This window comes from Trichomycterus rosablanca, chromosome 4 (assembly GCF_030014385.1).
Source record: "Trichomycterus rosablanca isolate fTriRos1 chromosome 4, fTriRos1.hap1, whole genome shotgun sequence".
In the NCBI taxonomy this organism is placed as follows: domain Eukaryota; kingdom Metazoa; phylum Chordata; class Actinopteri; order Siluriformes; family Trichomycteridae; genus Trichomycterus; species Trichomycterus rosablanca.
Window position 1 is genome coordinate 13,267,718 of NC_085991.1, and position 63,767 is coordinate 13,331,484.

Here is a 63,767-nt window from a genome sequence, read left to right on the forward strand (position 1 = left end):
ATGTTGACGTGTATTGACGTATTTAGCAAATACGCATGGACCCGTTTGTTAAATAAGTCAGGTTTGGAAGTCTCAAAGGCATTTGCATCCGTGCTAGAAGAAGAAGGTAGAGTTCCTCAAAAGTTACAGACTGACAGGGGTAAAGAGTTTTTCAACAAACATTTTGAAAAATTAGTAGCAAAAAACAATTTTGCCACAGGTAGCGAGCTAAAAGCCAGCGTCATAGAATGTTTTAACAGAACATTAAAAAGTCGTATGTGGCGATATCTAACGGCTATAAATTCCAAAAGGTACATTGATGTTTTACAAGATATAATGCGTGGTTACAACGATAGTTACCACCGTAGTATCAAAATGAAGCCTGTCGAAGTGACAAAAGAAAATGAATCTATTGTGTTTGAAACATTGTATGGTGAACAAAACAAACTAGACAAGAAAACCGCCTTGAGGTACAAGGTTGGTGATGTCGTGCGTATTTCTAAAGTCAGGGGTCCATTTACAAAGGGCTATGAAGAGAACTATACACAGGAGTATTTCACCATATCAGAATGTATTCAACGACATCCGCCCGTATATAGATTGGAAGATTATGACGGTGATATTATACAAGGTAGTTTCTATGAAGAAGAGTTGCAAAAAATCCACATGTCTAGGGATAAAGCGTTTAAAGTTGAGAAAATTTTAGATATAAAGAAACGGGGTAAAAAAACATTGGTATTAGTGAAATGGTTAGGATGGCCATCAAAATTTAACAGTTGGGTTTCTGAAAATGATGTAGTGGACATAGAAAGGCCTTAAAAGATGTGTAACTACGCAAAATAATTCATTTACATGCTTGGACAACATGGATGACAACAGTTTTTGTGTCACTTTGCCGTGCAACTCGTCTAGGTCTGTGTACCCTGACAACCAAATTTCTAATTATAGAACAAAACTAACTAAACCCCTCGATTTAAAAGGTGACTGGGAAGTAGGTGTGTTAGAGTTTCAGTACCCACGAACATGGAAGACATTTTGCGAGACAGATGCCACATTTAGAGTAAATGACAAAAAATTGGGTAAAACAACAAAAATAATGATACCCACGGGGTATTATAACAATATACAAACACTGGTTGACGAGATTAACATTCATATAGCAGAACATTCGATAGTTCTTGGTTATGACCAAATAAGACACAAGGTTTTTATTAAGACGCGGTATGATATAGGGCTGAAATTTTATGGTAAACTAGCCATCATTTTAGGTTTTACATCTGGGGTCTTACTAGAGTGTGGTGTTAAAACGAAAGATTCAGATGTCGAACAGAAACAGTACGCGCCACACCCGGCCAACATCTATGGTGGTTTCTATGCGTTGTTTGTTTACACAGACATCATTGATTACCAGATGGTTGGTGACAGTTTTGTACCCTTGTTAAGATGTGTACATATAACGGGGGACAACCATGATACTGTCACTATTAGATACAACAATCCACACTACGTATCGATAGCAAAGACACAGATAAACGATATCGCCATAGAAGTGAAAACTGACCAGAACCAACACGTACATTTTTGCTCCGGGAAAGTGGTTGTAAAGCTACATTTTAGACCTGTAAAACAAACAATTAGGTTTTGAAAATGGATACTTTCAACAGACAAGCTATGGACCCCGAACGTTACATTTCTTACTATCAAAATCAGGCCGGAGGCCTCATGCCGGGCTATACAGGTAGTCCGGCAATGTATGGCGCCGGCTTTGGTGGGATTTTTAGAAATTTATTTAGAATGGCTATACCGCTGTTCAAGAGAGGATTTAGTATAGCCAAACCACATCTAAAAACAGCAGCTAAAAACATTGTAAGCGACGTTGTCAGCAATGGTCTGTCGCGTATGACAGAACACAAACACAATCAAGATGGTTCGGGCATGTTGGTGATGGCACGAAAATCTGTAAAACGACCACCTGGTAAGAGGCGTGGCTGTCCTGCTAAGAAAACCAAGCGTGCTACAAAAAAACACAGTGTCAAAAAGGAAGAGAAAGGGTAAACAGACGCGGGCCCCATTCAGCAGAAAGACTTTGAATACCATATTCTAATCATGGCTCTACTTCATCGTATGTCTGAAGAGTGTATTAAATCAGAACTGGACTTGTTTACAGTACCTTTAACACAAACCGCTATAGAGAAAAGTACCTATGTCGAAATCCCGCCGTTGTCAGCAATATCCGACACAGCTCCATTGGAGTTTTTCATAGCCGGACATGGCGAAGATTATACGGATCTAAATAACACACTCTTGTACCTTCGTCTTAAAATCACAAGACCTGATGGAACCGACATCGATGATGGTGCAGCTGTGGGGTTGATAAACTATCCAGGTGCTACGATATTTTCACAGGTCGATGTGTCACTAGGCGACAGGCTGATATCGCAGAGTTCAAATACATACCCATACCGTAGCATAATAGAATGTCTCGCCAACTATGGGAAAGATACCCTAGAAACTGTTTTTTCTGCGGGGCTATTTTATCAGGACACGGCGGGGCATATGGACGAAACAAACCCTGCAGGGAACAACCTAGGCTTGACAACGAGGGCAGCATTTACAGATGGTAGCAATGTAGTGGAACTGTTGACCCCAATTCATAGCGACATATTTTTTCAGGAGAAATTGATGCTTAATGGTGTTGATATAAAAATTCGAATGACACGCTGTAAGGATGAATTTTGCCTAATGCGGAATGATGCGTTAGCATACAGTGTATCACAAAAGTGAGTACACCCCTCACATTTCTGCAAATATTTCATTATATCTTTTCATGGGACAACACTATAGACATGAAACTTGGATATAACTTAGAGTAGTCAGTGTACAGCTTGTATAGCAGTGTAGATTTACTGTCTTCTGAAAATAACTCAACACACAGCCATTAATGTCTAAATAGCTGGCAACATAAGTGAGTACACCCCACAGTGAACATGTCCAAATTGTGCCCAAATGTGTCGTTGTCCCTCCCTGGTGTCATGTGTCAAGGTCCCAGGTGTAAATGGGGAGCAGGGCTGGTAAATTTGGTGTTTTGGGTACAATTCTCTCATACTGGCCACTGGATATTCAACATGGCACCTCATGGCAAAGAACTCTCTGAGGATGTAAGAAATAGAATTGTTGCTCTCCACAAAGATGGCCTGGGCTATAAGAAGATTGCTAACACCCTGAAACTGAGCTACAGCATGGTGGCCAAGGTCATACAGCGGTTTTCCAGGACAGGTTCCACTCGGAACAGGCTTCGCCAGGGTCGACCAAAGAAGTTGAGTCCACGTGTTCGGCGTCATCTCCAGAGGTTGGCTTTAAAAAATAGACACATGAGTGCTGCCAGCATTGCTGCAGAGGTTGAAGATGTGGGAGGTCAGCCTGTCAGTGCTCAGACCATACGCCGCACACTGCTTCAACTCGGTCTGCATGGTCGTCATCCCAGAAGGAAGCTGACGCACAAGAAAGCCCGCAAACAGTTTGCTGAAGACAAGCAGTCCAAGAACATGGATTACTGGAATGCCCTGTGGTCTGACGAGACCAAGATAAACTTGTTTGGCTCAGATGGTGTCCAGCATGTGTGGCGGCGCCCTGGTGAGAAGTACCAAGACAACTGTATCTTGCCTACAGTTAAGCATGGTGGTGGTAGCATCATGGTCTTGGGCTGCATGAGTGTTGCTGGCACTGGGTAGCTGCAGTTCATTGAGGGAAACATGAATTCCAACATGTACTGTGACATTCTGAAACAGAGCATGATCCCCTCCCTTCGAAAACTGGGCCTCATGGCAGTTTTCCAACAGGATAACGACCCCAAACACAACCTCCAAGATGACAACTGCCTTGCTGAGGAAGCTGAAGGTAAAGGTGATGGACTAAACCCAATTGAGCACCTGTGGCGCATCCTCAAGTGGAAGGTGGAGGAGTTCAAGGTGTCTAACATCCACCAGCTCCGTGATGTCATCATGGAGGAGTGGAAGAGGATTCCAGTAGCAACCTGTGCAGCTCTGGTGAATTCCATGCCCAGGAGGGTTAAGGCAGTGCTGGATAATAATGGTGGTCACACAAAATATTGACACTTTGGGCACAATTTGGACATGTTCACTTTGGAGTGTACTCACTTATGTTGCCAGCCATTTAGACATTAATGGCTGTGTGTTGAGTTATTTTCAGAAGACAGTAAATCTACACTGCTATACAAGTTGTACACTGACTACTCTAAGTTATATCCAAGTTTCATGTCTATAGTGTTGTCCCATGAAATGATATAATGAAATATTTGCAGAAATGTGAGGGGTGTACTCACTTTTGTGATACACTGTACAAAGTCAATATTCTCTCAGCATCATTATTTGTTAAAAAAGTGTCTGTGTCACCGGGTGTAAGGCTGGGTCATGCACAGGCCTTGTTGTCGACAACCGCTAAATACCCTATTGATAGAGTGTGTGTAAAAAAAATTTTAATACCTGCTGGGACACGCGTCTCTAATCATGAAAATTTATTTTTAGGAACGTTACCAAAGTCGATCATTTTGTGTATGGTGGAAAACCAGGCTTTTACGGGTGTTTATAATAGGAACCCATTTGCATTTAAACATTATGATTTGGAGTTTCTAGCCGTCTATTTAGACGGACAACAATTTCCATCTAAACCACATCAACCCGATTTCCAAACCGGCTCGGCAGTGCGAGAGTTCTTCCAGTTAGCCCTTGCGTCAGGAAGACATTTGAAAAACCAAGCTCTGTCTATTAATAGACAGGAACTCTTACAGGGCTACACACTGTACGCGTTTAATCTCACACCTGATGAAGAATGCGGTCAACATGTGTCCTTGGTCAAATCGGGTAATATTAGATTGGAGGCCCGTTTCAGACAACCACTACCACATATCGTAAATTTGATTGTGTATGCCGTTTTAATATTTACATAAACATGTAAACAATATACACAGCAAATAATATACAACATTTAAAAAGAAAATTAAAAGTTTAACCAATTACTGCCATCTAGAGCGGGTGAGACAAATAATCTGGGGGTTTCGACAGTCTTAACAGGTGATACGTCGCTCAACGGCGTCGCATAATCAGCAGGCGTTTTATTTTTTAACAAATTAATTTTTTGTCTGACATGTTTGTTTGGTATTGTAGAAAGAGGTATGTTTAAAACAGCAAAAGCCTCTAGAAACTCACCCCAACCCTGTGGTCTACGATCATCACTAACCCTGTGTGGGGCAGTGATGCTTTTTACCAGGTCCAGTATATGTGACCCAGGGATCGTACGTCCATTTAAGACAAACTCTCCCGAATCATTCCAGGAAGACACGTCTTTTGACTTAGACATTTTATCTAAAACATACTGAACATTCCACCTGCTTCGTGCTGGTACATTTCTAAGAACATCGCTGATTACAGAATTTTCATCACCGGTCTGGTCAATAACATTTGTTTCCTTATTAACATTATCCACGAGCGGTAACGCCAGTGTTAAAGTCTTGGTCTCCATATCACGGTGTTTAGCAACAGCTAAATATCACTGCAAGACAGCCGTATAAAACTTGGCCTTCTCATGGGGGTCGAGATCACTCCTAGCCAAAATATTTCTAATCGACGCGTCCAAGTCATTTTCCACAAATTTACTGATAACACCTCGGTTGTCATCGTTCTTTAACTTATCCAGCTGGTGTTGCGGTACCAGAAACAATTTTTCAGCAAACTCCATCTTTACAGTTTGGATGTTATCAAACTTGTTATAAATGGTAAAGCAACGCTTAACAATGGTAGAAGAAAACCTCCTTTCTGATTAATTACTTTCTTTTTCCGTGAAACGCAAACTTTTTTATCAGCAAAAAATTTAATTTCAGTCTTTTTCGTTTTTAACGTACGATATTGTTTGGGTGTGAGAGGTATGGTACCGTTAAGAACGTTAAGAGCTACTTCACACAGAGTTAAGATGAGCTCATTAGATGCTGTTTGTAAAATAACACGTCTCTGCGCCGGTTTAGCTTTAAATAAAAGTTTAAGAAGCGGTAGGTTTTTATATAGTCTGTCCGACATGTTGGTCTAGCGACTTTTTTTCTGGATGTAAACAACAGGTGTGTTTGAAAGCAGATCTGTTCTGAGACTAAAGTTTTCAGGAGTCTTTGCTTTATAATCAATCAAAAGGTGGCCGAACGGTTTACTTACAGCATTTTGAAAACACTCCATGAAAAATTTGGTATTGTCCTGCTAGATTTTCCTTGAAAAAACAAATTTTGCATTAGGTAAACGGCGCTTAAATTTCTATGGTGTACATACTGTGTAAAAACCTTTTCCACCTCTGTATTATTGCTAGCATCTTTCATAACATCGTCAATTATTAACAAATTATTCCTGTTAAGCGGTAGAAGTGTGTCATCATTTAGTGATGTCGGTATTCCTTGAACAAAATTAATATTTCTTATTTTTAACATTTCATCATAAAGAGGCTGCCAACAGTCATAAATATATACAATGTTCTCTATTTTCTTTGAAATCAACTCATCAGTACGCTCAATCAACTGTTTAACAAAAAAAAAATTTCAGGAATTTGATGGCCCGCTTATTACACATGAAAACGGATGCTGTAAACTGAAATCAAAACCATCAACCTCTAGAACACCGCGATAGCATGAACGTCTTTAGTATCCATGCTTACCGTTTTCAAATCGTGTCGAAAAAGTCGAAAAAGATGTACGAATCGCTGGGTTCTTTTAATTTGAGTGGCTGTATGTAACACTCATGCTTGGTGTCTGAAATTAAATCTTCACCACAATGAATACAGCGGTCAGACAAACACCTATGGCGTTTGGGCTTTGTCAAACTAACATGGTAACGACGACCACATTTTTTACAATACTTTGTGAGATCACATGAAGAAGCCATTACACCTACGTGGGGCTGCGTTTTTTTTTTTTTAATGCTGTTCATAACAGTATAGAGATTTACAGTAGCGAGAGCAACTGTCACAGTATTTGACAACTTTGCGGTGTGTGTGACACAATGCGTCTTGACACACATCGCAGCGAAATTTACAGCTATGATCTCGGGCGTTTGTGTAACCCCTATAACAAAACGTACAAACATACGGCACACCCATGAACGCTTTCAAATTTTTTATCATGTAGTAATGACCATCATGGAGGTACAAAAACACTGTCTTGTTTTGTGGTCTGTCGCTAGTTTGATACTTCTCTAAATCACCCGAAACACCCTTGTGAAAAACAACTATCTTAACACCATACATACATTCAAAACGACCAACGTCATTAAACCCGACTCTATGATCTTGAGAAAAACCAGCATTTGTCTGCAGTTGTTTGGCTATAGTTTCTAACGTGTTATATGTGGCGTTTGGGTTTAGAAATGATGCAATACAAATAGCAAAACACAAGTTATTTGAGACATTTGTTGGACAGAAAAGATTCAACCTGTTTTTTTCAATCACCTGGTTATGTGCTAGGTCACGAACCTTACGACGAACACCACCATTTTTACACATGGCTATCGAGACAATCAAAACCAAACTATCGTCTGTTCTAATACAACGATTGCTCTGCATAACTCTTTCAATAGCATCTGAAAACCTATCTACACTGTAACCGTCTCTTGAAGACAACACCGTGTTAACATCAGATGTTAAACTACCACCTCTTAGAGTAATGTCAATAACACCACCATCACCAGCTAGCAACCTGGATAACGATACAATTTCTGATAGTGTATTGTGTATATATGAAGTGTATGACGCCATATCAGTGGTTGGCGCATCACGTAAACTCAATGATCTGTGTAGTACAACACTGTTAAACAGACCCTGGGGCACTACGGTATAATCACCCACTACGCCGCCATTTGTCACCAACGTAGCTATATCGCTTTCTGACAGACCGTAGTTAGGAACTGTTGTATCGAGGGGCGTGTGTCCATATGACTGAGCCCCGCCTCCTGTCTGTTCTATGTTTATGTGTTGTGTATTATTTTGCAGATTACTTTCTAGTTCGGCTATAGACAAATTATACTCATTGTTTAGACACGCAGCTTGCTCGTCATGAGACATATGTTGGAAGGTCTCAAAAAATGTATCATTACATGTTAAATCTATCGTTTGCTCGCAACTACTAGCCAATCTATAGCGTTTTGTGGATGTTTCTTGTGAAGTTTGACCACTACTGTTTGTTAACCACGTATCCAATGTATTTTGCAAAAAAACACGGGTGTTACTATCGGCATTATTAACACTGTGTTGTGCAATATTTTGTATAACATTTATAGCATTTGTATACTGATGGTTTAGACAAGCTGCTTGCTCGTCGTGAGACATTTGCTGGAAATTTTTAAAAGCGGGGTCATCGCATGTGTCGTTGTCTGACCCCAAAAACCTTTTAGACGCCATTTTATTTATAACAAAATAATGTTGATACGTAATTGTTTAAGCTTGTACTGACGAGCTGATTTATTTAAAACCTTTAAACAACAACAGTTAACACTACAACAACAACAACAATAACTAACGACAACAATTATTTAGAACCAGATGGACCTGCTATGGGCATTAACGATGATACTTTTAGTTGTAAAAAACGGTTTAAATTGTACAATGTATTGTACACGTTGCTATTGTGTGATGCCTGTTCCTTCCGTAATTTTTGATTTTCTACAAATACATTTGAAATAGTTTGTTGCATATCTCCAATTACGTGACCTAAATTAGAAATCGTAGATTTTAAGTCGGCAATTTCTTTTCGAAAAGTATTGTCTGTTTTACGTTTTAGCGCGGCTTGTCTACGTTGCTCGATGGCTATTTTAGAAACATTCTGTACCAGACTCAACTCCTTAAACTTTGTAGAATTAACGGCGCTAACCTGGTGTAGCCTCTCGTGGTTTTGGTTAGGCTTTAAATCATCCTCGGCGGGGTCTCTTACTCTGTGCTGCACATCTGGATGCAAACTCCGTACGACCGTAGAATCAAAGTCCGTAAAACTATTATCGTTCCACGTTTTCAACAGTCCATCAGTCCATTCAAAGTTGTTCTGGTCTGTGTCAACTGGTCTGTGATTCACCGCCGAGCCGTTGCGGGTTTTGGAACCTCTGTGACCCCTCAGGGCTGCTAGTCGAACAGGGGTTAAAATTGTCTGACGTGTGTCCGTGGTTACCGCATGCAGTGTCCCGCGATACTGCCAACGGGGGCGTGTCAATTACGGCAGCAAAACCGTTAACAACCCCGTAGACTCAACCAGTCGCGTTAGCCCTGCTACAGAACATATAATTAGCATCACACATTAACATACAAACAATTTACAGCATGAATCATAACTCACCAAGTGGTTGTACATAACAGGATATGTCAGCTGTTTCTGTAGAAATGTATGAAATATTATGTTTGAATAACAAATAAACATCAACAACAATTAAATGTTACAAACACAGAAAACATACCTTCAAAAAGCTGAGATATTCCTTCAATGCTTTTAATAGCCTGGATTGTTTCAAGCTCAGATGTGCCTACACAATAAAAAAACCTGTTAAGTAAGAAAAACATTATAACACCCCCGAAATTCTTACAACAGAAATAACAACAGAAATAAGTAGAAAGATTGTACCAGCAACACACTTACCAAGAATGCTAGAGTCCATTGCAGATTTTCCAAATGGCATCTTGGTGTCTTAGCGTCTTCGTGTCTTGAACGACCGATTGTGAACTAGCTATGAAACAACGGCTATACATACTGTTTTACCTGGAACACACCTCTTAACATTTACATATTTAAATATTTTGTGGTCGATTGGCCTATCTATATGGACTATGTGTCATAAACCTTGGGTCTTGTTTGTGACCCCCACTTGTTGGGGTGGGTTGAGAATACGCGTCTGGAACCCCTTTGAAGTAAAGACACACCATACCTGGCGGCCATCCTGACATTGTTATAAATACAAATGAAACATTACATTAAATGGTTAATAGGAACAGTGTGACTATATGTTAGAGATCTAGTGGAGCCCTAACCAGATTAACAATAGATGTGTGAGTGTGTGTGTGTGTCTGTGTATTGTCCTGTGAAGAAAAAGTTTCACTTTTATTTGTTTCATAAATACATTTATTTTATGAAACAATGAGTTTATGAGTAGTGGTGGAGTGATGTCTAATATATCAAAAAAATATCTAAAAAGATTTAGCAGTCTGTGTGATATGGGGTTTCGTAAACCTTTGGAAATGTGTTTGTGCCCACCATTTGTGGGGTGGGGGTGTACATCTGCAAATCCTTTGTAGTAAAGATAACCCCTAGCCTTAAACCTAAACCTTAAATATTAACATATATAGAGACATCACACCTAATTGACTTTTGATGTTAGAAACTATGAGGTGACCTAGCCAGATGATGTTAGGGTTAGATAATAACCCACCAAGGACTAGGGGGGAACCCAAAGGCGAGTGCACAAACAACAAAACCCAGAAGTGATAATGCGATATTTATTTAAACAAATAATAAATAAACGACCAAAACAAACAACCAAAAAGATAACAGAAAACGAGAGGGGAGCGGCAGGAGCGGTACTGGAAGCGCCGGGGAACTGCAGGGCGGACTGATGACCAGGAGTGATGAACCGGAATGCAGGATGACCAGGAATGGCAGGAGAACCAGGAATGGCAGGAACGCAGGAGAACCAAGAACGGCAGGAACGGCAGGAAAACCAGGAACGGCAGGAACACAGGAGAACCAGGAACGGCAGGAACGCAGGAACGGGGGGAAGGTCTAGGAGGCGATGAAAAACAAAATACGTTAAAGAGGAGAAGGTAAAAGAAGAAGACTCACGGTTTAAGGACACAACGAACGGCCGTCTGTGTACCGTATGGCAAGCAGACAATCTGGCGACGAGTGAGAGAAAAGCCGGCGTTTAAATGCAGGAGTTGATGAGATGAGGAATGAGGCGCAGGTGTGTGTGGGGTCCGCCCTCCAGCGATCTATTGGCTGGAACCGCAGCAACCTCCGAAAACAATACCGCTCCAGGCCGCTAGGGGGAGAAGGGAGCAAAACGGGAAAACAAACGCAAACCACCACCAAGAACAAAAGCGATCGGGGAAACTAAAGAAAACGGAGAAAAACAAAATACAAACCGGAATAAAAACAAAACGCTGGGAAACCCTGAAAATAAAAGGTAAGTGCTGGCGGATCCTAACAGTACCCCCCCCTCAACGGCCACCTCTAGGTGGCCTACCGGGTCTATCGGGATGTAGACGGTGGAACTCACGGACCAGGTTGGAGTCAAGGATGGCAACCCGGGGAACCCACGACCGCTCCTCAGGCCCATAACCCTCCCAATCTACCAGGTATTGGAGGCCCCGACCACGTCTACGGACATCCAGCAACCGGCGAACCGTGTATGCCGGATGCCCATCGATGAGCCGGGGGGGTGGTGGGGGTTCGGTCGGAGGGTTCAAGGGTGAGGAAACCACGGGCTTGAGCTGGGAGACGTGGAATGTGGGGTGGATCCGCATGTGGCGGGGAAGTTTCAGTCGTACCGACGTGGGGTTGATGATCTTCTCGACGGTGTAGGGGCCGATGAAGCGGGGGGAGAGTTTCCGAGACTCGACACGCAAGGGGATGTGAAGGGTGGACAACCAGACAGCTTGACCAGGAGCATAGGGGGGGGCCGGTCTTCTACGACGATCGGCCGACTGCTGGTTGGCGTCCCGAGTGCGCAGGAGGGTGGTCCTGGTGGAGCGCCAGAGTCTTCGGCACCTGCGAAGGTGGTGCCCAACAGAGGGGACTGCCACATCGGCTTCTTGTTCGGGGAACAGTGGTGGCTGGTAGCCTAAGGAGGCCTCGAAGGGGGACAATCCTGTGGCAGATGACACCAGAGAGTTGTGGGCATACTCGACCCAGGCCAGGTGGGAGCTCCAGGCCTTGGGGTTGCGAGCAGCCATGCACCGTAAGGCCGACTCCAGGCCCTGGTTGGTCCTCTCCGCCTGACCGTTGGACTGTGGGTGGAAGCCGGAGGACAAGCTGACTGTGGCGCCCAGTGCCCTGCAGAAGGCCTTCCAAACCTGGGAGGTGAATTGGGGCCCTCGGTCCGACACAATGTCCAACGGGATACCGTGCACGCGGAAAACTAAATTAACTAAAATTTCTGCTGTTTGGAAGGCTGTGGGAAGCTTCGGCAGAGCGGCAAAGTGCACGGCCTTGGAAAACCGGTCCACAATGGTGAGGATAACTGTGTTCCCGTTGGAGTCCGGAAGGCCCGTGACGAAGTCCAAAGCAATATGGGACCACGGGCGACTCGGGATAGGAAGAGGCTGGAGTAGCCCCGCAGGAGACTGATGGGAAGCTTTGTTGCGTGCACAGATGGTACAGGCCGCCACAAATTCCCTAACATCCTTCTCCAAGGATGGCCACCAGAAATGCCTCTTTAGGAAGGATAAGGTACGACTAGTCCCGGGATGGCAGGCGACGCGGGACTCATGGGCCCATCGAAGGACCGGCGAGCGAGCTGTGGCCGGGACGAAGAGATGGGTTTGGGTTCCTGTCCTGGGGTCTGGTTCCTGGGCCTGGGCTTCGGTGACTAGACGACGAACGTCCCAAGTGAGGAGCCCAACAAGTCGACTCGGCGGGAGGATAGTCTCGGAAGAGGTGAGGGCTTCCTTCGGGGCAAACTGGCGAGAGAGGGCGTCCGGTTTGATGTTCCGGGATCCAGGCCGGTAGGTCAAAGTAAAATCAAAACGGGCGAAGAACAGTGCCCATCTGGCTTGCCTGGCGTTCAGCCTCTTTGCCGTCTGGACGTAAGACAAATTCTTGTGATCCGTCCAGACGACAAAGGGCTGAGCGGCCCCCTCCAGCCAGTGCCTCCACTCCTCCAAGGCCAGTTTCACTGCCAGTAGCTCACGGTCCCCGACATCGTAATTGGCCTCAGCTGAAGAAAGGCGACGTGAAAAAAAAGCACAAGGGTGCAGAGGGTTCTCGGGACTCGCCCGCTGGGAGAGCACAGCCCCTACCCCAGTATCGGATGCATCCACCTCCACCACGAACTGCTTGTCGGGGTCGGGCTGGATGAGGATGGGGGCGGAAGTGAACAAGGTCTTGAGCCGGAGAAAAGCTTCCTCTGCCTCCCGGGGCCAGGTGAAGGAAATCTTAGTCGAGGTGAGGCGAGTGAGGGGTGCTGCCACGTGGCTGTAGTTTCGGATGAATCGTCGGTAGAAGTTAGCGAAACCCAGGAAGCGTTGGAGCTCCTTCCGAGTGGTAGGGGTAGGCCACTCTGTGACCGCTCGGATCTTGTGTGGGTCGGCTCTAACCTGGCCGCTCTCCAGAACGACCCCGAGGAATTCCACAGAGTCGACGTGGAACTCGCACTTCTCGACCTTGACGAACAATCTGTTCTCTAATAACCGAGAGAGGACCCTCCGGACATGCGCTCCGTGTTCTTCCCGGGACTTGGAAAAAATCAAGATGTCGTCAAGGTAGACGAACACGAACCGGTTGAGGAAGTCTCTGAGCACATCGTTGGCCAAGGCTTGGAAGACTGCTGGGGCGTTACAAAGCCCGAAGGGCATCACGAGGTACTCGAAGTGGCCGAGCGGGGTGTTGAACGCCGTCTTCCACTCGTCGCCTTCTCGGATCCGCACCAGGTGATACGCGTTACGTAGGTCCAACTTTGTGAAGATGGTAGCACTGTGCAGGGGTTCAAAGGCCGACGACATCAACGGCAGGGGATACCGGTTCTTGACCGTGATCTGGTTGAGGCCCCGGTAGTCGATGCATGGCCGCAGGGTCTTATCCTTCTTTTCGACAAAAAAGAAACCAGCTCCTAAGGGAGATGATGAGGGGCGGATGATTCCGGCGGCCAGAGACTCCGAGATGTAGCTCTCCATCGTGCTCCTCTCAGCACGAGAGAGGTTATAGAGCCGACTGGTAGGCAGTGGGGCACCAGGCAGCAAGTCGATGGCACAATCGTAGGGTCGGTGAGGGGGTAGAGACTGGGCCCGGTACTTGCTGAACACCTCGCGGAGGAAGTGGTACTCCCGGGGCACCTTGGACAGGTCAGGGGATGCTGCAGAGGGGGTGGTGCTTGTCCCGTTCCCCGGCTGAGGGATGGCGGAGACCAGACAGTTGGCGTGGCAAAAGTCGCTCCAAGCCACAACTCGTCCACGAGCCCAGTCGATGTGGGGGTTGTGACGTGCCAACCAGGGGTAGCCTAGGACCAGGGGGGTCTGAGGAGCTTTGATAACTACGAAGGAGAGGGTCTCCCGGTGGTTTCCTGAGAGGAGCAGGGACAAAGGCGCGGTACGGTGGGTCACCCGGGCAATGATCCGTCCATCCAGGGCTCGCGCAGTGATAGGAGGGTCCAGGGGCTCCAGGGTCCCCCCCAGCTGACTTGCCAGCCCTTCGTCCAACAGGTTGTCCTCCGCACCCGAGTCCACTAAGGCCTGGAGAGGGACCGAGCAGCCATGGCAACAAAGGGTTGCCTGCATGCGGAGGTGGCGTTGCTGGGAGGATTGGGATAGTTGTGGGAGGGGGGATAGCTGAGAGTCGCCCGCCAGTACCCCCACGGCTACTGACGGGCGCCCTCTTTTGGCCGGACAGGGCATGCCCGGAGAATATGGCCTGCCTGACCACAATAAAGGCATTGCCCGGCCCTGAAGCGGTTAGCCCGCTCCTGGGGGGTTAACCGGGCACGCCCCAACTGCATGGGTTCAGGCATTGGTACTAAGGGTATAGGGGCAACACTGGAGGCACCTGAGGGCTCTGAGGGGCTCGAACAGGTCAAAGGGGAAGGTAGCCTGGAACCGGTTCCGGCCGCCCTTTCATGGCGGCGGCTGCGGAGGCGGTTATCCAAGCGGATGGCCAGAGCTACCAGGGAGTGGAGGTCGGGGCTCTCGTCCCTTGCCGCCAACTCATCCCTCAGGGAGTCGATGAGACCTTGCCGGAAAGCCTCCCGGAGGGCCTCGTCGTTCCACCCTGAGTCGGCGGCCAAGGTCCAGAACTCAATAGAATAATCAGCCACGGACCGGGAACCTTGGCGCAGGGAAAATAGTCGGGAAGAGGCACTCCCCGAATAATCCGGGTGGTCAAACACTGTCCTGAACCGGGCGAGGAAATCAACAAACGAGCCCTCTCGAGGGTCCGTCTGTGACTGTACCGCTTCGGCCCAGGTCAGGGCCCTGCCTCTCAGGTGACCAATAATAAAGGCCACCTTACTGGCCTCGGTGGCAAAGGTAGTGGGACGCTGACGGAAAATGGATTCGCATTGGAACAAAAACCCTCTGCACCTCTCCAGGTCTCCACAGAAGGGCTCGGGGTTGGGGACAGGTGTTTCCACGGAGGACCCTGGAACCACGGGACCCGTCGGAGGTACGACCGGAACCTGGGAAGGAGCAAGAGGTACAGGGTTAGGAGGTATTAGACGTACTACTTGCTGGGTCAAGCCAGCGAGCTGCTGGCTGAGTGTCCCCAGCATCTGGTTATGGCGGATAAGGATCTCCTCAACGGTCAGGTCCCCACCCGTTTGTGCACCCGTGGGTTCCATGGTGGCCAGATTGTACTGTTAGGGTTAGATAATAACCCACCAAGGACTAGGGGGGAACCCAAAGGCGAGTGCACAAACAACAAAACCCAGAAGTGATAATGCGATATTTATTTAAACAAATAATAAATAAACGACCAAAACAAACAACCAAAAAGATAACAGAAAACGAGAGGGGAGCGGCAGGAGCGGTACTGGAAGCGCCGGGGAACTGCAGGGCGGACTGATGACCAGGAGTGATGAACCGGAATGCAGGATGACCAGGAATGGCAGGAGAACCAGGAATGGCAGGAACGCAGGAGAACCAAGAACGGCAGGAACGGCAGGAAAACCAGGAACGGCAGGAACACAGGAGAACCAGGAACGGCAGGAACGCAGGAACGGGGGGAAGGTCTAGGAGGCGATGAAAAACAAAATACGTTAAAGAGGAGAAGGTAAAAGAAGAAGACTCACGGTTTAAGGACACAACGAACGGCCGTCTGTGTACCGTATGGCAAGCAGACAATCTGGCGACGAGTGAGAGAAAAGCCGGCGTTTAAATGCAGGAGTTGATGAGATGAGGAATGAGGCGCAGGTGTGTGTGGGGTCCGCCCTCCAGCGATCTATTGGCTGGAACCGCAGCAACCTCCGAAAACAATACCGCTCCAGGCCGCTAGGGGGAGAAGGGAGCAAAACGGGAAAACAAACGCAAACCACCACCAAGAACAAAAGCGATCGGGGAAACTAAAGAAAACGGAGAAAAACAAAATACAAACCGGAATAAAAACAAAACGCTGGGAAACCCTGAAAATAAAAGGTAAGTGCTGGCGGATCCTAACAGATGAGCCCTTGAGGTGTTGGGGTGTGTGGATATGTTTATGATGTTGTGTTGGCCTGTGAAGAAAACTAAAAGTTTCTAATGTATTTGTTTATTAAACATTTAATTTAAAATACACTTTTATATTTAGTTAGCATTAATCAACGATGCATACTTTAAAACACTAACTTAAACCACTATTGTGTATGAGTAGTGTGGAGCGATGTGTAGGTGTATGTGTTTGATGTTTCTTTTAACAGACAAAATAAGGCATGCCATGACACTCATTATACAGCCCCTACAAACATCGTAAGCCAGATAATCAAATTGGTTTATTTTAACTTTCCTTAAAATACTTGCTAAGCCTACCGTCAAATGCTTTGTCTATCTTTTTTCTCCTTGGTACAAAACCAAATTGGTATCACAAACACTAGAACTACAGATGGGGTACCTGTTGAATATCTAAAAAGTGTCTGATTTACACATATGATACACATTTTGAAGTTTTTTTTTATTACCTAGAAATTCATCAGTATGCGAATGCTTAAACACTACATACAGACATTGTTACAGCATTGGGGCTCCATAAACCACTTTGGTCCCACTTTAAAATAAGGCTCCCTTTATAAAGGGTTTATAAAGGGTTAATAAAGGGTTAATAAACCGTTTATTAAGGGTTATTAAATAGGTTGTAAATGCCTTATAAGTCATTAATAAGCTGTTATAAAGCATGAATAGAAAGGGCAACCGGAGTGTCACTTGCCAAATAGTGATCCTACATCATTGCCAAATAGTGAACCCACATCAATCTGTAATGTTAAGCCTCATATCATGTCAGGAACTTATCTAGCTTTCTCTTCTCTATCAGTCAGCATTAAACCTGTCAGCTTCATCATGTGTTAATAAGTTTAACCATTTAACCACCATGTTTAACCATTTAACCACCAACAGGACGCCTTTTTTAGTCATTAAAGATAATGCGGCGAACATCAACATATGAAATGACTAAATTCACATTCTAAAGTCTTAGCAATATTTATTTTTACCTTGACATTTTCAGCATACTGACATCTTCCTCATGGTTGCCACAGGTTCTGGTTTGCTGCAGGTCACTCTCAGATATCTGTGACCTATCTAAACCATCTTAAACTTATTTTAAAGTGTAACACACTTCACCATTTGTTAATGAGTTATTAACACTTATAACTGCAAAACAGGAGCCTTATTTTAAAGTGTAACACACTTCACCATTTGTTAATGAGTTACTAACACTTATAACTGCAAAACAGGAGCCTTATTTTAAAGTGTAACACACTTCACCATTTGTTAATGAGTTACTAACGTTTATAACTGCAAAACAGGAGCCTTATATTAAAGTGTTACACACTTCACCATTTGTTAATGAGTTACTAACGTTTATAACTGCAAAACAGGAGCCTTATTTTAAAGTGTAACACACTTCACCATTTGTTAATGAGTTATTAACACTTATAACTGCAAAACAGGAGCCTTATTTTAAAGTGTAACACACTTCACCATTTGTAAATGAGTTATTAACACTTATAACTGCAAAACAGGAGCCTTATTTTAAAGTGTAACACACTTCACCATTTGTTAATGAGTTATTAACACTTATAACTGCAAAACAGGAGCCTTATTTTAAAGTGTAAAATACATGACCAATCAGTCACATTTATGTTAAAAAAAATTGCTATGACAAAAGAAATAAGGAATACAGTTTTATTTGCACAGTAGAAAACAGTTTTAAAGTTTAAAGGGCACTCAAATTTAAACTGCCATAACAAAAATGTATTAGACATTTATTTATGTTATGTAACTCTTTAAATAAAAAATGTATAAAATAAATAAAATGTTACTCAAAATATTGCTTAAATCAGTCTTTAATTTAAATCAGTCTAAATCTTTACCAAGTGTAAGTTTTTATCTAAAAATAAAACAGCTGTTCTAAACAAAAGTTTTCCTAAACAAACCAAAAAGTATACCTCGCATACTGTTGTATTTTAAGTTTTTTCACTCATGAACTTGAACCAACGTGCCAAATACATTTTGAACAGAACAAAGTATAAGCAGAACAAAGCATAAACAGCCATTAAACAGGTTTGCTTCTCCTAATGGGAAGGAGTGTACCCCCAGCCTTCGTGCTTTCTATTTTTTCTTTCACATCTTCATCTTTCTGAATAGACGCCTCACACCTCTTAGCAAAGGCAAGCACTGTTTCTCCACTAGGCCTCTTGGCCAGAACCTCTTCATATACCTCAGGAACTGCAATAGCAAGCTCTCCAATCGCTGAAGTGGACACCACAGTGTTCCTGTCAACTGCGTGCATCTGGAAGGCCCTGGTCATGGTCTTTGCCTTATTTTGAAGAAGAAGATGAGGATAAAGAAGATGAGGATGATGTATCAAAGGTTTCAGAATCATTTACAGTGAATGAAGCATCCATGGTTTCTTCCTTTGTTGTAACTGAAAAATGTAACAAAAATATTCACTTAACACTGTAACTACTGTTATACTGTAACTACTTTTATTTAAACATACTGTATATACCTTGAATCACAGAAGTGGCCCATGTACTAAAAAGTGATGTTTAGAAGTTGTGTTGCAGTAGGGGCTATGTCAGAGGCTGAGCCTTAAAAAAACATGTGTTATAAAAATTTGAATTACATCTACTGTCTAAGTGGGTATCATTTATTGATCAGGCCAGAATCAGTTCTCAATTCAGAATCAATTCTGACTCAAGAACCTTAATTAAAACTGAATGTTCAGAATCAATTAATCAATTATCAGGCTTTTTAGATAAATCTAAAAAAACAACCATGAGCAATTGTAAATGCAACACTGACAGTTCCATTAGAAAAACCAAAAATGGTTCTTCTATCATTATGATGTCAAGCTTGTAACAATAGAAGAACCCTTTCGGTGCTATATAGAACCCTTAGAAAGGTTCTGTAAAGGTTTCATGGTTCTATATAGACAGGCAACCGCCCTAATTCAAACTGTAATTATTACTGAATGTACAGTATATACACTTGGGATATTATTAATTATGTAATAAACTATCTAGTACACTATGTAAGAAACACAAATCATCATCTAGTTATATTTTATATGTAGTGAACTTCTAGCGCACTATGTAGGGAACCTAAATCCGTTAACTAGTACGCTACCTAAAGCATTAGCATCTAGTGCACTAAGTAAGGAACATAAATTCTTTTCTAATATACAGTCTAGTGCACTGTAGGAAACAAATCTATTATCTTTCACACTATCTAGTGCACCATGTAGGGAACATTAATGTGTAATGTGTAACGCGAACAGTTAGCTTAGTAGCTCAGTTAGCAGCTCCTAAATACCATATCCTTTGGTGTGTGCGAGAGGTTTTTTAACGCAAAACTTACTTTCTCGCTCATCTGTTGGGACTTGTTTCATCTGTTGGCGTCTTTGGATCCTCTTTGAATGAGAACTGGCAGCAGAGGAACTCGATCCTTTTTTCATTTGTATCATCCATGGTTCTTCTTAGGAGAAAAAGACGTGCTGTACTACGATCATCAGTCCCGTAGGAGACGATAGCGTGCGGTATCAGTATATTCGCCTGTGATTGGATGTTTGTATAACATCGTCTGTGATTGGATCCTTATTTTTAGCGCCAAAATCTTTCGTTTGTATTTTTTTCTGGTCTAAATCGGCTAGAAGCAGATGGGACCATCTCTGCTAAGATTCACCAACAAACAGGTAAGAATATATTTGTCTCACCTGTAATTATGCATGATCTATTTAAAGATTGCAGGATAGATACCATGAGATAAATAAGGGGCAACATGAGCATGAATTAAACAATGGGCGACATGAATCTGCTTAAATTCTAAAATACTATTGTACATAAAAGCTATAATACACACATATATTTTACTACACATATATACTATATATACTACTTCTCTGGTGTGCACAATGCAGGGCTAAATTTCACTCCATGTATGGTTGTTATTGCAAGACTTCTTATGAACTGGTTTAATTAATTTTATTTATTAAAAGTTCGTTCGTTCATTAATTTTTTTGTGTGTATTTTGAATTCTGGTTTATTTTGTGTTGTATTTTAGTGTGCAGTCTTGCTAGTGTAAACAGTTATTTTTTATATATAAAATACAAAAATACAATTATACAGAGAACTGCTTGCAGCATAAAGGCATTTCAGAAATGTTCTTGTTAATTGTCTGTGCTCCCTTAGCAGAATGTCTCTGGAAACAAAGTTGCGTGCCAGGATTGAGGGAAAACAAACAAAACGCAAGACACTGAAGTTGATTAAGTGGTTGCAAAGGAAACACCTTCTGAAGGAGAAGCTTAGATGCCCTCTCTGCCACCACAAAATGAAAATGATATCTGTGACGAAGAAGGATCAATACAACTGGTATGTGATATGGCCTGATAATCTCCATGTCACTGAATAGAACATCATTACACTTAAACTAAGATTATCATAAACTAATTATAATTGTTTTTTCTTCTCATTATTATTATTATTATTATTATTATTATTATTATTATAATAATTATTATTATTATTATTATTATTATTATTGTCACTTGTATATAAAGATTAAAAAATCAAAGGCATGTTAAATTGCTGCTAAACTATTTAGTAATGCAAGGCAAAGTGTGTACAATATATCACAACAAGGTATAATGTAGAAATAATGTATGTTTGGCATGTTCACAGGTGCTGTAAAAGAGGAGGTCATGGCAGAGTCTCTAAAACCATCAGAGCTGGCTCCCTCTTTGAAAATTCGAAATAATCTCTGTTCAGTTGGATGAAGTATATTTACAGGTGCTATGATGTGTTTTGTATACCTACAGAAGTCTTGTCAAAGTATCCTATTACATTATTCTTTTCTACTCCAGATTCTCACAAGGACTCAGGCTCAGACAGATTGATATGATCAGTGATGACATTGCTAGCAGCTCCACAACACTGACTAAAATGGCAAGGTGCATTCGAGAGGTTTGTATTTGCTCAATAAACAGACAAAGAAGGAGGAACAGGCAGTGTCTTGGTGGTCAAAAAGAATTTGTTGTGATAGACGAGAGCTGCTTCCATCATCGGCGAAAGGTTTGTACACCTTTTCAGTTTGTTTATAATGTGAGCTTTTTAAAGACACCACTATTTTTTAGCCCATACATACTAGGCCTATCATAATCATTAAACCTATCATGCTTCATGCTATCATGCTTATGAGGGCGGCGCGGTAACTCGGGGGGTAGCACTGCACCCTCACAGCAACAAGGTCCTGGGTTCGATTCCCTAGGTGGGGCGGTCTGGGTCCTTCCTGTGTGGAGCTTGCATGTTCTCCTTGTGTCTATGTGGGTTTCCTCCGGGAGCTCTGGTTTCCTCCCACAGTCCAAAAACATGCAAGTGAGGTGAATTGGAGACACTGAATTGTCTGTGACTGTGTTTGATAGTGAACTTGAACTGATGAATCTTGTGTAATGAATAACTACCTGTCATAAATGTACTTGATGACATAATAAAAATTAATTAATTTAAATCCTATTCAATAAATAAATCATGCTTTTGAATGCATGTATTTTTGTTCATATTTATGAATAAAAGACAAAACACATTGTGTGTAAATTTAAAGTGGATATATGTATACCAATAACAATAGCATATGTATTTACATTTCATTCATTAAAATATTTTATATGAATGTTTTTTTTTTAAGAGAATCTTACAACAAACAGTGCTGGAGACATTATTAAGGTTTTTTTCTGTATAATTATCCATAAATTAAATTACACTATGTACCTAATTCCTAATATGACAGTTTAAAACCAGATGTACCATATTTTCTGTAATTTGTGTGCACTAAATTGATCATTTTTTTTTTTTTGTATGCACGGGGACGGTTTGGAAATACATGGAGAAGGAAGAAATGGGTCTTTGGAATGATGGGTGTCAAAGACAAAAGACGGAGACTGGTGTTAAAACTAGTGCAGAAACGATCAAGAAACCACCTTGTTCCTCTGATCAGAAAGCATGTTAAGGCAGGAAGCAGCATAATCAGTGATGAGTGGAGGGCATATAAGGCTGTGTTGAGGAACATGGGGTACAAACACTATACCACAAACCACAGCAGGTGGTTTGTGGATCCCCAGTCCGGTAGCCACACACAACACATTGAACGAGCTTGGGGGATTATCAAAGGACATATCTATAGACTGAGAGGAAATCGCACAGAGACTTTGTTAAAAGAGCACCTCAAGGTACTTGAATGGTCATCCTGGCTTGGCTCTCGTCATCCTGATGGGCCACTTGGACGTTTGTTCAAGGACATACAAAAAGCATTTCCAGTGTGAATGTTCACAATTTATTTCTTATATTAGCTAAATGTTAATGTTTGTAACTAATGTTTGTAAATAAATGGACTTTACAGTAAGTCTCTTTTTTGGCAGTTATAAGTGTTAATAACTCATTAACAAATGGTGACGTGTGTTACACTTTAAAATAAGGCTCCTGTTTTGCAGTTATAAGTGTTAATAACTCATTAACAAATGGTGAAGTGTGTTACACTTTAATATAAGGCTCCTGTTTTGCAGTTATAAGTGTTAGTAACTCATTAACAAATGGTGAAGTAAGTGTGTTACACTTTAAAATAAGGCTCCTGTTTTGCAGTTATAAACGTTAGTAACTCATTAACAAATGGTGAAGTGTGTTACACTTTAAAATAAGGCTCCTGTTTTGCAGTTATAAACGTTAGTAACTCATTTACAAATGGTGAAGTGTGTTACACTTTAATATAAGGCTCCTGTTTTGCAGTTATAAACGTTAGTAACTCATTTACAAATGGTGAAGTGTGTTACACTTTAATATAAGGCTCCTGTTTTGCAGTTATAAGTGTTAATAACTCATTAACAAATGGTGAAGTGTGTTACACTTTAAAATAAGGCTCCTGTTTTGCAGTTATAAGTGTTAATAACTCATTAACAAATGGTGAAGTGTGTAACACTTTAAAATAAGGCTCCTGTTTTGCAGTTATAAGTGTTAGTAACTCATTAACAAATGGTGAAGTGTGTTACACTTTAAAATAAGGCTCCTGTTTTGCAGTTATAAGTGTTAATAACTCATTAACAAATGGTGAAGTGTGTTACACTTTAAAATAAGTTTAAGATGGTTTAGATAGGTCACAGATATCTGAGAGTGACCTGCAGCAAACCAGAACCTGTGGCAACCATGAGGAAGATGTCAGTATGCTGAAAATGTCAAGGTAAAAATAAATATTGCTAAGACTTTAGAATGTGAATTTAGTCATTTCATATGTTGATGTTCGCCGCATTATCTTTAATGACTAAAAAAGGCGTCCTGTTGGTGGTTAAATGGTTAAACATGGTGGTTAAATGGTTAAACTTATTAACACATGATGAAGCTGACAGGTTTAATGCTGACTGATAGAGAAGAGAAAGCTAGATAAGTTCCTGACATGATATGAGGCTTAACATTACAGATTGATGTGGGTTCACTATTTGGCAATGATGTAGGATCACTATTTGGCAAGTGACACTCCGGTTGCCCTTTCTATTCATGCTTTATAACAGCTTATTAATGACTTATAAGGCATTTACAACCTATTTAATAACCCTTAATAAACGGTTTATTAACCCTTTATTAACCCTTTATAAACCCTTTATAAAGGGAGCCTTATTTTAAAGTGTAACCAAAACTTTTGATGTTAAAAAACATTGTTCTGTTAAAAGGCCCTTGTTCTGTCAGTCAACATTACCTGCCATTCAAGGATTGTGAGGTGGGGTAGGGAGAGATGTGTGGGGCTGGTGGGGGTCTGTGGTTGGGGTGGGCGTGTGGGGATGGGGTGTGTGGGGTGGGTGTGTGGGGTGGGTGTGTGGGGTGGGTGTGGTGTGTGTGTGTGTGAGTAGAATGGGGTGTGTGTGGGGTGGGAGGGAGGGAGGGAGGGGGGCTGTGAGGAACCATGGCCTGTCGGTCAAAATGATCTGTCAATCAAAACTAGTCTGTCATACACAGAGGGGGTCATAAATCAGGGGTCATAAATCATATTTTGACAGTTAGTGTAGGATATATACTACTCAAGTGTTTCTTAAGATGCAAATATAGAAGCTTGTCTTGCAAATTCCTATTCATATCCAATACTTACTATGTTGTTTCTATGTTGTATGTTCAGGAAAAAAATACAATCACAAAATTGTAGAACCAGATACAATATGTAATAAAAAAGGCTGACCTATAACTATTTAGCTATAAATTGTTGTTATTGTAAATGTATTGTATGTATGTACTAATATTATAAAGCTTACACTTCTACTATTATCAATAATGTAATATGCAAATAACAATAAGCTTTTAAAAAAGCTGTGAGTTGCTAGTTAGCAACATTACACTAGCCTTGAAAAAGGCTGTGAACCTTTCAAAGTTTAATATATTATATATAGTAATATAATATTATATCATGTAATATAATATAATATATAAGCCTTTGAAAAAACTATGAAAAGAATGTAACAGAATATATGCAATATAGTATAGTATAATGTATTATTAAAATATTTATATATATTATAAAATTATATAATGCAGTATAAAGGGCAATGAGCCTTTAAAAAGGCTGTTGGTTGCTAATCTGGTAATAGCAAGGTAAAAGTTGTAGTAAAAGCACAGAGCAAGTTCGCAAGCTGAACTGTCTGAATGTGAGGAGTTTTGATACTGGCAGAGGGTTTAATATACAGTATATCTTGCATATTCACTTGGAAGTTATCGCAACACCTGATTGGCTCAGCCCCGTGGGAATTTAGGGCAATGTAACAATTTTTCACCACTGAGTGAGAGAGTGGGGGAGGGGCAGCCACTATCTACTACAAAAAATGCTGTTTTGTGTGTGTGTGTGTGTGTGTGTGTGTGTGTGTGTGTGTGTGTGTGTGTGAGAGAGAGAGAGAGGCATGGAGAGGGAGACAGGGGGAAGGTTTTGAGTATATTAAAAATGCTGTGTTAATGATATTAAATCAAGTTTAATTATTGTCGAGACTCCTTCACACTGCCTTGAAACATGTCAAACTGTCATTGAATAGTCATTGAATAACAAGCTGAATAAAATATGTTTTCCAATAAATAATCCTCAAACAAAATATCAGGGTTACACGCATACGCAGCCACAGCTACTACAACAAAACAACTTGCTGTTTCATCATCTGTCACCAAACCAAAATTGTGCTACTCAGTAAAATTAGCTTGCAGTTCTGTTGTATGAAAAGGCACTTTTCCTTTCATGCATTCCTTTAGAGCTAGAGTGACCACTGGTCTCTTTACTGTTGTTTATTAAAGGGGAAACATGAAACTAGTCAAATGGCTTGTTGTTTTCACATAAGTGAAATCACACCCTTGGCCAAATTCACTCAATTTAATCGGTGTCAAAGATAGCATTCATCAGACAAATTGCTTGTCTTAAATTTAAATAATTGCAAAATTGCTAAATTAATTTGTGTCTCTGCGCTTAAGAGAAATTGAACATAATAATTTTGAAACAATACAAATTCAGAAACATTAAGTAAGGGCCTGAATCGCATATTTGCAACAAAACGTCTGTTATGAAATATGGTAGCTTGCCTGGCAATTTGTAGGTCCCTAGAAAGTCAAGGAGCCATGGTAAACGACTTCTATGGAAGTCAAGGGCCCCATAGCAGGGGCCCTCGTGATCAAGGGCCCTCTAATGGTATGCCCTGCACTTCTCTAGGGCCACCTGGTAGGGGCTCTCATAACCAGGGCCCTCTAAAAATATGCCCCCCTCTTTCCTAGGACCCCTAATAGCCAGAAGTCGAAGTCAGAGCAGTGCCACAACGCCTCATCCATTTTCATAAGGGGCCCAAAAGCATGGCTAGGGCCCCCAAAAGCATGGCTAGGGCCCCCAAGAGGCCCTGGGGTCAAAGTCCCTAATAGTCAGAGGATCCTTAAAATGGAGGGCCCTCGGAAATAAAAATATATTGTATCATAAATGTTGATAGGCATCGCAAAATGTTTTGGGCCCCTGGGCGCTGGCCCCACTGGCCCGGTCAGTAATCCAGCCATGTTTAGATCACCTTTTATGTTTTTAGGTTTGTTGTGTAGCTAATGATTCATGTCTGTATAAATTCATGCATTGCTTTGTTGAAATGTTGATTGGCATATACTAACACTTAACTACCAGTTTATCAGGACTTAATCAACAGTTTTAGTTGTTGTTCTTGAGAAGGTAAATGGAATCAGTATTCCACAGTTTTCTTGTCCTTTATGTTTCACACACAACATTAAATAAAGCTGGGAAAAGCATAACAAATGTATTGACATTTTTATTATACATAACCCATCACTGACCAACTATTATTTGGATGGTAGACTATTCTGAACACACCTGTGGCCTATCCTGGTAGTGACATGTTAAAGTGTGTTGCAACAGCATGAATGTTTCTGGCAAAACAGCATTGCTGAGATGTTGTAGTGTACACTTACCCGCCCTTTTATTAGCCATATCTACCTAGCAGCTCTACCTTGCTGTTGTACAGTTAGAGACTAGCACATCCATTGTTGACTGGATATTTTGGTTTGGTGCACTGCTTCTTAATTCTATTGAACTATCCATTTATTAATAAACTACATATTTACACATCATTAGTTAATGTATCTATGCATCGTGAACTTTGTCTACATTCAGCATGACTTCATGATGATGTGCCCCACCAAGTAAAGCCATGACATAATATACATTTACAAGTCATGTGTATATATTAATAAATCATTCATTAAGTATAAGTAACTTACAGATCAGTAAAATGCCTGCTAATAAGGTGCATATCTTTTGAAGTCCATCTATTAAAATGCACAACTTCCAAATGTTTCCTGCTACATAAAACATGAAATCATAAGAAACAAACTGAGCAAACCAGCATGACAGACTGAATGTTTTTACTTTATTGTATTTAGAACATATAAAATTATACTAAAACATCTCTACACATTAATAAAGACTGCTTTGTGCGAACAGTTACAGCCACAAAAAAACAGTTTTAAATAAGAAACTAATAGCTAAATCTTCTGTAATTTTTCAAAGATAACCAAGGCTATTTTTGGTACAAAGAAAATTATAAATATATATATAAAACTACACCATAACAATTGTCCAAAATATAAAAATAATGGCTATTTTTTGGAAATGCTTATTCCCATGTTCCCAACAGCTGCAGCTACAACCATACAACAAAAAGGATTGTACACATTATCTTTTCATAAAACAAAAATATATCAAAAGTTTTTGCCGCTTTATACTAAATTTGTAACTATGAACCACCAAGTTAAAATATTTTTGGACAGTACACTCACTTTTTGTTAATGTCAAGGAGATCACCTGTTTCTTTTAATGCACATATCTTGGTTTGATTTGGCTCCTGAGCACACTGATCTTCACAAAGCTTAGCAAACGTTTGTAAGTTGCTGCCTTTTTTTAAATTAACCTTCAGGGCAAGGAACATTTCAGGACTGACTGTGGCCAATTCCGCTATAGCGGCCTGATTAACAATTGTGTTTCTATCCACATTTATCCTGTTTTCCACATTTATGCCTCTGCCTTTGTCAAGCCTTTTTTCACCAGATCTAAGACTTTGTTGTATCTCTTGATGGAATCTTCTGATGTCCTTACTAAAAGAACAAATGTGCATTCCAAATTTCTGAAAAATCTTACCCAGGGGGATCAGATATAGTAAGAAAAGAACAAGACCCAAAACAGAGCCTTGAGTTTAGTTAATGGGAACTACTTGAACTGTGAATGAGCCATTTTTCAAGTAGGAGGAAAACCAACCTAGAGCTTTTCCCTGAATCCCAGCGATGGAGTAAAGATGCTTTAAAAGAATATTATGATCAATAGTGTCAAATGCTGCAGTTAAATCCAGTATAACTAGAATGACACAATGACTAGGATCAAGAGAAAGTAATAAATCATTAGTCAGTTTGAGTAGAGCTGACTCTGTACTGTGATGAGCCCTGAAACCAGCTGGAGATAGACAACCTTCTCTAAAACTTTTGATAAGAACGGCAGTTTGGAAATTGGTCTATAATTAGAGAAGGAGGTGGGATCTAGGTTTGATTTTTTGATGAGCGGGTGAGTGTTTAAGACACAATCATTAAGGCTACCGTTAATGATGGACAAAACACGAGGGCCGACAACGTCCCAAACACAAGTAAACGTGAAGGAATAACGTCCAGTGTGAAATTAGTAGCTTTATATGATTTACAATATCAATTAAAAAGGACAAAGTCACAGAGTCAAACTGGGTCAGAAAAGCAGAGCAGACCGTGAGCTCAGAGAGTTCATCATCTAATGTAGGGATGGCTGATCTGATCGACTCTGTTTTGTTGATAAAAAAGGTGGAGAAATTTCTCACATAGATCAGGAGCTCACTTAAGCTTTATAGTTATTTGACATCATTGCCTGAGGACTGAGAAAGCAAATGATATATAAAAAAATGTAAACATGCTTATAGCTCCCTCCTCTGAGAGAAGGTTTTTATACAGTGTAGTTGAATTTCCTGCTACTGTGGGCTGCAGAGCACAATAGTACAGAGCAGAGTCAGATACTGCAGCAGAGACGATCTCCAGTTCTACCTTCTTATTCATTTTGTTAAAATTGATGGACATTCTTGGGTCAGGTGATTGAGCCCTGGTGACAGAACCCTCATTAGTCAGCAGTAGAAACTCTGGTGTTGATCCAGGTTTTTGTCGATACCAGTGGAGTCTATTAAGTGATGATTCATATGTGCAGGATAGTGTGATGTTGCTGCCTTCATCTGATGTTAAACTGGGTTTATCTGCTGTAATACTCTCAGCAGCATCTGCTATAAAACATGTTAACAATATAGAACATTTATTTCATTTTAAATGTAAAACATTAACTAAAATTGTTTTAATACTTGTTATGGTGGATTTAATACAAACTTACTGAAATATGATACTTATTGTATAACACTTACCATTTTTATCAGTAATGAGTAAAATGAAGAGAAGGAGTAACATCATTGAGCTAAGTGTCAGTTTTACATCTGGCATACTAAAATTTGTCTATACTGTATGAAAGAACATAACCCCACCTCACCCCACCCCCAATCCATGTGCATTTATGTTAACCCTGCCTTCATATGTCATGCATCTAGATGCATCTGTTTCCAACATCTTAAGTAATCCATGCCATGAACTTTTGGAAACCAATGTAATTAATCATTAGTGTTTTAAATGCAAATGATGTAAATACAGCTAAAAAACAATAAAGTGCATCACAACCTAATGCAGGAACAAGTATGTGGACTCCTGACAAATGACTGTCATGCTGTTATTACTCTACATAATTGTGTTATTTACAATAAATAAACAGTGACTTACATCATATTTGGACATGACTAGGTGCATTCATGCCTCTAAATATTCGTAAAGCAGACGTTATAATTTAAATAGCATTTTTTTATTGTGTTTAAACAGTGTTATTAGATGTGGCAGTAGTAGATGATTTTTTTATGCTATCAGTTTAACTAGCTCAGTGTGTTTTAATTTCTAAATGGCTGTTGTGGATAAGTTGTAGATCAGTGGCACATGTTAATGATGTCATCAAGAGTAAGTGGCAATAAACGGCACTGTGTTGGAACATATCTTCGTGTGTTATTTGCTTTACACACAAACAATGTCCTTATTTACATTAAGTGTTATTTACATTAAGTGTTATTTACATTAAGTGTTATTTACATTGAGTTATTTACATTAAGTGTTATTTACATTAAGTGTTATTTACATTGAGTTATTTACATTAAGTGTTATTTACATTAAGTGTTATTTACATTAAGTGTTATTTACATTGAGTTATTTACATTAAGTGTTATTTACATTAAGCAACAGTATCAGATTGGATTACACGTTTTTTTTCCTGCCCAGGGCTTTTGGGAGGCTGAACCACAGAAATTAATTATTGAAATGAATAAATGCATACATTAAAGAGGGTCCATGTGCTACATTTTCCTGTATTATAATTATACAGTTAGCATTACTGTATACTTAAAAATACATAATTAACATTTATTTTGTTCAGACAACAGACACACAACTACACCAATAACAAAAACACAAAACCTAATGTAGGATTTATAAAAAGCACTATGAAACAATTTGTCTTAAATTATTTATAATTACTCATTAATTAATAACAAATAAAATGTAATACCTACTGTAATAATAGTATTACAGTAGTCTGTAAGCAAAGAATAAGGTTATATTAAGGTTAACATTATATATAGAACTATAACATTTTATTATATTAATATAATATGATTATATCAAGTTCTATTAACAATATTTTTCATCATGTATCACATGTAATGTAGGTGTTTGGTTTTTGTACAGTATAGAATGAGTTCCTGTCACTGTGGGCCGCAGAGCACAGTAGTAGAGAGCAGAATCTGATACTGCAGCAGAGATGATGTTCAGATCCACTCGATTTTTATCTTCATTTATCTTTGCAGAAAATTTAGAACCTGCAGCTTCTTTTTGATATTCAGCAACCAGAATAATGAACTCTGGTCTGAATGTGGAGAACTGACGATACCACAGCAGGTTATCATTTCCTGATCTACTGTAATTACAGGATAAAGTAACAGAGTTTCCCTCCAAGACATTTTCAGTGGTAGAAATTGGTGTAATAGTCTGTGCAGAGGTATAAACTTTAAAAAAAAAAAGAAAAATAAATGTTAATTTAATTAAAAACAAATAGAAAACATTAGATTATTAAAAATACATTAGATATAATAGTATTTCTCACCTAAAATGACTGAAAGAAGGCAAACAAATCCAAGCAATGCCATGACTGAACTGCAGACTAGTGCAGCTTAAAGCCTGCTATCATTCTTATACGTTTGAATCACTTCATTTCTTCAGCTTCTCTTTCCAACAGTGCAGCTCTGTTACAGTGTTTAGTAAAATGTAGATGGAGTCTGCCATCATGTGTTTACTTTCCTTCCTACATCTGTGTGCAGAAAAAAAACAACTATTTTCGATCCCTTCTTTAATCCCCTGCTCTTTCACTAAAGAATGTTGACTTATCAAAATGTCTCTTCAAAATGTATCACAGTGTGCAATTAGAAATCAAAGGTGGCATTAAATTGGTAAACATGTAAAGCCTGTCTAATTACATGGGGTTACAAATGTACTTTATGAAAACAGCACAAAGCTTTCAAATGCTTCCCAGTCCTGACAGTTGACTAATTAAAATAAGTTTTTACTATTTGGAGCCTTTAAATATTTTTCATGTTTTAACTCTTTAAAAAGAGGTTATAACCAGTCTATGTACTGATACTGGAGGTTTTGATAGTTTTGTAATGCAAGTACCGACCACACTTACCAGCTCAACAGACAACATAGACCCTTGTTCCTGCTGGCTTGTTGGTCTAGGGGTATGATTCTCGCTTTGGGTGCGAGAGGTCCAGGGTTCAAATCCCAGATGAGCCCTTGTTGAACTATACAAAAACTTATGAAGTGTCCCGTTATCATTTAATGATCAAACAAAAATGACACATGCTGATACACTGGTAAAAGTTGGTGAGCTTATGCGGATGCAAATACCCTTCATGCCTTTAATGACACCTCATGCTTAAACTGTTAGAAATGCTTTAATGAAGCTCTGCATTGAATTTTGTTTTGTCATGAATAAACTTCCCAGTGCAACCAGTCAACATGGTTTTGATGCTAAGCCACAGTGGTCAAAGAAATGCCCTGGCGTTTGTCCTGACTGGCTCACTGGTCTAGGGGTATGATTCTCGCTTAGGGTGCGAGAGGTCCCGGGTTCAAATCCCAGATGAGCCCTTGTTTATCCATGTTTAATTCATCAACTACCTCTTCAGGTTTTAATCCCAGTGTGCAAATGGAAATGAAATGGAGAGATTAAATGGCAAAACTTGAACAGCTTTCTACGTAGATGCCAGACCACATTATTAAAATTCTAACCTTTAGTTTAAACTTTGTCCTCATACAATTAAAACAAACAAAAAACCTTTATAAAATCATGCTGCCAGAGTTATTCTAAAAGCCATTGAGAGGTTTTGTGAATCCATGTTTAAATGTAAAGCACTGTCATTGTGAAGGAAAGTCAAACAGTGCAGAGTATGAAGTCAACACGACAAAGAAAATCTCATGTCAACGTAAATTTCTTTCAATCTTTAGTATTAATAACCGATAACACAAAACATCATAACATTTGTTTTATGTAGAAAAAGAAATAAATATTACTAACTTTATTATTAGAATATTAAATGCTAATATTTTTTGCCACTGAACTAAATTGTTTTATTTGTATGTAAAAAAAAAAAAAAAAAAACACATTGAATTAACTGATCAATGACATGTAAATTAAAGTTTATTTAATTATTTAAAAAATGTTGACCTAAAGAATTTTAACTTTAGTTATTTGGTTACTGTAATATTTGGGTAGGATGGTTTGTTCAGGATTTGCAATTCTTGGGTAAATTTAGGGAGGTGTCTTTGGGTTTGATTCTCGCTTTGGGTGCGAGAGGTCCTGGGTTCAAATCCCGGAAGAGCCCTTGTTTAGTTGAATACTTCGTTGAACTATACAATAAACTCAAGTGTCTCAGTAAAATCTAATGATCAAACAAAAATGACACATGCTGATGTAACAGTGTTAAAAGATGCTCATGTTTATGTGTAAAGTTTGTGAGATTCCTGCAAATGGTCTTTTGGTCATATGCCACCAGTACCTTTTTCTATTAAGCTAATTGAATGCTCGGAGATCCGCAGCAGATAGAATGAGCACTGCTGTGGGTAAGTTAGTCTAAGCAAAGCTCCCGAAATACTCTTAAATATACTGTAGACTGTGTACTTTTATTAAGCTAGTAACTGTTCAGCTCTGCTATATTTTGTTCATTAACAGTATGTAGATGAACATTTATGAGCTGGTTGTGAATACAGGCTATTTTACACTCTTTTAATCGAAGTTTGTAAATCACACGTGCTCAGTCACTGATTAGCCTGTTCTGTTTAGGCTGGCTAGCTGACCATTCCGTTGACTTTATGTGGTTGCTGAACTCGTTGCAGGTGGGTTTGTTTATTTTGTCTAAACAATTTATTATTTATTTTGTCACTTAAGTATACGTTGTAAAAAATGTTTTGGCTTTGCCGCCATTGTAGTATTTTGAAAAAATACAAAAATGGATGGTGTGGTAACAATATTCACATGTAATAAGAAATATAGAGATATGCATTTATTATTTATTATCATTATTTTAAGTATAAAAATAACTATATTAGATTGCTATAATAGATATTAGAAGCTATAATAGATAATATACTAGAAGCTATAGATATTAGGAGCTATAATATGTATTATATTTATGAATATGGAATTATATGTATTATGCATATGTATTTTAATTATTATATAAGAATATATGTAATTATATGTATATTATTATACTGTACAATCATTGGTTTGATAATTTTATGTTTATTATATAAAGAAAACTGTAAACAGCCGCAGCAGATAGACTGAGCACTGCTGTGGGCTGGCTAGCTGACCATTCCATTGACTTCATGTGGTTGCTGAACTCGTTGCAGACAAATAAAAAAAAGCCTTCATCCACCAACCAGTGTCTGTGATTGAGGACGGGACGAGACACAAAAGGTCACACTGTCATTGAATACATTCACATTTACGGAAATGGCTTTCACTGTTAGAAAGTCTCTCATCCTCACAGCTCATCATAGAAACATTTAGTTTTTCTTTTTCGGGTCAAACATTGTTTGGATTCCAAATTTCTCTGCAATTCCACAAGCAGTTTCTGTTGCTTTGTTAAAGTCTGCTCTAAATTTTGATACGGCATTAGCTGCAGAATTAAACAAATTGACTGACTTTTGGATATCTGCATCTTTTGCTTGTAATAACTTGGAAACTGTGTTTATGTTTTCCTGTACTTTTGTCTGAAGGACAACAAGAATAATGAAGCTAAATTTTTCCAGCTTTTTCTTCAACGGTACTGGAGAGCAACAAGGGAGTCATTCCTTGAGGACCAACATGTGGGACACAGACGCTTCAGCGTTAACTTGAAATGCTGTGATAAATCTGATGAAATCATGCCACTGAGCACTGACCACCTTTTTACACTGTGACCAAAGAAAGTACAAGTGCCTCTACAGTGTTATAAAACTCTCTGATTTCTGGTATATTTTTCACTGAATCATTAAGAACTAGATTAAGATTGTGTGCAGCACAATGAACATAATATGCTAGAGGCTCCGTTTCAGCAATTCTGGCCTGCACACCTGAATAGATTCCACTCATATTGGCCGCCCCATCATATCCTTGTCCACGACATTTGCTGAGATCAAGGCAATTATTTTCAATACTTTCCAAGATTTTCTTTTCAAGTTCACAAGCTGTTGTATCAGGTGTTTCTTCAAATCCCAAGAACACAATGTTGGATTATTGTTGCAGTCTTTCTTAATAGTTACATATCTGTAGACTTGGCTGAGCTGATCCTTTTTGGATATATCTTGAGTGGTGTCCATGATCACAGAAAAGAAGGAAAACATCACTAATTTCAGCTTGGAAATCCTGCTTCACATGCTGTGCTATAATGTAGATGAACTCATTCTGGTGGTTTCATAATGAGATCTTTAAGGACCACATCATAACCTGCGAGTAGTTCAGTAATGGCGAGAAAGTTCCCACTGTTTGGTTGTCCCAAGATCTCTCTGTTAAAGCTAAATTGCAAGTGGCCAATGTAAGAGTAACATTCACAATTGGTTCTAAGACATTCCTCCAATAATTAGCAGCATTCCTAACATCTCTTTCTGTACATTCATCTATTCTCCCATGTTGTTTCCATTGTTCATAAATTACACATGCACCTACATGAACCTGGGACTGCACATGTTTATCGATTTTCTCCGACAGGTGGCGCCAATTTCTTACACCGTTCACCCATGCATCATTGTAGAAAGAGGCACTGTGATCTGCAGTCAGCATGGCTTACAGTAAGCACAGTCTAATCTCGGTGAATAACACAGCCAAGTACATGGCAGTTTTACCCCAGCCTTGGTGGTGACTGTGTAGAAACTCTCAGAAAAACATTGGTGAGTTCATGTCGTGGAGGGAGCTACAAAATACATTTAAATCTGGCAGCAGAGCTTTTAACAATGACTTTACACCTTTGTTGAGCTTTGGTGAGCTAGCCATGATATTTCTACTTATTTACCTTCTTTTACATGGTCACTTCGGTTTGTGGAAATAAATGGTAATGAGGAGGACATGTTTTACTGTTTTTTTTCATTATCTCAATGAGACGCATTCAGAACGTTGAAAGGAAAACTGACAGCATGGGACATCACAGCATGATTCTGAAAATATTATTTTGTGAGCTTAATGGATACACTGACAATTGTTTACTTTCTTTTAATTAGCCAGCAGTTAGAAGGAGGTGACAGTCAATGAAGTTTGGGTGCACTGGAGGCACTTTATGCATGTTTTTGTTTCCTAATAAATTAATATGAAAACTCAAGATCAGTAGAAATTAGACATAGGGATATATTTACTCCAAGAGTACCTCCAACAATCAGAACTGGTCATCCAGGTCGCCCTCAGTACAATATACTACATAAACAAATTACCTACTGTTTGTCTCTTGAAATGAGTTGTTAGAATAGCTGTATGCTTTGGAATCAGCAGGAGGACATTGTACAGGCACAGACAGCAACTTCAAATTGGTTAACTGACGTATACAGCAATGTCTGATGCGGCTTTGGCTGACATTGTTAATAAGATTCTTCAAACCACCCCAAATGCAGATGTAAGGTACATGCTAGGAGGACTACAGTCTTGCAACATCAGAAAACAGCGCTGGCATGTGAGACGTTGCCTGCAACTGCTTGACCCAAATGGACATGCCTTCCGTCACGGGCGTGCAATTGGCCAAAGAATTTACAATGTCCAAACTCCCAATTAGTTATGGTTATTAGAGTTATTTGTGATAGTAATTAAAACTTCATAAAGTATTTCTGATAAATGGAACAATGCAGTAATGTGAAAAAATGAGGACACCCCATTTAATATTTAGATATTTATTACCAAGTTATGGACAGGTCAGGAAATCACTATTAGACTGGTTAACAAAGATCTTGTTCCCAAGCAAACAAATGTTTCTTATGTATTGTTGCATGCAGAAACCAAATATTTCAGAACTCAACAGCAAATAATCTGTCACTCAGGTGGATTTAGGTATCCTTAGCCCTTGTAGTCATACAATGACTGGTGTGACGGCCAGTGGTAGTTCTGGGGTCACTAGATGCTGTTGTAGTGTCAACCTCCACACAACTGTCGTCTAAATCTGTGGTGTCAAACTAAAAACAAACTAAACAAACACACACACAAACACACACACAATGCATTTAGAACATTTAGAAAATGTTAGTTTGAAGTTTAGCTCATTGCCAAACCATGAAAAATATATGCTACAAATTGCAATATAAACATACTGCTTACATTATTTTTTAAATAACATACCGGAAATGCGTAATGGTCTAATGTACACTGCCTTTAATGTAAATATCTTGTGAATCATAAAGCCATTTAATTTCTGGCTCTCGTGCAACTTTGATGAAACCAGTTTGTTTCCACATGCCATTAGAAGTTCAATACTGAAAACATAAGAATTGAATTTAGTTTCAAAACCAGTCTATAGCAATTCACCCAATACAATCAAATATTTAGAGAACAGTTACTCAAAAGAGCTTTGTCTCAATCTATAATGAATTACATAACTTTTCTGTAATAAAAGGAATATAACAAACTTTAATAGTGCAAGTGACTAAGTTAGAATGAGCACTGAAACAGATTTTGAAATGTTAGACTGTAAGTCTGTAGCTTTCATGTGCAGCAGCTTGTTTATGATTGTGTATATAAAATGAATCTATATATTTTATTTTACTTATTAAGATAACCTACATAAAGAACAGTCTATGTAAGTAGGTATACTAAGTGATGTTACAGAATACCCACAGTGCTCATGCAGTTAGCAATCAGAATGAGAAATAAAAACATGTAGCTGTATTAGTGATTTTTTTTCTAAAAAGAAAACAAATCTCTTAGTTCCATGTAATTCGACTTAAAAAAAAATCTAATGTAGTGACACACCAATGTAGAGCAACTACAGCCATCAAAACGATAAAGTAATTTTATTTATTGTTCTTTAAGAAAGCTTCCAAAACAGAGTTTCTTATAAATTTGCTTTATGAGAACTCACTTACTTAGTTTGGCATTACTAGAACGTTTAAAAAGTGTAATTTGCAGACGGTCCCTTACAAAGACGAATATTCATTAAATATCCTAATCTAAAACCAAATCTAGCACAAGCTAAATGACTTGTTTCATCATATTCAGTGAACTCACCTCTTCCCTGACTCTGAAGCCTCTGTTCTCTGTGGTTAAGTCTGATATGGAGGTCGCATCACTTGGCTGATGATTCAGATATAAAGCTTCACCGCATTTCTTCCTCAGCGGCCGCGTTTAGACTCCTGTGGGTGGCTGTCGGGTTTGAACCCACATTTCTAACATTGATGTGGCAATGGTGGGAAAGTTTAAAATGTTGTTTAACAGGCCGATGGCTCCATTGATTCACTCTCGGTCCACTATCCTCTCCTATCAGTAATAATGAGGAAGGCGGGACATGTCCTAGAAATCCCACGTCTTCTACCAATCAGGTCCTGATAATTCAATATTATTTCCGTTTCAATCAAACTCGCTTCCGTTTCAATCAAACTCTTTCACACATACAACTATTCTTATTCACATGTCCTATCATTCTTTCTTGCATTCACTGTCATTTTCTTCCTTAAACATGATTATTTGCATTCACATACACTATTTAATACGCTTACTGGACAAGTATCCACAAAAAATGTTACCTTGACTCTCGGCCATCATCAGACATAGCCAATCATGTCTGTACGTAAATGCCCGCCCGGTCAATAGCACCTCTGTGGATTCAAACTCTGGATCTCAGCAGTAGTGGCCTAGTGTAAATAATCTCTATGCCACCTGAGTCCTCTGGTAAGGGGATGTGCATCTAAATTAATCAATGCATAAGTTAGATGGTATGTACTTGTTTCTTACAGTGTAACTAACTTGTTGTATTTTGTAATTTTAATTACTTTAAGATGTCTTGTTAAAGTAAAGCTGATTATGGTCATAGGTAATTTTTTTAAAAGTAGATGTTACATTTAGATATTAATTTAAAAAGAGGAGGCTATTACCATATCTTCATTAAACAATGGTATAAACAGCTATAATGCAGTCTTAATAGGAGAAACTGGGTGTGTTGTGAATTTATGATGAGGAACTTTGATCAGTGGTTTAGGATAGTGCTAAAGAGGATGTAGTGCAGGTAGTTCCAATGTCGATTTCCTAATCTAAACTTGCCAAATGTATGGACATAGGAAGGGAAAACCTTCAGTAGAAGGTTCTGTCTGATTAATTTGGTCCTAGAAAATCTTTCATATTAAAATGATTCATTTAATATCACAAAACATTTAGCCAAACTCACTTACAGCTTTATCAGTGTTTTATCATAGAATTATTTTAACATTTTTAATATTGCAGATGCAGAAAGTTTTGTTTACGGTTAGATATTGATGCTTTTGTCTCCCTCTGTGTTTTAAAAGTAATGCAGCTACTGATAAGTACTAAATACAAGCTAAAGGACGTCACAGCACAGTAAAAACCACATCAATATTTAAATACACATTTATTGCAAGGTACATCAGAAGCTTCATTTCACTGAGTAACCAAAGTGTTAGAATTTAATTTAAGTGCAATAACTTTATTTAAATATGTGCAATACCTGCTGTACTTTGTACTCTGTGTAATACATTGTAAAACTGTGCAATATTTGCTTAACATTTTTTAACGGCTGCTTATGTAAACACTTTGCATTTTTATATTCTTGAAAGCTGCTGTAACACTGCACATGCATATCTATGTTTTTTTTTTTTTAAGTATATTTACAACTGTTTGTTATATTTAGTTTATTTTTTACTCATTCTTTACTTCCAAAGTTTGTTGTTTTACATAAAATTGAGCTCCTAGTGTGCAGAAAATTGTTTTATTTACAGTTTACATTCTTTACTACATTATTAAAATGTTACAAAATATTATAAGTATATATTTATAATATTATTTATCACTATTATAATATGATTCTGATTATTATTGGGTTGTTTGAATGAGTGTATTGAATGAGATGTGCAGCATATTAGAGGTAAAGTGCTGCTGCTGCTGCTGCTGTTGTTGTTTTGATTTAAATGCTGGAAGGTTCGAACAGAATCATCGTCAGTCTGTAGAGAGAATTTTGACTTCAGTCGTCGACGGAGCTTCACCAGAGACGGACGTGTTCAGCTTTGCTCTCAGCAATCATCGCTTTTCTCACACACAACATGGCTTTTCTGTTTCAAACTTCACATTTGGTTTGTGTTGGTGGTCTCACAGCCGCAGCACTCACCTCTTATCTTCTCCTCCGCAGGTTTCAGCAAAAAAAGCCCCCGAGTCCGGAGCGAGCAGTTCAGGTGGCCGCTGTCCGAACTGAGCTCGAGCTTATCGGGGGTCGGTACCGTCATCTAGCGCCGCTAACCGCTAATGTCAAATAAAGCCATTTAACTCCCCCTCACTGCTGAAAAGAGAGAGAAATATTAGTGCTAACATTAACTGTTTCAATATCAAAACATTCACAGTGCTTTTAAACTAAACAGTGTGTAGAATTAGTACCTATTTTATGTACTAGTACTATCAGTATGCATACTGTTCACTACAGTAGTGTGTGTGATTATAATACAGCATGTTTAAACAGGATCATCTCACTGAACTCACTATAGTCACAAGCACACATTCATTACATGTTTTTGTAAACATTACATTCTTAATATTTAAACAATGTATGATTATCAATTTAATGCAATTAATAAAACTATATTGAAAGCTTATAATTATTTTTATCATTACTTTCATACCAATCTATTTAATTTCAAATGTTATCAGACTAAAACACCAAAACACCTTTTTAATTAAGTTTTCTGTCTGTTTTTCACACCACCAAACATTTAGAATATTTAAAAACTGACTAATGTCTACAACATGAAATTCTATCGTAAGCCTAATTATTTTTCTTATGTTTGATTATGAACACAGATCTACAAGAACCGGCTTTACAAGCAGCGGGTGCAGCCACCAACCATCAGGTATGCATTTTGATTTAATTAAATATATGAAAGAGTAAGAACTGAACAGAGGAAATCATAACAGACAGTGGCATGGCTCTGTATGTAGTATTTCCTATAAATATAGATTTATTTATTTTATTAGGACACTGCTGCACTGGGAGAACTGGTGGAGAACTCTGGACCTCTGATCCAGTTTAAAGTAAGTTCAGTATCTCTTAGCATAATTGACTCTTTATTTTCTCACACCTTTATGGGTTATTCATTTCTTCTTTGTTCTGCTTCTCAGAATTACCCACAGGACAGCGAGCGTGCAAACAGGATGTTTGCTTACATTTTCTCCCAGAACTTCTTTAATGATCAGCAGGTTTTGATCTGTTCTGTCTGTACTCTTATATACATTTCCTTAACATTATAATTGATCACCTCTTCTTTTTAAAGCAGGTGGAGGTGAAACTGCAGCACAAGTCGTGCTATTCTGGCCTTAAGTCTGAGCATTGGTGGGTGCTCAGCAATGAGTTTTACAGACTCTACCCAGGGGTAAGTATTGAGAAGTAGACGAATCAATTACTGCTAACCCATCAAGTTTGTTAATTCCAGCTAAATGCATGAAAAAATGGTGGGTGTGCAGTGATAACATTTGTTACATTTAAATTATTGATGCATAACTATATATAATAAAAATCACATTTGCTTGGTAAAAGTTTATAAAAAGCAGCATGTGTGCTGTTAAAACATGTTTATTTTTAATACATTTTGAACAAAAGTTGCTTTATTTTGTTTGTTTTGTAGCTTCCTCCCTTGCATGAAGGCACGGTCAGAGCTGAGGCCTGCATTAAAGTAAGGCTGATTATTTTAGCCATTGGACACATTTGTTAGATTTCTTGAGTGGCTTTTTAGTTGAACTGTGAGATAAACACAACCTCTGCTGTTAAAGCGGGTTGGACACCACATCTCTGAGGTGTATGTCAACCTCAGAACTGAGAGGACCCCGCCCATAGAGGTGCAGGGAGGCTTTTGGGTAAGAGTTTCTCTGAAGTGTCTTTTGATCTCTAATGAAATGTTCTTTCTTAATATCTGATCCTGCTTCAACCTGGTCTAAGCATTTTTATTTATAATTCTGGATGTGTTACAGCAAAGAACAATGAGCCAGACCTACAAAGGCGTGGCAGTGGGAGAAGATGGTCGCTGGCATTCTTCAGAGTCCAGTGACATCTACATTTATCAGATGCCGCTGATAACTCCAGCATTCACCAGACCACCAGGCCCACCTCCAGGCTTTTATTAAATCATTTTATTCTTTATATTTAAGAAATAATATAAAAATATTAAAAATATAAATTAAATAATATACAGTACATTATATTTCATTTTACTTCATTTTAAAATAACCTGTTTAACAATCTTTTTTTCAGGGGTGAAGAGGACTTCATTAGGAGTATTTTGACATTTAAATTTATTAACTACTCTTACTTCTAAATTCTAATAATTCGTCTACCCAACTTACTATCAGTTCATTTGTTTTTAATCCATTAATTCATCCGTCCATATTTTCTTACAACTATTAATTAGGGCTGGACAATATTTGGTAATAGCAGTAATTGGCTTTTGCACTGCTAACATTGTAGAAGCCTAAAATATTGGCAGATGTGGAGTCTTTTTAAAAATATTAAATCAAAAGAGTAAAAGCTTTATTCTGTTTTTAATCTTACCAAACTCACAGTTCCCAAATAAATGTAGTTCAAATAAATGTAGGCCAGAATTGAAATTATTTAAAGCATTTCAATTATCAAGTTCAGTAGTTTTAAAATATTGCGGCTGTTCGTGTAGTATTAAATTTACAATTTGCTATTTTTATTTAGGTAAAGAATCCAAACATTTATTTACCCATCCAGCCGTTCGTCCATCCTTCTTTTCCCTTTGTTCTTTCTTTACTCTTCTACCCCCATCTATTTTACCATTCTATCTTCAGTCCTTTCTATCAGCCAGTAGAAAGGATCTATCTATATACAGGGGTTGGACAATGAAACTGAAACACCTGTCATTTTAGTGTGGGAGGTTTCATGGCTAAATTTGACCAGTCTGGTGGCCAATCTTCATTAATTGCACATTGCACCAGTAAGAGCAGAGTGTGAAGGTTCAATTAGCAGGGTAAGAGCACAGTTTTGCTCAAAATATTGCAATGCACACAACATTATGGGTGACATACCAGAGTTCAAAGGAGGACAAATTGTTGGTGCACGTCTTGCTGGCGCATCTGTGACCAAGACAGCAAGTCTTTGTGATGTATCAAGAGCCACGGTATCCAGGGTAATGTCAGCATACCACCAAGAAGGACAAACCACATCCAACAGGATTAACTGTGGACGCAAGAGGAAGCTGTCTGAAAGGGATGTTCAGGTGCTAACCCGGATTGTATCCAAAAAACATAAAACCACGGCTGCCTAAATCACGGCAGAATTAAATGTGCACCTCAACTCTCCTGTTTCCACCAGAACTGTCCGTCGGGAGCTCCACAGGGTCAATATACACGGCCGGGCTGCTATAGCCAAACCTTTGGTCACTCGTGCCAATGCCAAACGTCGGTTTCAATGGTGCAAGGAGCGCAAATCTTGGGCTGTGGACAATGTGAAACATGTATTGTTCTCTGATGAGTCCACCTTTACTGTTTTCCCCACATCCGGGAGAGTTACGGTGTGGAGAAGCCCCAAAGAAGCGTACCACCCAGACTGTTGCATGCCCAGAGTGAAGCATGGGGGTGGATCAGTGATGGTTTGGGCTGCCATATCATGGCATTCCCTTGGCCCAATACTTGGCGCTGCCAAGGACTACCGAACCATTCTGGAGGACCATGTGCATCCAATGGTTCAAACATTGTATCCTGAAGGCGGTGCCGTGTATCAGGATGACAATGCACCAATACACACAGCAAGACTGGTGAAAGATTGGTTTGATGAACATGAAAGTGAAGTTGAACATCTCACATGGCCTGCACAGTCACCAGATCTAAATATTATTGAGCCACTTTGGGGTGTTTTGGAGAAGCGAGTCAGGAAACGTTTTCCTCCACCAGCATCACGTAGTGACCTGGCCACTATCCTGCAAGAAGAATGGCTTAAAATCCCTCTGACCACTGTGCAGGACTTGTATATGTCATTTCCAAGACGAATTGACGCTGTATTGGCCGCAAAAGGAGGCCCTACACCATACTAATAAATTATTGTGGTCTAAAACCAGGTGTTTGTTATTTTGTCCAACCCCTGTATATTAGCCAATAGATGAAGGTAGAAGAGTAAGAAAGGATGAAGGGCAAAGAGGGTTGGCTGGATGGTTAGATGGACAAATGGATGTCTGGATAGAAGAGCTGCACAATATAAATAAAAACAGCAAATAATAATTAATAATTTATTACTACACGATGGAGCAACTATCATATTTCTACCTCCATCGATTTGCCATCCCAAATTCCATTCTTTCTATCAGCCAATAGAAAGGATCCATCTACATCTGTCTCCTTTATCAGCCAATAGATGGGGTAGAAAAGTAAGTAAGCAAGAGGGGAAAACAGGGACAGACAAACGAATGGACGGATGAATGGATGCTTGGATAGAGTTTATTTCATTATTTGTCATAAAAATTGATATAGAATTATAAGTTTCCTTTTTGTGATGATCATTTAAATAGAATTATAATTTTCCTTTTTGTGATAAACATTTATATAGAATTATACTTTTCCTTTTTGTGATAAACATTTATATAGAATTATAAGTTTCCTTTTTGTGATGATCATTTATATAGAATTATAAGTTTCCTTTATGTGATAATCATTAATATAGAATTATAAGTTTCCTTTTTGTGATAAACATTTCTATAGAATTATAAGTTTCCTTTTTAAGTAATAATAAGTTATGTAAGTTTCCTTTATTAAATAAAAGTAGAAAAAGCATCTGACTGTCATTTCTTATTTTATTCAGTTTTTATTCAGAGATTAATTCAGTATTTTTTTTACATTTATTAGTGAGTCCTGGTTCTTATAGAAGATTTCATTTAAACAAAGTGGAATCTGATCACTGATAAACTGGGCAGCATCTTTGAACCCATTTACCACAATAATGGATTTGTTATTATTTTTTCATTATTTATTCACACACATTATATAACCAATCCATTACAGAGCACCAAATACTTATAAGAAGAAAACTAGTGGAAGCATGGGGTGTTGTGTGGGAGAAAGGAGGACTCAAGTGCGGAGATTGAAAAGGAATAATTTTTTATTTTTTTTAATGGAAAATAATGAAAACAAAACATAAAACAGAAACAAAAACCAATCAGGAACCCCGATGGATGCCGCTGGGCACTGCAGGCAACGAGAACTGAAAAAGAAACAAAAGAGTCAAGTTCTTGAAGTTTGGAGACAACACCACCCACTTTGGGCTCATCTCTAATGGTGATGAGTTTTCTCACAAGTGAAAGATTAACCATTTGGTGTTATGGGCACCCAATCAGTTATTTATTTTTAGATTTATATAGCAGTTTTAATTATTTTTTAAGTAGACATATTAGAAATTTAGTTGCATTTCATTAGTTTGTCTTGGTGTTTTTATAAAGACTTTAGATGGACGTCGTCAGATCTGTAAAATTCGACCACTGCTTACAAGCCATTCACTAGGCCCCAGCCAGAATAGAATAATGGTCAGAGAGTATACCGGCAGAACAACGTGTCAGTTTTACCTCAATGACACCTAGAGGTAACTTTAAGTAGCCAATCTCCCTACAGGTATGTTTTGAAAGGTAGAAAAACAGTACAAGGGGAAACATTCTGATTTTTTTGCTTATGGTGTCACGGCAGTCTAATGTGCTAGTCCTCCAATGCCCAGACAAACACAACTGTCTGGAGAAGGGAATAGTTTGCATGCTTATAGTACAGGGTGAGTCAAAAGTCACAGGACACCCTTTTATTTCCGAAACGAAAGGGAAAATGACATATCTAAATGCCCCAGCAAGTAATGGGTGAGGGGGCCTATCTTTTAGGCTACGTATGTCCGGAACATGGCTGCCATCTTGAAAGACGCCATATTGGACCAAGGGCAAGTTTTTCCAATGGGAAGGTGGTCATAAAGCATATCAAAGAAGACACATTTTCTCAGAAATCGATTGCCACAATCAGATTTGCAATATCTCTTGCGGTTCAACTTTTGTTGTTCGTTACGGGACTGTGGACAACAAGCCACGTAGTGGTCGTCCGAAGACCGCTACTGATGAAGAAACCTCAACAATGGTTTTGACAGCCTTTGCGAAAAGTCCACGACGCAGCACGCGACGTCTCGCAGCAGAATTTGGTGTCAGCCAGTCATCCCTTGTACGGATTCTTCATACCAATAAGTGGCCCCCCTTCAAGATCCAGCTGCAGCAGAAACTATCAGAGGATGACCCTGATAGACATGTTCTGCACCTGGGCGTTAGACCAACATCAACGGGATCCCGCATTCACACAGGGCATTTTGGTCAGTGACGAGGCCAATTTCTGTCAGTGGTGAGGTCAACCGCCAGAACCTGAGGTACTGGAGTGACAAAAACCCCTTACTGGATGGCAGACACCAAAGTCGTAGGTCATGTGAAGGCTATGGTGTGGTGTGGAATATGGGGCACCCGTGTAATCGGACCCATTTTCATCTACCAGACCCTAAATGCTCAGCCCTACCTGACAATGCTGCAGGAAACAGTGTTCCCATCCATTCTGACTGAAGATGGCAGTTTCCCCTGTTATTTCCAACAGGATGGGGCTCCACCACACTACGGAGCAGGTCTTCGTCAGTGGCTGGATATTCAATTCCCTGGTCATACTCGACTTTTATCTCTGGGGTCATCTCAAACAAACTGTGTATGCTGAGAAAGTCCGCAACAAACACCACCTTCAGCACCGCATCGTGGAGGCTTGTGACAGCATTTCTCCAGAGGTTCTCATGCGGGTTCATAACGATTGAATCCAGCGCCTTCAGCTCTGTGTTCAGCACCAGGGACAACACATTGAACACGTCAAATAGCTGTGCATCACAGGGAACGTTCCCGGTTGTTGTTGCAACTTTCTGTGTTGATAACTTTTGAACCACAAGAGATATTGCAAAAGAAAAAAAATTGCTGAGAAAATTTTGGTCTTGCCCTTGATCCAATATGGCGGCTTTCAAGATGGCGGCCATGTTCCGGACATAGCCTAAAAGATAGGCCCCCTCACCCAGTACTTGCTGGGGTATTCAGATATGTTATCTTCCCTTTCGTTTCTGAAATAAAAAAGTGTCCTGCGACTTTTGACTCACCCTGTACTTTACAAGCATAGCTGAAGCTTTTGGTCTTTGTAGTCTTGTTGGGACTACAGACAGAAAATTTATGCTTCCTGTCGAGAGAGACTATGCCTAAAAGATAAAGCAAGTCTTTGATCTGGATACACTGGTTTTTGTACAGCATTGTGGAGTTTCCTGTTACTGTGGGCTGCATGGCACAGTAGTACAGAGCATAATCTGATACTGCAGCAGAGGAGATCTTCAGATTCACAAGGTTTTCTGATCCATTCATTGTCGCTGATAAACCAGGAATGTTTGAGTTCTCAGAGGACTGATGTGTACCGATAGAAACAATAAACTCTGGTGTAGATCCAGGATACTGACGATACCACTGCAGATCATCAGTACTCTTATATTCACAAGAGAGAACAATGCTGTGACCCACTGCTGCATCATTCAGTGGTGTTACTGACTGTGCCAAACTCTTGCAAATCAGATAAATATGTTTTATGTAGATACATTAAAATAAGTTATGCACACACTCTTACACAACATTAACACATGCACATTGTGTACTGAGACTGCATGAGATGAACTTACACTGTATAGCTGAGAGGAGTAGAAGAGAACACAGGAACATCATGTTTGTATTGTGAGAAGTGAAGGAAGGAGAGATTAATGTTCTACTTTACAGTTCTACACAAACTCCTCCTATTATCATGAGATCTGAGTGGGAAATGAACACAGAGCTCAACATTAATCAATCACATTTATAATGTTTTTCTTTGTAGTCCAGAAATTAAATGTGCACTCAAATTTGGAGCATAATTGACTGTTTAGGTAAGTGGCCATTACCTGAATACATTTCTACAACTTATTCTGTTCATCTGTGTAGGTTATAATGAAATGTTAGTTTTTAAATGCACTTTAATAGACCTGGTTTATGTTTTACCCACAATTACTCTCACTATAATTAGGGGTCCAAGCACAATTATTATTATTATTTTTTTTTTCTCTGATAAAACACAAAGACGAAGCCGTAAGTCATACAGACATGAGACTTGGTCAACATGTAGAAGTCTTTCTCACTACTCCTGGGCTTAAGCTCAGCCCGATTTGTCAGATGGTGGCACTGTAGTGTAGCATCAAACATATTTTTTCTAAAGGAACTAAAATATGTAATTTAGGTGTTTGGTTTTTGTACAGTAAGATTTCCTGTCACTGTGGGCTGCAGAGCACAGTAGTAGAGAGCAGAATCTGATACTGCAGCAGAGGAGATGTTCAGATCCACTCGATTTTTATCTTCATTTATCTTCACAGAAAACCCAGAAACTGCAGCTTCTTTCTTATACTCATTAACCAGAATAATTAACTCTGGTCTGAATGTTGAGTACTGACGATACCACAGCAGGCCCTTATTTGTACCAGATCCTTTGTAATTGCAGGATAAAGTAACAGATGCTCTCTCCAAGACAGTTTTATTGAAACTAAATTAATTTCCAGTGCGCTTACCATATAATCACAAGAGCACTGTACTTACTGTAAAATATGTACAGGGTGAGTCAAAAGTCTCAGGACACTCTTTTATTTCAGAAACGAAAGGGAAAATGACATATCTGAATACCCCAGCAAGTAATGGGTGAGGGGGCCGATCTTTTAGGCTATGTCCGGAACATGGCCGCCATCTTGAAAGCCGCCATATTGGATCAAGGGCAAGTTTTTCCAATGCATATCAAAGGAGACCAGAATTTTCTCAGAAATCGATTGCCGCAAGATATCTCTTGTGTATGGTTCTCGGTACCTCAGATCCAACAATGCAGGTGTTGTCAAAGTGGAACAGAGTGACTGGTTGTACTGTATAGTGATTAGTACTCTGTGTTGTGGCTGCAGCGACCCAGGTTCGAATCCGGGTCACGGCAGGGTGTTTTTGTATGCCGTGCTTCAAAGTTTTCCATTCTCTCTTTGGTCAAAAGACAGAAATGAGGCCAGAGCTTCAGGAAAGTCACAAACACAGTCTGAGGGCCAGTGGCGCAATGGATAACGCGTCTGACTACGGATCAGAAGATTCTAGGTTTGACTCCTGGCTGGCTCGGTTACCCTGTGCCTTTTTTGTTTTTCTAACTCCTTGTGTATGGTTCTCGGTACCTCAGATCCAACAATGCAGGTCTTGTCAAAGTGGAAAGAATTGACTGATGCTGGCGTCAGCCGATGACGAGCCCTTCAGTTTCCCATATGGTCTAGCGGTCAGGATTCCTGGTTTTCACCCAGGCGGCCCGGGTGCGACTCCCGGTATGGGAATTCGTCTTTATGATAAGACTCGAGCAAAACTTTGCCTATTAGTTCTTCTGTGCCATGTTGCTGTAGCACAAGAGGCTTGTGCTGTTGGAACTATGGCTGCAGTCTATCAGGGAGCAGTGGACATGAGCTAGATGTGGCTGACCGTTGGAATGCCGTGATCGTATAGTGGTTAGTACTCTGCGTTGTGGCCGCAGCAACCCCGGTTCGAATCCGGGTCACGGCACACCTCGTCTGGTCAAGCTATGAGGAATGCTCTTCTGGTCTGATTGCAGGTGAGTCATTTGTAATCAAGTGTGACAGGAGGAGATTCAGAGGGCTGGATTGGCCTGAAAACGGGTGGAAAGAGGCAACACATTTGCTTTTCCACATATGATCAATAGGCTGCAATGTTTTCAAGGTCATTTGAGAGAGTTTTTAAAAGTACTTTCACCTCCACGAGGATGGGATTCGCCTGCACTTTTAAAAGCTCTCTTGAATTACTTTGGTCTGCTTTGAAAACATTGCAGCCTATTGACCATATGAGGAAGAACAAACAGACGTAGGAGTAGCAATTCGAAAAGCAATGGTACTGCACCCTCTGTCAATCTTCTCCGACCTTCTGGGATTTTTGGTTCAACCAAGTGGTCTGGTAAGAAATCTCTGCTACAGACCTTTGTATGAGGCGAAATAGTAAAGTGGTCCCGACAGATGTTTATTAGCCACTGCCTTCTGAGGTCTCTTTGAGCTGGGAAGCTATGAAAACTTAAACTTCCATTAAACTTCGCCAACACCGAGCAAAGAGGAACACAACAGTGCTCTGAATATTTCTTGAGCTGTTTCTGGAAATGTTCCAACTTGAAAACTTTACTCCGGACACTCATTTTAATCTCACATTAGCAAAAAATTTAAGGTTTTGCGTATGCCGGATAATGTAAACAATACAACCGAAAACATCCAAGCTGCATTATTTAAAAACGGAAATGCGTCCTAGCCATGAGTGCAAGGAGTCCATTAGAAATGAAAGGTGGCATTAAGTTGGTAAACATGTAAATTCTGTCTAATTACATGGGGTTACAAAGGTACTTTATGAAAACAGCGCAAAGCTTTCAAATGCTTCCTAGTCCTGACAGTTGACTAATTAAAAGAAGTTTTTACTATTTTGAGCCTTTAAATATTTTTCATGTTTTACCTTTTTAAAAAGAGGTTATAACCAGTCTATGTACTGATACTGGAGGTTTTGATAGTTTTGTAATGCAAGCACCGACCACACATACCAGCTCAACCAGACATAGTTTTAAAGGTCAGTCACACAGATCAAGGTAACACAAAGACTCTTGTTCCCACTGGCTCGTTGGTCTAGGGGTATGATTCTCGCTTCGGGTGCGAGAGGTCCCGGGTTCAAATCCCGGACGAGCCCTTGTTTAACAGAATGCTTTGTTGAACTATACAAAAAACTTATCAAGTGTCCCATTAAAATCTAATGATCAAACAAAAATGACACATGCTGATCCACTGGTAGAAGTTGGTGAGCTTATATGGATGTAAATACCCTTCATGCCTTTAATGACACCTCATGCTTAAACTGTTAGAAATGCTTTAATCAAGCTCTGCATTGAATTTTGTTTTGTCATGAATACACTTCCCAGTGCAACCAGTCAACATGGTTTTGACGCTAAGCCACGGAGGTCAAAGAAATGCCCTGGCATTCGTCCAGGCTGGCTCGTTGGTCTAGGGGTCTTTAATCACAAACTACCTAACATACAACATGAAATTTGAAAAGAACATACCGCTATAAACTTACACATATTCCAGATAAACCGATGCTCAACAAAGAAAAAAAGATGTCATGAAGAAAAAAATGTCATGATTTTTGCACATGCGTGTTAAAGGGGAAACAGGGGGAACTGAATTCTCCTGAACACCGGCAGAAGTCCGATTGACGCCACATAGAAGCACAAAGCCACCCACCAGCGTGACAAAGTTAGTCTCCACCGTGACTCACAATGAACGTGTTTGAAACACTAAATCACTTGGTATTCTCGGTGCCAAAACGTCTTTTAAGTGTGGTGAAAAGAAATAGCAACATTACAAAGTGGTAAATGCTTTACTGTCCCAACTTTTTTTGGAATGTGTTGCAGGCCTGAAATGCAGGAATGGATGTTTATTAATAAATACAATGAAGCTGACCAGACAATGCAATGAAATAAAAGTCAAAGTAGAAACTCTGTGTTTTTTTTATTATTTGCATTTTTTATGCTGTCCCAACTTTTTCTGATTTGGGGTTGTAATCTGATTAAGATACCTGGATTTCTGGCCAGTAACCTGATTATTCAAATCATGTATTTGGGTAATTGACTTGCTATGGGATTTATATGTTTGTGCATGTGCAGCTGAAGAGGTGATTTATTGGATCGCTGGGTCCAAAAGTTACAGTTTGTTCAGTTAACGATCAACTTATTACTTGGGTGAAATTATAGACCAATCAGTGAAAGGCAGCATTTTACATTTATGCCATTTAGAAGATGCTTTTATCTGAAGTAACTTACACTTGTTACTGAATCTTGCACCAGCTAAGAAAGTTCAAGCTGCCCCAGGAGCTATAATATAATAATATAATAATAAAACACACTGCCATCATAGAGTCAATGTCATCACCATGTCCATTACAGTGTGGTACAGCTCAGCCACCAAGCCTGACACTCACAGACTGTTAAGCTGCCCATACTGCTGGTTCTGCACACTTCCAGGACCAGAAAGCATGTGGAGTAAATCATTACTGACCCATCACACCGTGTCCAGCGCTTTAGCCAAATGGGGAACCGGATGACCAGGCTACTGAGAAGTTTCCACAAGTCATTACACTTATGAAAAGCTGAACATCACAGTACACAGAATATTCCATCCTCTAAACTTCCTCATGTTTTCTTACACTGCAAGCAATAGAGGGTTCAGAGCCTTGCTCCTGGGTACAACAGTGGCACCTTGGTGGTGGAGATTGAACCAGCAACCTTCTAATTACTAGTCCAGTGCCTTAACTGATGAGCTTCCACTGCCATGAAAAACACAACCATAAAAATTCATAATCGAATAACTTTACTGTATGTAAACACCATCTGTAAATGTGTGTGTGTGTGTGTTGTGTGTGTGTGGTTAACTGATAAGGTGTGAAAATAACTTTGATCTTCTAACTTCATATAAGTGAGTTTTTGTACAGCATCTCAATAGCTTTGCATCACTGGGCTTCTCTAAGAGCACAGTGATAGAGAGCAGAATCTGACAGCTTTACATTGCTGATAGTAAATTCAGTAGAACCTGATGATAAATATTGGGGTGCACTGTTAGGACTTTGTTTGTACCAGTAAAGCACAGGGTAGCTACTGCTTGACTCATATGAACATTGTAGAGTAACAGTCTCTGTTTCTTTAGCAACAATGTCAGAATTCACTGGCCAAATTTTATCTGCAAAACCACCTGTTAACAGAAAAGAAAATATGTTAAATAATACAAAAAATTGTAAAGAAATTAAACATTTTAAAAACGTGCATTGATTAAAATCTTAATAAATTACCTGATGCTACAGTAAGAATCAGTGCTGTGTATCTCCCAATGTGCAGTAAGTTACATAGTGGAGCCATTTCTGAACACAGCTTTGTGAGGACTCTGTATAATAGTGCTGAACTCATCGCATGAGGAAACACGTCTCTAGGAAGCCACACACAGGAAGTGCAGGTGCTGCAGCAACACTGTACACACATCATTTTATATTATCTATTCCTTACCAAAATACTGCTGGAGACTTTTGGTGTTTCTGAGCTTTGGTGTAAGACTATTAAAATATTTGTATCTTCTAAAATACTTTTTTCATGTTTGGGGTTCAATAATGACACTGCAGGTAATAATTTAATTAATACCAGCTTTATTTGTATTTCCAAAAGGCATTAAACAATAGAGATTGTTGCACAACAGCTTTACAGAGATGTGTGTCAAAATCCTAAGTAAGCAAATATCTCTCACATACAAAAGAAATCATAAAAAGAACCAAGAGGAACCCATCAGATTCTGTAATATAGTCACTGTTTCTATCTATCCCAATGCTCCTGTCATTAACGTACACTGATCTGTTATAATGCTCCACTGTAAAAAGCTGCTCCTGCCCTGTCCATCTTTGAGTAATCTGTGTATATTTCAGTGTGTGCATAATATAAAGTTCTAATATATACTTATATTTTATAAAATTAGACTTCACAAAGTTATTTAAAGCCTGTAAAGCCAATTAAGTAATATTGCACTAAGAATAGCATAAAAAATTTGAAATACCTGTAGGGTGGTCAGTTATACAATCACTTAAAACCATGCAGCTAACATTGGTGGCTCAGCAAGTTTACACATCACTAATAAAACTACTTTTACAAGGGAAAAACAATCTAAGAAAAACAGTGGCCTACAGGCAACCAGGCCCAGCTCCACTGATTGCTGCACAGGTGTACTCAACCACTCGCGGACATTGATGTCAGGGGGAAACAGCAGTCAAACTCTATACAAAGCCGTGATGGTGAAACCGGTTAGTCAGTGGTATCCAAAGACCAACACATAAGCGAGGCTGGAGACCTGCTTATATCTACTGAAGAGATTTACTTCGAGTTTACTTGTAAAACACCGAACTCAACTCCCATGGCAGCGACAGTCACGCACGCCAAACGACCCGGCTCCCCCTTTGTTTGCCGAAAGCGGAAGTCGATGGCACAGGTGACCCCGGGGCTTTTATCATCCCAATCAACGTCCATCATTAATTACCGCCATTCTCCACACCTGCGCACAATTTATAAAAATGCCACAAAACGCAAATAAACCATGCAAGACCAAGAGGACTAATAAAAACAAATAACTCTGCACCCTGATTCCCACTAGAATGCCTCAGTCCCACCAAATGGCTCACTTTTCCTGGCATCCCTTGTCAGCCATACCACATATGTATTATTGTTTCAGATCTTATCCAGCACTATTTTTGTGGGGGATGTTTGATTGTATTCTTGCAAACTAACCAAACATGTCACTGACACTTTCTGTCTAGTTGAATGTTGTACATTGTACTTACTCATGCAGAAAAACGATGAGTGCTAATGAGCCTAAATAATGCTGGCCATTGTAGTTTCCAAATTAATACACTTGTGTTAGCGTGTCACACCATTTGCTGGACAGAGTGGGCATGGCAGGTTGGTTAGTTACACTACTTGTTCTGTGGGTCAATAGGAGAGGTTTGAGTAGTTAGGGAGTCTCACTAAGCCAAATAATAATAATGTTTGCAATGTCTTCTCACAAACAGCTAGCTATCAAAAATACCAGGTATGATCACTAAATTGAAAATACATTCATGGCTGAAAGGGCATATGTGACAGGGGTTATAGTCAATATTCTGTTTTTGATCCTGGCTTCTTGACCTTCTATAGAAATGGTAACCACATCCAGCTAGCAAGTTGCAAAGCAAAGCTGTTATTGATGGATATTAAGAGCTGTAGTGTTAAATCTGGAACATATATGTGAGACAATAAATGTGCATAACTAGCCTTGGTCACTTGGTGTAAAGTATGGTCTTGCTGTACCCTTTCTATCAGAGTTAAGCATCTTTCAAACAGCAGTTTACAGGGTCAATGTTATGTCTGAAAGTACCACAAAGTGACAACTTATATATTTTAAAAGCCTTACAGTACATGACTACATCTTTGAAATATAGTAAAACGAGTAAAAGACCAGGTAAACAGTACCAGATAAAGTGAATCTGTTTAAAAAGCAAACAGCTCCACCTAGTGAGAACAAAACACTTATCACATGAAAGACTTTTTGTGCAGCATGACTGGAGTTGCTGTTACTGTGGGCTGCAGGGCGCAGTAACACAGTGCAGAATCTGGTACAGCAGCAGAGGAGATCTTCAGCTCCACTTTCATATCTTCTGTATTAAGATTTATAGACAGTCGTGGATCAGCTGGTTTAGCATACGTGACATCTTTTGTGGATCGCATAATCAGCCCCAGAAACTCTGGTTTTGATCCAGGTTTTTGATGATACCAGTGGAGACTATGTGGTGATCCTGTATATGTGCAGGACAGTGTGATGCTGCTTCCTTCTGTTGAAGATGAGCTGGTTTGATCTGGTTCAATGCTGTCAGCAGACTCTGCTATAAGAACATAATCTATGCAAACCAATATCAAATAAAGTGTATTAAAATAAATCAATTATAATAATAACAATAAAAATACTACTACTAATAATATGTAATTAACAAAGAATAAATAATATATATTTACCAGTGTGAGCAACAACAATAAATGCTAAAATAAGGAGTAACATGGTTGTTCTGCGTCAGTTCAAATAAGCAGCTTTAATGAAAATGCACGTTTTTACATGTTGTTCTCACATCTAGCTCCCCCCACAGTCATAATGAATCATGAGGAGTGTCTAAATCTAGAAGCAGCTTCCTTAATGCTTTTCTTCTGCCTGTGCTGACTTACACGTCTTAGTCACCCTGGGCTGACTTAATACGTTTTAGTATACAGTGGGGGCGGCACGGTGGCTAAGTGGGTAGCACTGTCGCCTCACAGCAAGAAGGTCCTGGGTTTGATCGCAGCTCTTTAGATCTCACCATGGTGATAACACTCACTTCAACAATCAAGAGCAAACTAAACCAATGTCTGGGGTTTAAATAAAACTCCAGCGTCCTTTAACGATGGTCTAATGATTGTGGCTGATATGGTGCACCTGTAGTAATTTAAGTAGTAATAAATGTGGGGGTTTCCTAACTTTTTCCTCTTAATAAACTTTCATTTTTGTTCATTACATTTTACAACTTGTGTTTAAAAGTAATTTTTAACTTTTTTTTATTTAGTTATATAAGCTCCATCTCTCAGTACTGTTGAAATGAAGCTCAAATGTTCATATGTTTAAATATGTTCAAAAATACAAAGGTTTTCATGGGGTGTCCTAACTTTTTCACATGACTGTATATTATAGTTTCCAGACTTTTTTAAGTGTAACAGACCATTGTGCTCATTCAGCACAAACGCATTTGTGAGGTCAAGTACTGAAGACTGTCAGTTGAGATTTCAATACATTCCAAAGGTGTTCAGTGAGGTTGAGGTCATGTCCGTACAGACCACTAGAGTTCTTCCTTACAAACTTATCAAACCATAAAGCAAAATAGGTCGCTACTAGGATAAATAATTTCAACATTATGTTGGTTGATATTGGTTTACAAGTACTGATACAAAAAGTAGGTCTTTATCACTTCTTGTTCTGAAATCTAATAATTGACAGTTAAATAAATTGTGTTTACGTGCACAGAATCACAGAATCTATAAATACTGTACTAGTGCAGTATTAGCCAAATGTATGTATGGCTAATACATACTACAAATGTAGGTCTAAATTTAACCTGACTGAATTACAACATTCCCCCTCATGAAACAGCAGAACAGATTAAATGTAGGTGTTTGGTTTTTGTACAGTATAGAATGAGTTCCTGTCACTGTGGGCTGCAGAGCACAGTAGTAGAGAGCAGAATCTGATACTGCAGCAGAGGAGATGTTCAGATCCACTCGATTTTTATCTTCATTTATTGTAGCAGAAAACCCAGGATCTCGAGGATTAGCTTTGCGTACATGATTATTCTCATTAATGATAATGATAAATTCTGGTCTGGATGTTGAGTACTGACGATACCAGAACAGATAATCATTAGCAGTATTTCCACTGTAATTACAGGACAGAGTAACAGACGTTTTCTCCAGGACAGTTTTAGTTGTAGAGACGGGCTGAATGTCTGCTGCAGAATTATAACCTGTTTGAAAGAGAAACAGATCTATTAATTTTATTTTCTCTCTTTTTTTCTTTTCTTCTTACATTATTTACACTATTTAATGTTAAAAGCAAATAGAGGAAAAAGAAAGACTTTTTATGACAGGGTAAATTTATATCTTACCTAAAAGTATATAAAGAAGGCAAAGATGAGCAAACAGTGTCATGGCTGAACTGCAGTATGAAATTGCTCAGCCTGCAATAATTTCTTTTGCATTTGAACCATTGAACTTGACTTCCTGTTTAGCAGCTGTAGCTGTTTCAGTGTTTTGTAAGATGTAGATGGAGTCGCCATCTGGTGTATAATTTTCTTATTACAACACTTTACTTCACTACTACTTGTGGTTTGTGTTGGCATGCAGGTACTTATGTTTATTTTCAATTTAGAACCTCTCTCGTCCCTGTATTAAAAATAGCCTTTCAGATAATTAATCTCCATTTTTTTGGTTTGTAAAAGAGAGGTAAACACACTGCTGTTGTCTGGGCCTAATGGATTATACTACACTGTGCTTGTACTGCTGAGCTTAATCAACAACGATACACAAAACCATGTAAACCGGTACTAAATCACCTCACCATTAAGCAGGGGAAGCAGAAAGTTTCTATTTCAGAAGTGAAATGTGCACTTACATTTACATTGCTGTAGATTATTTATTTGCTGTTTTAATTTGGCTACATTAGAGAGATTTTGAGCATACACTGCCCAAATAAAGTCTTGCCACAGCCTTAAGGGTTCCCTGCAAGGGACATCAGCAATGGTCTTTCTCCATCATTGACAAACCTGAGGGATGAGGTGTGAGAGGCAAGATGACAGCAGCCAACATCCCTATTTACAGGGATGTATAAAATGTCTTTGTTAGTCATGTGGTTCACGACCGTTTGAACATAAAAATAGATAGGTAAAAATGCTAATCATATCTATTTAAAATTAATTCCACACCAGGAGAACCCAAGAGAAACAAAGTAATACATGATAAGCACAAAAATATCCACAGCCTACAACAGAGTAAGGGAACCAAACAGGGATAACAAAGTACTATGAACTGGTTGTCACAATATAACAGGCTGCTCTAGCGTCTATGACAACCCATTTTCCAGTTCTCAGAGTAAATGAAAGATAAGGAACCCTAAACACAGCAGAACACAAGCAGTAAGTCCACACCATCACCTGACCCACACCCAGCATGGTTCCATTATGTGTGGACTGCCCTGAAAAAGTGGTTGCCATAATGCCTCTGGGACACCTTGCACATCAGGGCGGTACCAAATGTGACACCCCCAAACTGCCACGACCAAACCAGACCAGACCAAAGCTGCCAATAGGGTTTTACAGAGAAAAGCAGGTATTCCAAACAGAGGAGCTGCTTTCGGCGGTGTGTGTGTGTGTGTGTGTGTGTGTGTGTGGTTAACTGATAACAAAGTGCAAAAAATGTTCTATGTTCTGAGGAACTTCACATATGTGAGTTTTTGTACAGCATCTCAATAGCTTTGTATCACCGGGTGTCTCTAAGAGCACAGTGATAGAGAGCAGAATCTGTCAGCTTTAGATTGCTGATAGTAAGTTCAGTCGATGTATCATCTGTGTTTGAGTTCAATCGAGGGTGCTTTTTACAATGGACAGACCAAAAACCGAGGGCGACAGTGGCAAGGAAAAACTCTCTTAAAACTACAGGAGGAAACCTTGAGAGAAACCAGACTCAGCAGGGACCCATCCTTCTTGGGTGGCCTGGAGGATAATTTGAATAAATAGGATTTACACAAATCATACAAACACAAAATTAAATTTAACTGAAAGTTATAACTAGCAAAAAAAATTGAGTTCTTCATTATTCAGTCCAGTCTGTGATAAAAGTCTGTAGTGAGTTCTTGACATTTTTGGAGCAAACACACCAGGTGTCCGTCAAATCTAGCAAGAGCAGCATTGTAGGCAGGAGTTTTTAAATACCTCAGTGTTGCTGCTGGACTGAGAACCAAAAACATCCAGCCAACAGCGTTCTGCGGGCAGCGTCCTGTGACCACTGATGAAGGACTAGAGGATGACCAACATAAGCTGTGCAGCAGCAGATGAGTTTCTGTATCTGACTTTACATCAGTATGGTAGGAGTGTCTAATAGAGTGGACAGTGAGGGGACACAGTGTTTAAAAACTCTAGCAGCACTGCTGTGTCTGATCCACACAGACTAACACACCACCACCATGTCAGTGTCACTGCAGTGCTGAGCATGACCCACCACCCAAATACCTGCTCTGTGGTGGTCCTGTGGGGGGTCCTGACCATTGAAGAACAGGTTGAAAGGGGGATAACAAAGTATGCAGAGAAACAGATGGACTGCAGCCAGTAATTGTAGAACTACAAAGTGCTTCTATATGGTCAGTCGAGCTGATAAAATGGACAGTAAGTGCAGAAACAAGGAGGTGGTTTTAATGAAGTGGCCAGTCGGTGTAAATGGTTAAGGTTACAGAAAGGCTGCAAAAGTTTAAAAGACAAGAAAACATGTTGAAAAGGCCATAATTTAATTTTATATTTAGTACATTTAGTTGATGTTGATATTTAGTATGTTTTGTTGATGTATGTTGATATTCAGTATGTTTTGTTGATGAAACACATACTGGCTTAAATATATATTTTTTTTATTATGGTATTAATATTTTATTTTACAGTGGCCACCATCATTTGTAAATAAAAGAAGTTTGAAACCACCAAAAATCTCCCTAGACCTGGCCGCCCGGCCAAACTGAGCGATCCCGAGTACCATGAGGTTTTAAGAATGCTTCATATTATTGCTTATTGCCCTTTTGTAGATCTATTAGACAAAACATTGGTTTAAAAATGCTGTTATGTTTTTCACATCTCAAAAATACAGCATTTCACATTAGAATATATTCAAATATTGATATTATATTTAATATTATAAAATATTTGTATATTTGCCAAACAAACAAAGATTAAAATTCTGTGTGTGTGTGTGTGTGCCCCCACACTGTGTGTGTTTATGCATATTTGTTCTTTTAGTAAGTTACCAGAAGATTCCTTCAAGAGATACAACAAAGTCTTGGAGCTGGTGAAAAAAGGCTTGACAAAAGCAAAGGCATACAACAGGATAAATGTGGATAGAAACGCAATTGTTAATCAGGCCGCTATAGCGGAATTGGCCACAGTCAGTCCTCAAATGTTCCTTGCCCTGAGGGTTAAAAACAAATGTTTGCTAAGCTTTGCATAGAGCAGTGTGCTCTCAAACCAAGATATGTGCATTGAAAGAAAAAGGTGATCTCCTTGACATTAACAAAAAGTGAGTGTACTGTCCAAAAATCTTTTAACGTGGTGGTTCATAGTTACATATTTACTATAAAGCTGCAAAAACTTTTTTTTTTTAATCAAAAAATAGCCTTGGTTATCTTTTAAAAATTACAGAAGGTTTAGCTATTAGTTTCTTATTTAAAACTGTTTTTGTGGCTGTAACTGTTTGCACAAAGCAGTCTTTATTAATGTGTAGAGATGTTTTTGTATAATTTGTATAATGTATAATTGTATAATTTTTGTGTTACAGTGTATCACAAAAGTGAGTACACCCCTCACATTTCTGCAAATATTTTATTATATCTTTTCATGGGACAACACTATAGACATGAAACTTGGATATAACTTAGAGTAGTCAGTGTACAGCTTGTATAGCAGTGTAGATTTACTGTCTTCTGAAAATAACTCAACACACAGCCATTAATGTCTAAATAGCTGGCAACATAAGTGAGTACACCCCACAGTGAACATGTCCAAATTGTGCCCAAAGTGTCAATATTTTGTGTGACCATCATTATTATCCAGCACTGCCTTAACCCTCCTGGGCATGGAATTCACCAGAGCTGCACAGGTTGCTACTGGAATCCTCTTCCACTCCTCCATGATGACATCACGGAGCTGGTGGATGTTAGACACCTTGAACTCCTCCACCTTCCACTTGAGGATGCGCCACAGGTGCTCAATTGGGTTTAGTCCATCACCTTTACCTTCAGCTTCCTCAGCAAGGCAGTTGTCATCTTGGAGGTTGTGTTTGGGGTCGTTATCCTGTTGGAAAACTGCCATGAGGCCCAGTTTTCGAAGGGAGGGGATCATGCTCTGTTTCAGAATGTCACAGTACATGTTGAAATTCATGTTTCCCTCAATGAACTGCAGCTCCCCAGTGCCAGCAACACTCATGCAGCCCAAGACCATGATGCTACCACCACCATGCTTGACTGTAGGCAAGATACAGTTGTCTTGGTACTTCTCACCAGGGCGCCGCCACACATGCTGGACACCATCTGAGCCAAACAAGTTTATCTTGGTCTCGTCAGACCACAGGGCATTCCAGTAATCCATGTTCTTGGACTGCTTGTCTTCAGCAAACTGTTTGCTGGCTTTCTTGTGCGTCAGCTTCCTTCTGGGATGACGACCATGCAGACCGAGTTGATGCAGTGTGCGGCGTATGGTCTGAGCACTGACAGGCTGACTTCCCACGTCTTCAACCTCTGCAGCAATGCTGGCAGCACTCATGTGTCTATTTTTTAAAGCCAACCTCTGGATATGACGCCGAACACATGGACTCAACTTCTTTGGTCGACCCTGGCGAAGCCTGTTCCGAGTGGAACCTGTCCTGGAAAACCGCTGTATGACCTTGGCCACCATGCTGTAGCTCAGTTTCAGGGTGTTAGCAATCTTCTTATAGCCCAGGCCATCTTTGTGGAGAGCAACAATTCTATTTCTCACATCCTCAGAGAGTTCTTTGCCATGAGGTGCCATGTTGAATATCCAGTGGCCAGTATGAGAGAATTGTACCCAAAACACCAAATTTAACAGCCCTGCTCCCCATTTACACCTGGGACCTTGACACATGACACCAGGGAGGGACAACGACACATTTGGGCACAATTTGGACATGTTCACTGTGGGGTGTACTCACTTATGTTGCCAGCTATTTAGACATTAATGGCTGTGTGTTGAGTTATTTTCAGAAGACAGTAAATCTACACTGCTATACAAGCTGTACACTGACTACTCTAAGTTATAACCAAGTTTCATGTCTATAGTGTTGTCCCATGAAAAGATATAATGAAATATTTGCAGAAATGTGAGGGGTGTACTCACTTTTGTGATACACTGTATGTTCTAAGTACAATAAAGTAAAAACAAGTCTGTCATGCTGGTTTGCTCAGTTTGTTTCTTATGATCTCATGTTTTATGTAGCAGGAAACATTTGGAAGTTGTGCATTTTAGTAGTTGGACTTCAAAAGATATGCAACTTATTAGCAGGCATTTCACTGATCTGTAAGTTACCCATACTTAATGAATAAAGTTCATGATGCATAGATACATTAACTAAGGATGTGTAAATATGTAGTTAATTAATACATGGATAGTTAATTTAAAAAATGAAATTTGAATTAAGAAGCAGTGCACCAAACCAAAATATCCAGTCAACAATGGATGTGCTATAGTCTCTAACTGTACAACAGCAAGGTGGAGCTGCAAGGTAGATATGGCTAATAAAAGGGCGGGTAAGTGTACACTACAACATCTCAGCAATGCTGTTTTGCCAGAAACATTCATGCCGTTGCAACACACGTTAACATCTCACTACCAGGATAGGCCACAGGTGTGTTCAGAATAGTCTACCATCCAAATAATAGCTGGTCAGTTATGGTTTATGTATAATACAAATTTCAATATTTTTTTCATTCTTTTCCCAGCTTTATTTAATGTTGTGTGTGACACATAAAGGACAAGAAAACTGTGGAATACTGATTAGATTTACCTTCTCAAAAACACCAACTAAAACTGTTGATTAAGTCCTGATAACTACAGGTATATAATTTGGCCTATGTACATGTATATATAAAAATGATATATAAATAGTGTCTAATTTAAATAGCCCCAGATATACAATTTATTGTGCATTACTGAAAGAATGTTAATTAATACAGCAAGTAATTAATTAGTTAACAGAATGACTTAATATTATGTTAGAAGTTAACAGCTGTCTTTATTAATGGCTATTTATATGTCACTCATTAAATTGTTAATGTATACATATAATTAATTCATGATGCACTAATTATTAGTTTATTTATTAACTCATTGTTATTAAACTGGTAGTTAAGTGTTAGTATATGCATATGCTTGTACCCATATTGTAAAGTGTTACCCTTAATACAATTAAAGTCAAGCTTTTGTATTATTTTTGTACAATTAAAGTGTAATAAGTACAAAAGTAGTCATTCCATTTTAGCACTCTTTATGTGTATTGATCATTAGTGTGACAACAATACACTATAGTGAACTGTAGCATATTAAAAATACTTGGGTCTACTTTTTTTCACCAGGGCATTATCACCTGTTTTGTATAATTAGTTGATCATACACCAGACTATAATCCTACAAAATCCCTGACTTTGTGCAAGTGTACAAAGAAGATTTGATGATGTTTTGGTGAAGGGTCGTCACACCAAATATTGCTTTAATTTAGATTTGTTTTTAGTTTTGTTAACTACTAAAATAAACTATTAACCCTCCTTTTTACTCCTGCCTAGAATTCCACACATGCCTAATATATAATAATCATTTCTTAATCTTGTGCTTGGGACTGAAATAGACAGTAGAAATATTACACTTATAGGCTGAGAACTGAGAAAGCAAAATATATAAAAAACATAAACATGCTTATAGCTCCCTCCT

At 39.3% G+C, this 63,767-nt stretch overlaps 1 long non-coding RNA gene and 6 other non-coding genes across 7 annotated transcripts; 6 read left to right on the forward strand and 1 right to left on the reverse strand.

Moving 5' to 3' along the window:
* Positions 1 to 31,817: 31,817 nt before the first annotated feature.
* trnap-ugg (transfer RNA proline (anticodon UGG)) lies at positions 31,818 to 31,889 on the forward strand. Its single transcript has one exon. It is a non-coding gene; the product is annotated as a tRNA-Pro (tRNA).
* A 282-nt stretch (positions 31,890 to 32,171) lies between these two features.
* trnap-agg (transfer RNA proline (anticodon AGG)) lies at positions 32,172 to 32,243 on the forward strand. The gene has a single exon. It is a non-coding gene; the product is annotated as a tRNA-Pro (tRNA).
* Positions 32,244 to 36,538: 4,295 nt separating this feature from the next.
* Positions 36,539 to 38,124, reverse strand: LOC134311411 (uncharacterized). The gene is made up of 3 exons (XR_010011412.1): positions 37,837 to 38,124; positions 36,952 to 37,085; positions 36,539 to 36,799 (listed from the first exon to the last, which is right to left on the reverse strand). It is a non-coding gene; the product is annotated as an uncharacterized LOC134311411 (long non-coding RNA).
* A 10,828-nt stretch (positions 38,125 to 48,952) lies between these two features.
* On the forward strand, positions 48,953 to 49,025 carry trnar-acg (transfer RNA arginine (anticodon ACG)). The gene has a single exon. It is a non-coding gene; the product is annotated as a tRNA-Arg (tRNA).
* Positions 49,026 to 49,159: 134 nt separating this feature from the next.
* Positions 49,160 to 49,231, forward strand: trnae-uuc (transfer RNA glutamic acid (anticodon UUC)). Its single transcript has one exon. It is a non-coding gene; the product is annotated as a tRNA-Glu (tRNA).
* Positions 49,232 to 49,382: 151 nt separating this feature from the next.
* Positions 49,383 to 49,454, forward strand: trnah-gug (transfer RNA histidin (anticodon GUG)). Its single transcript has one exon. It is a non-coding gene; the product is annotated as a tRNA-His (tRNA).
* Positions 49,455 to 50,555: 1,101 nt separating this feature from the next.
* Positions 50,556 to 50,627, forward strand: trnap-cgg (transfer RNA proline (anticodon CGG)). The gene has a single exon. It is a non-coding gene; the product is annotated as a tRNA-Pro (tRNA).
* The last annotated feature ends 13,140 nt before the right edge of the window (positions 50,628 to 63,767 follow it).